This window comes from Mustela nigripes, chromosome 6, assembly GCF_022355385.1.
Source record: "Mustela nigripes isolate SB6536 chromosome 6, MUSNIG.SB6536, whole genome shotgun sequence".
Classification (NCBI taxonomy): Eukaryota; Metazoa; Chordata; class Mammalia; order Carnivora; family Mustelidae; genus Mustela; species Mustela nigripes.
Genome location: NC_081562.1, coordinates 4,458,322 through 4,527,195, shown reverse-complemented (window position 1 = coordinate 4,527,195; position 68,874 = coordinate 4,458,322). Strand labels below are relative to the sequence as shown.

The 68,874-nt window shown below is 60.3% G+C and overlaps 1 protein-coding gene across 6 annotated transcripts; it reads left to right on the top strand.

Moving 5' to 3' along the window:
• Positions 1 to 10,867: 10,867 nt before the first annotated feature.
• Positions 10,868 to 61,922, top strand: PRR5 (proline rich 5). Of its 6 annotated transcripts, none has more exons than XM_059401820.1 (9): positions 10,868 to 10,946; positions 33,617 to 33,736; positions 42,592 to 42,672; positions 47,480 to 47,528; positions 48,175 to 48,232; positions 52,902 to 52,993; positions 53,432 to 53,635; positions 56,944 to 57,079; positions 58,591 to 59,561. In XM_059401820.1, the coding sequence occupies exons 2-9, from the start codon at positions 33,627 to 33,629 to the stop codon at positions 59,064 to 59,066; spliced, it is 1,206 nt and encodes a 401-aa protein (XP_059257803.1). In that variant the 5' UTR covers positions 10,868 to 10,946; positions 33,617 to 33,626; the 3' UTR covers positions 59,067 to 59,561. The 6 variants fall into 6 exon arrangements, with proteins under 6 accessions (XP_059257803.1, XP_059257804.1, XP_059257802.1 ...); XM_059401821.1 differs by lacking the exon at positions 10,868 to 10,946 and adding an exon at positions 16,567 to 16,677; XM_059401819.1 differs by lacking the exon at positions 10,868 to 10,946 and adding an exon at positions 61,513 to 61,922 and having other exon boundaries at positions 33,354 to 33,736; positions 58,591 to 59,108.
• The last annotated feature ends 6,952 nt before the right edge of the window (positions 61,923 to 68,874 follow it).

The following is a 68,874-nucleotide window of genomic DNA, read 5'->3' as shown; positions in this document are numbered from 1 at the left end:
TACAGGCACACCGTTGTTGAAAATGTATTTTCTGAGCATTTATGATGGGTCCCAAGCTGAGCTGAGAGATTCCCGTTATAAGAATTCTGTGAACCAGGACCAAAGGGCCCCGGGCCCTTGCCAGCTAAGGCAGACAGAAGTCCTTCCAGGGCCCCCGCCCACGCGGGGTCCATACCCAAGCCCCCAGCAGGAAACCAGGGCATAGAGGGAGCCTCTGGGGTGAGGCCGATGCTCAGTAGGTCCAGCAAGGAGGCCAGGGCGTTCCCGTCCCCAGGCTTCCGTCAAGGTCACAGACAAAGGTCCCCTGAGCCCCTGGGGCAGGGTCAGCACCTGTCGTGGGGGAGCCGGGGAGGGCTGGGTTCCTGCAGATGGCAGGGCAGGAAGCAGCTGTGGGAAGCTGGGGGCAGGGCACAGTGGTCACCTCGATAGCCCACAGAAGCCAGGGCAGGGACATCGCTGTAATGTGGAACTGCTGTGGCCCAGGCACGGCCAGGCTCCAGGACCGACATTGCGCACTGCCCCATCCCCAGGCCCCCACCCCCGGCTCCGGCCCGATGCCACAGTGGAGCAGCCGCCGGCAGGCACAGAGGCTTCGAGCACCTCTCAGGGATGGTGATATCCCTGAGGCCCGTCCCGGAGGATGAGGTGGAGATGTCAGGGGAGAGATGGGGCAGAGGGACAAAAAGACAACCCCACCCCAGAAATACCAAGGCCAGCCTCTAAAAGAAAAAGAACAAGCAGGGGTTGGGGGGGGGGGGTGAAGGGTCCTGGGCTCCAGCCCTGTGTGCAACAGCTCATTCCACGGGGAGCCTGCTTCTCCCTCTCCCTCTGCCTGCTGCTCTCCCTGCTTGTGCTCTCTGTGTGTCGAGTAAATAGAATCTTTAAAAAGAATTTAAGAAGAAAGAGAGAAAGAAAGAAAAGAAGGAAGGAGGGAGGAGGGAAGAAAAAAAGAGAGAGAGAGAAGTGGCCAGAATGTTTGCCTCCCTGACCTCACTGTGTTTGGGATCCATCTTCCCGCTTTAATTGTGTTCCCAAATGAGGAGCCCACCCGCTCGGTGGATAGTCTAGGTGAGGCAGCGGACAGGAGGACAAGGGAGGTAGATGAGAAAGATCTTTCTCCGACCTGAACCCCCACTGAGAGTTCCGGCAATGCTGGTCGTAGTGAGCCCAGCATCTCTGGAAGTAATCAATCTGCCCCTGGATGCCGGGAGGCCCGGAGCCCAGAAAGGAGTCTGTAAGGGGGCAGGGGTTATAACAAGGTGCACAGGAGCCTCCCGTGGGCGGTTCTGCTTTCAGCATTCAGAGCCGCCCGAGGATTCCAGACAGAGCAGGGAGGCCCCGGGAGACCCGTGGGCACAGACAGCAGCAGGAAAGAGGGAGCATCTGCCCCACGCCGGGTGCCAGGTGCTGTGCCACGTAGGAGTTCCGCTGTCTTCAACTCAACCTTCTCAGTACTTGCAAGTACTGGTTATGCTTTTTTTTTTTTTTTTGAAGATTTTATTTATTTATTTGACAGAGATCACAAGCAGGCAGAGAGGCAGGCAGAGAGAGAGAGGAGGAAGCAGGCTCCCCGCTGAGCAGAGAGCCCGATGCAGGGCTCGATCCCAGGACCCTGAGATCATGACCTGAGCCGAAGGCAGAGGCCTAACCCTCTGAGCCACCCAGGCGCCCCAAGTACTGGTTATACTTGCACTTAACTGGTGAGGAAGCCTAGCCCCAGGGACCTGAAGGCCTCGCTCATGGTTGCTCAGCTCCCTGGGGCAGAGCCAAGCTTACAACTTGACATTGAGTTCGTTCAACAAACTTTGACCAAAATATTGCCTCCGTCTCTTCCCCCTTTCCCCCAGCTGCACACCTTCACCCACTGACCCAGGCCCAGGGGTCAGGTGCTGGGACAATAGGTGCAGAGGAGAGATGGTAATCCAGAGTCTGTCCCAGCCGACGCCTGCACAGCAGCAGGACAGCAGACAACTTCAAAGTACACACATTTCAGGTCCACGTGGAACCTTCACCCACATAGACCAGGTCCCGGGCTGTAAAGCGAGTCTCAGCGCACGCACTGAAATCATGCAAAGATGTGGAACAATGAAACAAATCTAGAAAAGCAGCACATGTTCGGAAATTCAAGAAACACGCCATGGAAAACCCTGTGAGTCCAGGAAGAAATCCCAGGGAACAGAGAAAATATTTTCAACTGAACGAGAAGCAAAAATGCACGTCAGAATTTGCGGGGAGCCGCTAACGAACACGGGGCTTAGAGGGCATGGGAGCTCTCAGTGTTTATAGTTTGAAAAAACAGAGGTTTAAAACCAGGAATCTGAAGACGCTAGAGAGCAAATGAAAATCAAATTCTACAAAATAGCCGCCCCACCCCCACCCAGAGATGGCCACGTCTGATCCCTGGAATTTGCGACTCTGTGAGGAGAGGTGGCGGAGGGGAATTAGGTGGCGGGTTAAGTGAAGGCTGTTGAAACAGAGAGATTATGCTGGGTTATTCCAGTGGACCCAGAGTGATCAATCGCAAGTGTCCTTGAAAGTGGAACCGGGAGGCAGAGGTTCCAAGTGCTGAGATACAAGCAGGGCTGAGCCCCGCACTGCAGGCTTTGAAGGCGGAGGCAGGGTCTGCCAGCCAAGGAGTGTGGGGAGGGTCTGGAGGCTGGAAGAGGCCAAGAGGGACTTTGCCCGGTAGCCCCCAGAAAGGGAGAGCCCAGCAGACACCTTGATGTTAACCCCGAGAGACCTACGTCAGGACCCAAAGGTAAAACATTTGCCTTGTTGGGCTCCAAGTCATTAGTTACAGCAGCTATAGGAAATGAATACAAAAATCAGTGCACCTGGGGCGCCTAGGTGGCTCAGTCGGTCAAGCGTCTGCCTTCATCTCAGGTCATGATCTCAGGGTCCTGGGTTCGATCCCCACGTCAGGATCCTTGCTCAGCAGGAAGACTGCTTCTCCCTCTCCCTCTGCCCCTCCCCCAAGCCTGCTCTCTCTTCCTGTCTGTCTGTCTCTCTCTCAAATAAATGAATAAATTTTTTTAAAAATCAACATAGCCAATAATTGATTTTTAGAAAAGATTAATAAAACACCCATACCCCCTGGTGAGACTCATCAAGGAAAAGAAAGGCACAAATTAGCAACCCCAGGAAAGAGGGAACATCACTACAGATCCTACAAACTTTAAAAGGATAACAGAGGAACATTGGGAAAACCTTCATGTCAGTAAAGCTGACAACTGATGTGAATCAAATTCCTGGAAAACCATAACTTAAAACTGACACAAGAAGAAAATAAGAAAATCTAAAGAGCCTCGTATCTATTTTGAAAATTTGAATTTGTAACTCGGACTCTCGGGAGGAAAACTTCGGGCATTGATGGCTTCAATGGTGAATTCTGTCAAATATTTAGGGAAGAAACAATACCAGTTTGACAGGAACCCTGTAATTATTCTAATGAGGCAGAACCATCCTGATATGGAAACTTGACACAAAGGAGAGAGAGAGGGACCACTGCAGACCAGTATCATTCTTAAATGTAGAGCAAATCCTCAACAGAGTTCTAACAAATCGAACTAAGCAACATACACGAAGGATAATGAATCATGATAAGGTGGGATTTTTGCCAGAAACACAAGGTTGATTTAATGTTCAAAATCAACCAGGGCTGGGGCACCTGGGTGGCTCAGTTGTTAAGTGTCTGCCTTCGGCTCAGGTCATGATCCCAGGGTCTAGGGATCAAGGCCCACATCAGGCTCCCTGCTCAGCGGGAGGCCTACTTCTCCCTCTCCCACTCACCCTGTTTGTGTTCCCTCTCTCACTGTCTCTCTCTCTGTCAAAGAAATAAATATAAAAATTGTAAAAAAAAAAAAAAAATTAACTAGGGCCATTTGCTCTGTTGACAGAATAAAGGATTTTTTAAAACCGTAGTATTTCAGTACATGCAAAAAAAAAAGTGATCAAATTCATTTATGATGATTTTTTTTTAAAGTCATTTAGGAAGGTGAGAGAACATCACAAAGTAGATAGAGAAACTACAAGAAAACCTATAGCTACCCCCCAGGGAATGGTACGAGACCAGAGGCTTTCCCCCTGGAGAGCCAGGAAGGAGATGCTGTGTCCGCTGTCCCTCATCTTTTCCACCTCGAGCCCGGAGGTTCCAGCATCATGGTGGTCCATGCAGAGCCAGAGGGAATCCACAAAGTGCCCACCAGGCCCGGACTCGGTGAGGGGGGGTGGTTCTGGCTTTGAAGGGGACGTCTGGAAATGCTGAACTTGGGGAGAAGTCTACAGGGGCTGCCTCTGCCCAGGAGGCCACCGAGGATGCTGACGTTGTTTTAAGGCAAATTGGGCCAGGTTTTCTGTGGTGGCCGGGCTTGTTCTGTCTGAACATGGCTTCTTGGCAGGATTGCCAGGCCACGCCAGTCCTGTTCCCTGGCCCCGGACGCTTGGGCCGAGCGCAGGGGGGCTTCCTGCTAGCTTCTCAGGGAGGGACAGAGGCACAGTGGCTGGCTGTGCCCAGACCAGACTCCTTTTATCCCCTAGTTGCACACTCCCCCGCCCAACCACCACCCCAGGAAGGGGAGGGAACCTTGCGCAGCCAGAGCCATTCCCACTGGGAGGGGTGAGTGAGCGGGTCTATGGAAGGAGACCCTGGCCCCCGAGGCTGGCAGGCTGGGTCCTGCTGAGTTCACCCCTCAGGCACCCCTCGGATCAGGGCCCTGACCTGAGCCCAAGACCCTCACAGGCAGACCGCAGACCTGGAGAACTTTACCGGCGCCTCTATGCTCAAAGGCACGCAGGGTGAGCACTGGTCCCGGAGTCCTGAGCTGGGCTCTGCCCTCCATGGGGAGCCGTCACCAAACTCCCAGGAGGAGAGGATGGCTCCACCCCCAGCTGAGAGCCCTTGTCCCATCCAGTGGCAGAATCGGTTTTAGAGTCTGGCTCCCCTGCCCCCCTGAGCTCCCCTGGGGCTCCCATCCACAGTCCAGGCCCACAGGAAATGCCAAGCACAGCAGAGGCGCATGAAAACCACGGAAAACGGCCCTCCGGTTGAATCAGACTCCGCAACCTGGGACCAGTGGACCAGTGGTCTCCCCAGAGCCTAAGACAGCGGGATGCCTGGCCTTCTGTTGGGACACAGGCCCAGAGCACGCAAATCTAATGCTGGAGCCAGAGCCAGTGGGAGAATCAGGCAGCAGACAGCTCTCCGCCGGCACCGCCCCCCACCCCCTGCCAGCCCCGCCTGGCAAGCCTGCCCACTGTCCCAGCTGTGTCACCTCCCCCGCCAGCCGGCTGGGCTCTCTCCACAGGAATATCACCTGCCAACGGTCCACTGTTCAGCTGACCCAGCCTCCAGCCAGCGCTGAACCTCCCACCTTCCCTCCAGCTCTTTCCCCGTCAGTCTGAGGGTCTGGAGAAGGAGCCCGTCCTCCTGGTGGCCCAGGGAGAGCCTCCCCGTTGGCTAACGTGTCTGACAGAGGCCACCAGGAGCATCCCTGTGAGTGAGCAAAGAGGGACCATCGCCCGTGGCCTGGAGGGAGGGTCACCACGGCAGCGGGGGGCGCTTAGCTAGAGGGTGAGGAAGGACTTACGGGACGTTGGGCGAGTGCTGGGGGGCACGGAGCGGGGCGGTGGGGGGGGGGGTTGGTGGAGGAGGCGAGGCTCTGCTCCACCCGCCTGGGTGCTGTCCGGCAGGCGGCATCCCAGTAGCCCTTATCAGGGGCCCCTGGCTGGCTCAGTCCGTACAGTGTGCGAATCTTGATCTCGGGGGTCATGGGCACAGAGCTTAGTTTAAAAAAATAATAACAACAACCCCTAGTCCACAGAGCCTGGAGCCGGCTAGAGCTGGGTGTGGTCATTCTGCGGCCCGTACCGCGTTCACACCGTCGTCCGTTTCAGTGCTGACCTAAGGGTCTGTCTTTGTCTTGATTCTCAGTTAGCGGCCTTGTCTGATTCTCTGCGTGGTGGTTTATACTCCGCGGGAGGACAAACTGGTCTGGAGAGAGCGGGCTCTCCCGAGAAGGGGAAGGGCTGTGTGGGGCCAAATGTGGGCCCTCCCCGCAGCCCCTCACATGTTTGGGAAATTTCCCGAATGCATCACATGCTGGGATGGAGGGCTCAGGGGTCGACACGGCGGAAAAGCCAAGCTCTGCACTGAGGTTTCCCAGGTCCCCTGGATTTCCCCTGGGGGCCAGGGACAAGGCGGGGGCAGCTATCCGGCAGTCTGGGTGCACTGGAAGCCTGGGTGGGCAGGGCCCAGGGACAAGAGTGGACATTCCCAAGACGAGAGGTTCAAGGTCGGATCGCAAGGAGATCGCCCCTTGGTACGAGCTTGTGGAGGCAGCCTCCATCCCAATGGCGCCCTCCTGAGCAGAGCTGGCACTTCCCAAGTCCAAAGGGAGAGTCCAGAGCCTCCCAAGAGAGACACGGCTAAGGACAAAGGTCTCCCCAACCCGCGTGGCCCTGGCCTGGGAGCAATGTGGCGTCCTCACGGCCTGGCTGGAACCCAGCTGCTTCCCAGCTCCCGCAGCCTGCTGGTCAACCTGAGCTTTGCGCACAGGTGCGATACCCCGGAGTAGCACACAGGTGCGACGTCCAGGTGCGGCGCCCACACGTGGTGCCAGGTGTGGTGCGCAGGTGAGGCATGTATTTGTCAAAATGTCTCTGGGTTCCACCTTTATGCAGCGCTCTGTCCGGTATTTCCAGCATTTGCCAGACATTCGCTGAGCACCTACTGTGGACCACGCCCGGGAACGCACCCCGGGGACACGGGGCTGAGGGCGGGGCTCCCCACTTCCATTCCAGAAGAGAAAATGGGGAGGTGAGGGAAGTCCCTCCACGGCCCCTCCCGTTTGTCGCGGCTTCCCGGCACGCCGGCTCTGCAACGGACGGGTTACAGAAGCAGTGTCCTCTAACAGAGCGTCCGAGACCAACAGCCAAGTCCAAGACGTTGGAGAGCAGAAGGAAAGCAGCGTACATAATGGGGACACAATGCAAATGTCGCCGGATTAGTACTCAGAAACCCTTCTCTTCCCTTCGTGTTCCAAAATGCTGCGCAGCACCAACCTTTTAAATCTACAATAACAGATCAGATCTGCAAAGCAAGCAAGAGGGGCCCTCGGTTCTTCCACTGGGTAGGCAAGGTTGGGAGCCATTCTGTTTTTGCTTTTTCCATTGTTAGGTACTTTATGAGTATTTTGTGCTACCTGTTAACCACATGGTTATGGGAGGAGAGTGAATCCCCAATCACTGGCTGATCTCAGGGCATCCCTGGAGGGCAGGCTTGAGGGCAGGGCTCAGCTGAGCTGCGGGAGATCAGATTCCACACCCAGCCTTGCTGTGTACACTGGTCTCCTGTAGTCACTCGAACAAAGGGCCACACATTTATGAGCTTAAAACAAATCATTCTCTTGCAGTTTGAGAAGCCAAAAGTCGGGAGGGCTGCCTTCTTTCTGGAAGCTTAAGGAGAGAATCTGTCTTGTCACTTTTTCCAGCTCCTAGAGACCACCTGCATTCCACGGCTTGTGGCCTCCTCCCTCAAAGCCACAGGTGTGACATCTGTCCTCGCTCTCCTTTTCTGAGCCACACCACCTGTGTCTTCCTCTAGCTCCCCCTCACCTCCTTCCGAGAAGGATCCTTGTGTTAAAGGGGGCCACTGGGTAATCCAGGATCAACCCCCATCTGAAGAGCCTTAATCACATCTACAAAGTGCCTTTTGCCCTGAAAGGTAGTAGACTCACAAACTCTTGGATTAGGACGTGGACATTTGGGGGCGGGGAGGGGAGCGTGCATCACAGACCTCATGTCACACGCTCTATGACAGCAGGTAAGTCACCATACATTGCTGGCCCCTGGCTCTCGGTCTGCATGGACTGGGCAGGCGTCTCCAAGAGCCCCCCCGATGCAGGAAGCCCTCAGAGTTTGTGGGCTTCCACCCTGTCCCACAACAGACACTCACTCATCAGAGAACTCAATTTTGCACAGGTCTATAGATTTGCAAAGGTGTCAGGCAATGAGCAAAAGCTTGTGAGATATTTTCCAGTGACTCAATCAACCCATGAATAAATACATAAATGCACAAACTCGTGAAATTAGCTGGTGTGACCACCCCCATTGTGGCGACAAGGAGCCTGAGGCTCAGAGGGGATAGGTCACCTGACAAGGGCATCACCCTGGGCCTCCTGGTTGCAGAACATGTGTCCTTCCAGCACCAGGACGGTCTGGGCACATGGGAGCACTGGCCTCCTGCGCTCACTTGGAGAGGAGAGGCAGGAAATGGAAGGTCAGCCGGCTGCTGCGGTGGGGACACAGGGCTCACCTGAGCTTCCTGGTGGTTTCCCACCGCCCCACGTGACCCTCGGAGCCGCTCTAGCACACACACGAGAGCTCGATCTGGGGTTTCCTGCCGGGCCTGGGAGACACTAAGTTCTCGGCGAGTTGCTAAAAAAGGCAGGCGGGCATCCTGGGGACACAGCCACCAATGTGCCCTCCAGGGGCTCCCAGGGGTCGGCTGCCGTGTATACCACCTGTGTCACCTTCACTGTCACTGTTTACCCTGGTCCTGGGCCCCTCAGGGGAGAAGAGCTCACACCCCCCAAGAGCCAGACAGAGAGGCTTCAAACCGCCAGGTCTTGGGTTCAAATACTATTACTCACTGCATGGTCCTGGGCATTTTTTTAACTTAATTTTTTTAGAGTCGTTTTAGGTTCACAGCCGAAATGAGAGGAAGGTACAGAGAGCTCCTATACCCTGCACCCCCCACGCACTGTCGCCCCCGCCATCAGCATCCCCCATCAGAGTGGGACATCTCTTACAACAGGTGAACCTGCGTTGACATAGCACCCAGAGTCCAGAGCTGACACACCCTCTGGGTGTGCATTCTGAAGGTCTGGACAAATATATAATGACATGCATCTACCTACCACGGTAATGTCACCCATGTGGTCCAGATAAGGGACACACGAAAGGGACTGTCCACAGAAGCATGGGCAGGTTAAGGAAGCACCCAGGGGCTGGGATTGCAGGAAGCTGCTACCATCCCTGGGGCTGGAAAGAATGAGCCGAGGAAGCGTGTTTCGTACGGAAGCCAGGGGACCTACAGCTGCAGCGGGCCTCCCAGCCAGAGCCGGGGATGCGGCCTGGCCCGTGGTCAGGGGGAGGAAACGCCCCACCCTCTCTGCCTCTCCCCCCTCCTCAGCCCCAGCCAGGAACCAGGAGAGGATCCCACCCATCAGGGCGGACACAGACTGCCAGAGGATGGACCTGGTGGTGGTGGCGGGGGGGGGGGGGGGGGGACAGGGATGCCACAAGTGAAAAGTGACCAGTGGTGCTCATTATGGGGCCATCCATCCCCACCCATTCTTTCTACAAACACCTAGTTGGCACCTTCTAAGTACCAAACACTGTCCTCACCGCTGGGGTGGCTTTGGGGGAAGAGAGGAGACAAGGCCCCTCTCTCAGGGAATTTGCATCCTGGAAGACAAGCCCAACACAAAAGAAATGACCAATCACAGAATAAAATGCCAAGCCCGAGTATTAGGAAGAGAACGGAAGCAGGACAAGGGAAGAGAGAAGAAAGGGAAGCTATTTGAGATTGCGCAAACATGCTGCACATCCCCGGGCCCGCTCGCCTCCCGTGCTCACTCCAGCTGGTCCCTCCATGCAGATGCCCTCTCCTCCCTCTGGACGCCCTGGCCCGCCCCCCAGGCAAAGGTGCTGGTCCCTGGACCCTGGCAAAGCCCACCAGCACACTCCCTCTCCTGGCCTCCCGCCACCAGGAAGGCCTGCTTCCTGACCTATGCGATTCTAACAGGAGCAGGTGGCCTGGCTTCAAACAAGCACCGTCAGGGGAGAGAAAAGTCCTGAATGCAGACAGAAGTGCCCGCATAATTGCACCTCAAAACTTGAAACCATCCCTACACTGTGACACACAGAAGGACCAGTAACTGCCATGGGAAGGCCCCAGCCAGGCGGCCTTGCCCCTGAGGGCCTTCTACATTTTCTGCCTGTTAATCCTGCCACAGAAGTCCAGGAGCCTCCCTCGCCCCGGCCGCCCTTCCCAACACAACATCACAAAGGAGACAGGGGGACCTTTTTAAACGAAGGGTGAAAAGAACATCTTCTTTATGCTCTCGGGTGTGGGGCCGGGGTGCTCCGTCTGGGGAATAAGATACGGGGTGCTGGACATTTCAACCAGGCCAGTACTTCTCAGACTTCTCCGGGCCTGGGTATCCCCTGGAGAGCTTGTAAAACCCAGGTTCCTAGGCCCCAACCCTAGAGTCTGTAAGTCTGGGATGAGGTCTGAGAAAGTGCATAGCTGACAAGTTCAGGGTGATGCCCACGAGGCAGGTGGGGCCAGACTTTGAGAACCCCAGGCCCGGCCATTCAGATGCTGGAAGCGTCTGCTGGCTCCATCCCTGCCCCCTTTGCCCGCCGCCGATCCCGAGCCCCCACCCCCACCCCGCCCAACCGGGCAGGGACAGAATCCGAATGTCTGATTCTTCCTTTCCGGCTCGCAGCGCCCCACACAGGCCGCGGCTCGAGGAGAGGGCGCTCAGTGGGCGTTAGAGGACCGCCGCCCGGGGTGGGGGGTGGGGGGTTACTGGGTGGCCGGGGGACGCCCCATCCCCGGCGGGCACCGCCTACAGCCTGCGCAGTGCACCGGGGTGCGGGATCCGCGGAGGGCGCCCCGGCCCCAGCTCCCAGCTCCCAGCTCGGGCGGGCCCCGTCCCCGGCGGCCGCAGGTCGCCTCCTTCCGCGGGTCTCGCTCGCATCGGCCGCGGAGCCCGGGCGGCGGCGGCGGCGGCGGCCGGGGCCGCGTCCGCGTCCTGCGCCCCGCGCCCCAGCGCGGGCCCCGGGGGCGGGGCGGGGCGGGGCCTCGGCGGCCCCCTCCCCCGGCCCGGGCTCCGGCTCTGCGCGGTGGCGGCGGCGGCGGCGGTGGCGCGGGGACCAAGGTGAGCGGCGGCGACGGGCCCCGGAGGCCCCGCGCGGGAAGGGGGCTGGGGGGCCTGGGGGGTCGCACGCGCCCCTGAAGAGGCCGGGCCGGGGGCACCGGAGCGCCGTGTGTGTGTGTGTGTGTGTGTGTGTGTGTGTGTGTCTGTGTGCGCCGCGCGTCACGCCGAGTTGCGGGGACATGGAATGGGGTAGGGGTCGGGTGTCCCCCGGGCAAGGGGCTCCAGCCTCTCCCACTACGAGTCCCCCGGGACCTCCCAGCTCCTCTCTCGGGGTCTCTCCTTCTCGCCAGCAACCCCCACCCCCGCAAGGCCCCGCCCCGCCCCGCCCCCTTCTGGGCTCTGTCTCTGCGGGTGGGTCTCTGCCGGTGCGTCCAGCGGGGTGTCCCCCTGCCTTGTCTCCTGGCTTTCCTTCCCCAGCACTGCCCCCTCCCCATGGCCCCTCCTCCCCTCCCTTTACACGGCTCCCCCTTAACAGAGCAAACAAAGATGGTCAAGGCAGGGAGAACCTCCTTTGGGAGCCCTGTCCGGTTTCAGCGCGGGGGCCCCACCCCTCTGGCCTCTGGCCTGGGCCTCCTGCCACCTTCCTGTGGGGAGCTGGCTCTACAGAACCCTGAGGGCGGGGGGCATGGTCTGGGGCAGCAGTTACATCTGAGGGCAGAGACCCCAGGGCTGGAGCACAGAGGGGTCTGTGGCCTCGGAACTGGGGAGCTCCCCTCACATCCTTTGAGAGGTGGCGGGCAGGGCAGACTTGCGTGCGTCGGGGTCTGGGTCTGGCAAGATCAGACCATGCGCTGGACCCAGTTCACAGGAGCAGGGCCTGACGCTTTCTAAGATTGTTTCCAGTGGAAACACAGCAGGGGAAAATGTGCTGGGCTCGGGGAGGGTCCCTGGCCTGGGGGTCACTGGGTGTGGTCTTGGCCCCGACCAGCCCAGCCACTTCCTGTGAGCGGCCTCCATTTCCCCATCCGTGCCTCAGGGCACCAGTGACACAGTGCACAGCTGCCTGGAGTGGCCATCGTGGTCCAGGTGATTAGTGATGCTTTTGGCGACATCCTCGCTGGGCGGGAGTTCCCCGGGATTCCAAACAGCATTCCTTGGACTGCATCTGGAGGGGGAGGTGGGGCTCCCTGTGGCCTCGCAGACCTCCTGCACCGGGTGCAGCCTGAGAACCCTTCCTGGAGGGGTAAGCTAGGGGCTCCAGGAGGTGGGGTCCAGGACCACCAGATTGTCCAATTCAATGACAGTGCTTGATAAAACGCCAGTGCCTGGGCTCTCGTCCTGACCGGGAATCCGCATCTTAGAGCTCACCCCCCCCACCCCCACCGCATGCACGTGCAAATATGAACACTGCTGAACACAAGATCACATACTCCTTCTGGCCCATGGGCTGTGGGGTGGACCCAAGAGCAGCCCAACCCAGGGGCTTGGTCTCACCAGTCCCCTGGGCAAACCACTCCCCCTTCCTGAGCCCAGGTCCCCATCTGGCAGCGGGGGACGGCCTCCCAAGGGTCTTTCCTACCCAATTGTCTGGGATTCTGAGCCGTTTGTTGAAAATATGGGGGCGGGAGGGTGCTCTGGTGTCAGGGAGACCTCGGTCAGCTTTGCAGGGCCACCTCTGGCTGTCCGTGTGGTCTGACCAAATGACTCTGCTTCTTGGGGCCTCCGTATTTTCCATCTGAAAACTAGAAATCCTAGTATCCCCCACTCCTTACAGGTAGTCAGGGGATGCTTGACATTTGGCAAGCCCCCCATTCCCGCGAACCCGGGGTGAGCCATGAGAGAGGTGGGCACCGTCTGTGTTGCGGCTACCTGAACGACCTGGTGATGGAGGCGTTCATGTGGACGTAATGTCTCCCCGTCAGGGAAAGCGGTCGGTGCAGAAACATTTGTTTGCAGATGGATTTGTTTGTTTGTTTCTAATGGATGGATTAAATGGATGGGGCTGGTTGAGCAGCATTCCGTGGGATCGGCTGGGATGCTGGCGCCAGCTCTTTCTGAAGACAGGCACTGGGAGATGACACCCGGGTCTCCCAGGCGGCTCCCAGCAGAGCCAGGAGGGGCTGGGGCCAAGAGGAGGAAGGAGCCAGCCCGGGGCCCTCTCCCCACCTCTTCAGGTGGCCTGAGTCCTGGGCGTTCATGGACGTGAACAAAATCATCTCCTGGGACGTCTGTGAGGAGGGCAGGCTCCCAAGACACCCATGGAAGGCCAGGAAAAGCCATTCATTCTTTCATTCATTCCCTCGCTCATTCCCACTGGCCTTCTCCAGGCCTGGCAGATGGCAGGGGTGTCCCGGTTGAGGCAAGAAGGGAGAAGCCACAGATGCCATCTGAACGGGGAGCTGTAGGGTCAGACTGTGGGGTCCTTGCTGCACAGGGTCACACAGTGGGGTCAGGATGTCCTGCTTTAGGCTCACCCAGAAGCCTTGGGTGGCCTCGGGATACGCGTTGAAGAAGACCCAGCTACGCCCCGAGTCTGAGTCTGGAGAAGCAAATTAGAGTCTTGGACTGCTGTGAAGACATGGGTTTAGTGGCACAAAAAGGTGACTTCCTGGTGACACCGTAACCCTCTTTTTGCCTTTTAACCACATCCCCCTTAGATGTCTCAGAACCAAATCTCAGTGGGGGAGCACCAGCAGGATGAGGGCTTTGAGATCTGTGTGTGACCCCAGTTCTAGTGACTCAGGAATCCCTAAGTCCAGGACACGGCTCCAGGCAGTGGGGAGGAGGAGCCAGCCAGGCCCAGAGAGGGGCCGCAGGGGCTGGGGACCCCAGAGTCAGGCCCGCCTGTTGCAAATCCTGACAGCTCCGTCCAATAGCTGTGTGGCCGTGGGAAAGCTGCCTAACCTCTCTGAGCTTCAGTTGTGTCATCTGCATTGGGTCGCTTGGACGGAACTGTTGAGATGATCAAAACCTTGGTTTCCCGAGCCGGGCTGCTCGGGTCTGAATCCCGGCCCCGCCTGTCCCCGGCTGTGTGACACTGGCAAGGCCCTCGACTTCTGTGTGCCTCGATTTCTTCATCTGGAAAGCGGTGAGAAAGGCAAGCCCTCGGAGCATAGGGTCGTGGTGAGGACCTGGTGGCTCCGCATAACGCCCTGAGAGGGACAGTCCCTGTGTAAGACAGGAAGAGTGGCGGTCCGGCCACCGGCTCTCGCCGTCACGATGCTCCGATGTGTGGTCTTCCACTCAGGCTGGCGTTAGGCCCAGAGTTACTCTCAGCATCAGGGTCAGCGATAGCGTCTTTGTGCACCTCCGGCGTGGCGGGAGGACTCCAGGCCGGGCCTGGGGAAGCCTTCAGCTCCTTCTCGCGCCCATCTGTACCCTCCGGGGAGGACAGTGAGGCCACTGACTGTCTGCGCCCTGGGAAAAGTGGGGGTAGGGGTGCAGGGGCTGGGCCCCTTCTGAAAAGATTATCAAGAAAATCGCAGCTCATTTCAGCAGGAAGTAGTGCTCTCTCCTTGGTTCGGATTCCAGAGAGTGGGCTGACCCCTGGGAAGAAGGGGGCTGCTGTTTCTTGAGCACCTACCATGTGCCTGGTCCCATGTGCAGATTCTCCAGGGACTAGCCAGCCCAGAGGGTGAGCGTGGCCGATTCAGAGGCCCAGTGGTTTGCCTGGAGACCCGGGCAGCAAGGACCAGGGCTGGGGTTCAGACCTAGGCCGACTGGCAGGTGTGCACGCCCCCTTTCCACCCCTCTGTGCTACCCGCCTGAAGGTCAGAGAATGTCACCAAAACACCCCAACATCAGGACCCACCACAGTGGGCTCCTCTGACCCCAGCAGAAGTCTTGCTCGTTTTCTGGAAGGTTCTTAAGGTTTTGCTGTCTGTGCCATCAGCTGAACTGGTTAAAAAGCTTCTATGTGTTGCCCCAAGCAGTTTCTCCAACAACACCAGTGTGCCCGGAGCCCAGAGGAGAACCCAGGAGGAAAGATCGGGGGTGGGAGGATCCAGGCCAGGAGGGAGGCCCCCACTCAGCACCAGGAGACCTGCGTTCTGGTTCTGGTTCTGCCACATACCCTTTGAGTCTGAGAGGTCATTCTCCACGCCTCAGTTTTCAAATCTGTGAAATGGGAACTTCAATTTCTACCGTGTTTGGTTCCCATGGGGGAGAGGGGTAAGGTAAAGCTACAGAATAGTTATAGTCAGCACATAAGCAGCCCTTGAGATGCACCTCATGTAACCCTCCAAGGCCATGGTATGACCCCATTGTACAGATGAGGAAGGCAAGGCACAGAGAGGTCAGTCTCTTGTCCAAGGTCACACCACTGGTAAGTGTTTAGGTCTGATTAAGATGGGCGGAAAGCCAGCCATTGAGGACACATATTGATGATAATAAACATGATGCCCCCTGCTTGATTAGTTCCTGTGACAGGGAGCTCACTACCTTATGAGTTCCATAGGACTGTTAGTCTCGGACTTGAGTAAGTGGTGGTGATGGTCCCTGGCCCAGCAGACTCAGCGTGGAAAGGGACGCCTGGAAGAATAGGCTGAGCTTTGATCGTGCTGGGAAGCCCAGCCGTGGAGAGGTAGGGAGCTATGGTTTTCACTCTGTTACGAAGTGGGGTAAGAACCCCGCGGCACAGGGCTGCTGGGAGGTGTGAACAGGGGGGTGTGATGTCAAGTTTCTGGCAGCAGCAGGGGCTGGAAACGTGGCAGCTGTTACTACTGTCATGTTGCTACTCCTGCGCTTACTGTTAGTATTAGGATTATTTGGGTCCCGTGTCCCTAGGAAAATCATGGACCCCTGTGAACAGGAGCCAGGCGGTCTGCGTCCCTGGGTCACACCCTGCGACGTGCTCAGTGTTTATTGATCGGACGCCTGATGTCCCGCTCCCTCCAAAGAGAATGTCTTCATGTGGGCGAAGTGCTGGGAGACCTTTTGTTTACAGAATCTCATCCTGTGCCCCACGAGTGGGGGTCGTTAGCTCCATTTTAGAAATGGTCTTAGATAGCGCCATGGGCCTGCCCAAGGTCACACAGTAAAAAGAAAGAAAGCCAGGAATGCTTCCTGGAGGAGGTGGCATGACATTGGGCCACCAGGATGGGACGTGTGCCTGAGCCAAAGGGCAGAGGGGGCAGAGGGGGCCAGTGCTTTAGGCATGGTGAAGAGGAACGTAGGAGCTGTCCACGGGGCAGCGCTGAGCCCTGCACCCAGCCTGCGGCTCACAGCCCAGGGCAGGGCAGAGTGTGGGTGAGGCCAGGGGGCATCTGCTGAGCCGAGCTGACCTGAAGTCTCAGCGGAACAGTAACGTGCTAGCGGTCTGGGCTCCTGACCCCACCCTGCACCCCACCCAGCCACTTCCTTCTGTCCGGGCAGGAAGGAGTGCTCTGCCGGCTCAGAGGTGGCAGGCACCTTCTTGGGGACGGCTCTGTGAGCAGTGATAAAATATTTATCTGAAACAGCGACATCTGGGCTTCCCTGCACAAGGCGCAGCCAGGGGCAGCTCCCCTCCCTAGACCTGCGGCCTCCCTGCCTCCTGCTGAGTCACAGGGCAGCCCGGCGAGCCCCCTGCCTGCACCCCCCTTGGCTCCTCTGCCCTTTGGCCGCATGCGCACCTCCTAATGTGTAAGCCATTCAGCTGCCCACAGGGCACCCAGCACAGTGAGTGCTGAGGGCTCCAGAGCTTATCCAGCCGCCAAGGTCACGGGCAGAGGAGGCCTGAAGGCCGGGATCCCCATGCACTCACCCCTGCAGGGTCCCACCTCCTTGGTCCTCACAGCAGCCGGCAAAGGAGGTAGGACCTCTTGCATCTCTGTTGGGGGTGGGGAAGGATACCAAGGCTCCGAGCAGGGGTGCAGCCCTTCAAGTCTCCAGCTGCTAGTGGCTGAGCGGAGGTTTGGCCCTCGTCTGTCTGACTCCTGTCCCTGGGAGGACAAACTCAGCTCTAGCCAGAATCGGGGGCCGGGCTGTCTGTCCGTCCTGATGTGACCCAGAGCTATGACTTTGGGTTTGTGCTTTTGATTTTCAGAGTAAAAGCAACAACAAAAAACAGTAGCAGATGGCTTCTTCCTACGGCCTCATGGTGGGGAGGAAGAGCAGGGGTTTCAGATTCTTTTGTTCGCTCATTCATAAAATATCTTCTGGGTGCACTGGCCACGGGCCACCATGCGAGGCTCCGTGGACCCGTGGGGGACACTGATGCCACAGTGGGGGGAGCCCACGGAACCGTCAGGGCTGGGTTCAGCGCCCAGGCCCGCTCACCGCCTGCTTACATGTTGGGGGAGCTCCTGCAGGCCGCCCCACCCCTTTGAGCCTCGGCCTCCAGGCTGTGGCTTGAGGGTCAACTGCTCTTTCCCGAGTGAAGATCACACTTGTGTCATTTCTCTCTGTCACCTCTGCACACCAGCCTGCTGGGCATTCACTGGCCTTGGGACCAGGTCTGGTTTCCGAAAGGCCCCAGCAAGCTTTGCGGTCAGCTCTCCCAGGGAGGAACCGGAGCTGGTGCCCCGAGGGGCTTTGCAGAGCTGCTGCTCTAAGGCAGTGGCTTTTCCTAAGGGGCTTGGAGTTCTGAAGGCAGGCTCTGGTCCTGGAGTGCCCTTGTCACCCACAGGTGTAAGAGGGAGCCCGGTCGCATGCAAGCTACTGATGAGATACCTGTGGGTGGCCGGGGGTCATCTCCACCCCCCGAGGACCCCCACCCCCATGCTGGATCGAGCCACCGTCGCCCCTCACTGCCTGCCCACGCGCGGGGGCATCTCATCTGCCTATTTCCTCTTCACTCGTCCCTCCTCTCAGCCCCCCCGGCGTCCCTCTGCCTGGAACTCCTCCTGTCCTTCTTCAGCTTCACTGGGGCTTTTCCCTGGTTCTTCAAGGCCCTGCTGGATGGTGCCCTCCTCCTCCAGGAAGCCTTCTCGGCTGCCCCGCATCCACCCAGGCAAGATGGGGCAGCCCGTGGCATCCTGGCTTCTACATTTGCGGCAGCATTTAGTGCCCCATGCTCATCTGTTCCCAGTCTCTCACCCTCCAAAGGCTCCAAGGTGGGGCTCTGCCTGATCCATCTCTGGGTCCCCAGGCTCAGCCTGGGGCTGGCGCAGAGAGGAACCCTGGGAGCGTCTGATGAATGGACGAGTGAGTGAGGGAGTGAGTGACACCCAGGACCGTGGCAGGGTTTCAGAAACAGGTGGTCAAGGACAGCAGTAAAGCTAGGAGGTGTGCTCCCTGGGGAAACCCACTGCCTTTCTGGACCAGTCTCTGCAGACAGGGACTCTGTGTGCCTGGCCTTCAGACACAACAGACTTTCAGTGGGAGAGGAAGGATTTCTGGGGCCATGAGAGAGACAGCCGGCGGAGGCTTGTTGCAAAGACCCAGGGATCCGGAGGGCTGGCCTCCCGGCCTTGGAGCCATGTGACCCTGAGCAGCTCGTCCCATCCGTCAGGCCTCGCGTCCATCCTGCACAGCCGGCATCTCCGTGTTGGAGAGAAGCCAGCAGGTGGCAGGGCGCGTTCAGGGGCGTTCGCTCAGTAACACGCACGTGTGTTGAGAGGCATTTGCTAAACTCTAGGAGGCCGTTGCCACAAAGACACATCCCTGCCTGCTGGGCATAAGTCTCCATCGGACTGGCCTGACATAGTCCGATGAGGGAGGCTAAAGGAACGCAGACCCACGGTGCCATGGACTTGTCACAAAGGGCAGCCCAGGGGAGGCCTCAGCCCAGCCATCAGCTTGGGACCTTGCTGGTGGGTGGGTTTGCTCAGAAAGCAGGTGGGCTAGGCCTGTGAGTGCTGCGTGGCTGGAGCCCTGAATGAGGGTGAGGCAGGGGTGGTAAGACCCTGGAGGAGAGGGCTGGACGGGATCCTGAGTGATGCAGCGGGGAGAGGGCGTATGCCCCGCCCCAAGAGCATCGCAGGAACAGCATCCCCTGAGCCCTGAGCCCTCCACCCGCCGCCCTGCCCCTGCGGCAGGCTCTTTGCATTAAGGAGCCCCTGAGATCCTTGCCCTGACCTTACGAGATAGGCACTGCTGTGTCCCCATCTCACAGAATGGGAAAACTGAGGCCAAGTCACAGTAAGGTACAGAGCTGCACTTTCCGAGTGCAGGTCCTTTTGTCTCTAGAACCCAGCTTGGAACCCCTGGCCTTGCCTGCAGCCCTGCCTCTCACAGAGCCTCAGGCCTTCCGCTGGCTCATCTGCAGAGAGGGCCTCAGCAGCTGACATCATAGAGCAAGGGGGCACCGTCACAACCCTTACCACCTCCAGTCCTCCCTGAGACTTGTTCTGTCGTCTGTGGTCAGAGTGTCACCCAGGGTGCCTGGTTAGGGGACGAGATACAGCACAGGAGGCACCCTGGGGACAGGTGAACCCCCAGAAATGGGAAATGAATGTCATGTCCCAAGATCAACCAGAAAGAGCTCTAGGCAGCAGCAGGCCCCTGCCACGGAGATCTGCCCACTGAGTCACAGAGGGGGCTGGCCCAGTGCAGGTGAGCTCCTTCCTCATCTTTACCTGAAGGTAAGGAGAAGGAGCCAGTGAAGGGAAAAGACCTCCTCTGTGCCGACAGTCAAGGTCAGGGGCCATCATCTTGTTCTATCGGCTCCAAGGCCAAGAGGACCCTCCAGGAGACTATGGGCCCTCATGTTGGGCGGCTGGGGGTAGTTGCTAAGAATGTCTCTGAGATAGACGAGCTTCTCCCCTATATGTATGGTAGCAGATGCTCTAGGCAGGAGGGAGGGGGAAAGGGCCTGCGTAGGCCCCAGCCAGGGCTCACCATCTTTGCTCCGGCAGGAGCCCCGTTGTCAACTGCACAGGCAAGGTGGGGTGGGCTGGTCCCTCTGGGTGTGGCCTCGGATGCTGAGCTCTAGACATGCCCAGTGCAGGCCTCTGCCCCTGTTGGTAAATGGGAACTGCTTCCTCCCCCCAACATTGTCTCTTCCTGCCAGAGCAGTTACGATGCCCAAGTAGAAACCAAGGCTGGCCCAGGGTAAAAGCTTTGGCCAAGGTCAAATTCAAACCCAGCACTTAGCTCAGGGCCTGGCACATGCTAGGTTTTCAAGAAATACTCACCGAATGAAAGGGAGGGGAGTGCATGCAGCCTTTGGTCCTGTCCTCACAACTCTGCGTCCCCGGTGAAGGGTGGCTCGCAGCCTGCCCACCTGAGAATGCTGTGTGTGAATTCTAAGGTGTACTTATAACTGCAGGAGCCGACCAAGAAAAGAGTCTGGAACATGTCCTTAATAGTGAGGGGTCCCACTCTCAACCTCCAAGCAGCCTGGGCAGTGCTGTCCTCCAAATGCAGATGCACATGAGGCCCCAGGGCTCATGGAGGAGACGTTGCTGGGTTAGGTCACCCTGGGCAGGGTTTTGCAGGATGAATAGGAGTTGGCTGTCCAGGCCAGGCTTAGAGAAAGGTCTTACCAGATAGAGTGAAGGGCAAGCATGTGGCCATGAACTGGGCCTGGCCTCCAAGGACAACAGCTTTCTCCAGGATGCTGACCTCCACTTTCATTCACCTGGAAAGCCTCAGGAAGGCTCTTGCTCCCCTTCCTTTCCCCTTACACAGCCCCAGAGCTGACAGCCTGGTGGGTTACCTACAAGAGGGCTGGGAGCTTACAGCCTCATCCTTTTGTCTCATCCCTGTGGTACAGCCCTAGAGACCTCTTGCTGTCACCTGGCCCTCCAGTCCGGGGTGGGGGGGGATCCCTGCAGGGTGAGCCAGCACAGGGGAGGAGTAGAGCTTACAGGTGCTACAAGGCACCTCGCCGCCTTGGTTCCCAGGGAAGAGCTAGCGCTCATCCATCCCCACCTTGTCCACCAGCCACACTAGGAACCTCAGGGAAAGAGCCAAACCAGGAACTACCAAGAAGACCCGCACGAGGAGCCCCTGGGGGGCCAGGCCAGGTGTCTGGGCAAGGCTGTCCTCCCGCACCCGGGACCCAGAGAAGAGCTGAGGGAGAGCAGGTGGCGGGACGCTGCGTCCGCCTCCAGGTCAGAGTCTAGCTTTCTGGCTCAAAGGACTCAGCGGATGAGCAGTAGGGACCAAGCCTGGGGTGACTGCATCATGCTCTTGGGGCGCCCAGAGAGCCCGGATCTGAGCCCAGCCGGCTGACCTTGCCCGCAGGCAAGGGTTTCCCAAACGGATGCAGGTCAAGGAGGGCTGGGGACAGGCCCCAGGGCTTTTCAGCTAATTGAGCCTCATGTGACTTCCCCCCACCCCCAAGTGCTCACAGAGCCGGAGCTGTGGGTCCAGCCTCATCTTGGCAGCCCAGTGGAAGGGGGCTCCACGTTGTTGGGTGAGGTGACCCTGGGCAGGGTTTAGCAGGATGAACAGGAGTTGGCTGACCAAACGCAATGGCCTCCGTGCCTCATTTCACATACATGGCCCCTTCCACCATCACCATGGCCCCGTGAGGTCCTGTCATCATCCCCACGTGACATGAGAAGTCCTCATGCTGGTAGTGGTGGAACCTGGTGGGAGACTGAAGCCGACAGAACCTAGGGGCCGGCAGGGTTTGCAGTGCAGGAAGAGAAAGGGACTGGAGCTAGCCCATGGACATGAGAGGTCTGAACCCCAGGCAGTGGCCTTTCTAGAACCTTCACACACCCCATGGCCGGCAGCATGGCACACACTCTCCCCCCACGCTCCACATCCCCTACCTGGTGGGGCTCTTGTCCTTCACATGCCCTATAGGTCTGGTCCCCTCATGGAATACCTCTCACCCTCACCTGGCTTCACTCCAAGCCCAGCTCTTGGGGCTCTGGGGCCACAGGGGCCAATCCTGGAGGAAGGCCCTGTCTGTCCAAGTTCCAGCTACGGCCTTGCACTGGGCAGGTCTGGGACGGCAGGCGCTGTGGGTGAAGAGCACGGCAGGAAGACCGGAGGGCCACCTCCCGACTGCCTGTGTGGCCTTGTGTTTACGGCTCCAGAGCCCCTCCCAGTGGGCTGCTGGGAGATTACATCCTGTGGAGTTGCCGAGCACAAGACCTGCCCCTGCTGAGGGTGCGGCCCACCGGGCCCTGCAGAGAGAGGTCATCTTTCCAGGCCTGTTTAAAATAGCACAGCTGCTGAGGGCTCTTCAGGACTCCCCAAGGCAATCTCTGTCCTCCACCCACTGCCTCCTGTGGCTCTGCCCACCCGTGGCTCACCAGGAGGTGCTCACGATGACTGATGACTCTGCGGTGGTGGCCTCCGGCTCAGAGCTGGGCTCAGATCTCAGCCCTTCCCTTACCTGCTGTGCACCCAGGGCCAGCCAGTGTCCTCTGAACGGCAGCCTCCTCGTTGTGAAACAGAGCGGGCATTCTGACCGGTAAGGCAGCCCCGCGAGGGAGAGAAGTGGGTTCCCAGCGCCCAGTAGGACCTCAGCATCTGCTGCTTTTCCCTGGCCTGTGCTTGGCTATTAGAAAAATGTCCCTAAAGTCATACCTGTGGCTGTGTTGTTACTATAAGCGTTATCAAGATGTACCTGGAATGACAAAACAAATAAATAAAGCCAGCCAGGAGGTTCCAGCACACCTGTGAGATAGGGACTGATTTTTGACTCTGCGCTTCCTAGCGACCAGAGCAAAGAGGAAGGATCAAGCCCGCGAGAGTTGAATGCCCTTCAGAAGAGAGCACAGGTTTTCCTGGTAATGAGACCCGAGGGGTCCCGTGCGATGGGCTGACCCGAGTCCTTGGTATTCCCGTGGTCTGGCTTGATCCAAGGATCTGGTGTCTGGAACAGGGTCCCCAGGCTGCCCTAATGACAGGGGAGAGAGAGGGGGGCATCCTCAGGGGGTCTGTGAGAAGGGCCCAGTGAAGTCCCATAACCTCGAGAGGACTGAAGGGTCCTGGGTCATCTTCAGGCTCCACAAGGATTTCACCTTCATCTGTTAGAGAGAGAACCATGTGTATTTAAGGACAGAAATAACCTTTTCCCTCCTCCAGATCTGTCCCCTCGCACACACCTATCCAGGTGCCCAGGAAACTGGGACCAGTGAGCCCCGTCCGCATGCCCAGGACGCTGGCTTCCCAGTAGGGAGCTGGTTTTTATAACATCGTGCGTTCTTGTTCTCTGGTACGCCTTTGACAGTGTTAAGCAAATTCACTTCGGGGTCTCTTTTGAATGGTTTCTTGGCTCAAGCCCTCGGGGGTTTTGTTCTGACAGTTGTGGCTTGTGCCTCCTTCCCACTGGTGGCCGGTTGCCTTGGGCGCTGCATCCTTGGGATTGAGTTTCCTTCCAGCCAGGGGTTATCTGTAGACACCTGCCCGGCTCGGGGGGGGGGGGGGGGGGGGCCGCCCGCCGCCCCCCCCCGGCGGGGGGGGGGGGGGGGGGGGGCCTGACGCTCCAAGGCACCTTCCCGATGGCTCGGGTGGGCTGCCCGAGGCTATCACCAGGCTGGTCAGATGGTGGGCAGATGTGTGCAGATGCCCACACAGGTTCTAGGAGACGTGCATGCTTTTCCAGCTCCCTGGAGCTCAGGGAGACACACACCAGGTTTCTCGGCCATCTCTCTTGGCCCGGGGGCAGATCTTTTTCTCAGCTACCCATTTATTAGAGGAACAGGCCCCCTCGAGAGCCCTGGCTTTGTGTGAGGGACTCAGTTGTCTCTCACACCTACCTGCTCAGCATCTTCCCTCCTGACTGCTGGTTTGACCCTCTGTCTCAAGACCCCAGTTTTTAGCTCCTGGCCTTTTCCTGGGACTTCACTGTTACGCTGATTAGAGCACAGTGAGGGGAGCGGCTGAGACTGAAACACACAGACCTGGGAGCCAGTCCACCTGGGCTTGCACCCTAGCTCGGCCAGCACAGAGTTGCTCAGTTTCCCCATCTGCAAAATGGGCACAGCAAAGAATAAGGTTGCTGGACGTAAGTGCTAGAAGGCTGGATGCCCTAAGGCACCGAGAAGGGCACCGAGAAGGTCCCTCCACGTTGAATGACTGCGTCTTTCAAGCGTTCTTCGAGGTAACACCCTTCAGTAAAATCAATACTGAATACCATCTAGGTGTGGGAATGAAACAGTCTGAATGATAATACTAGTATTAACACTCTGGCCCCTGGCGATCTTCCTCCTTTTCTTACAAGTGCGTATGAAAGTTATGCATTTAGATGTGTCATTTTTTTAAATCCAGCATTTCTGGGAGAAGGACGTAAGGAGAGAGCTTTCAGCTTGTGTCATCCTTAAAACTGTCCAGCCTCTTGGCCTTTGAGTGGTCACTGCAGAAGAATCCTAATGCCCCCTATGGACGACTGCTTCTTATAGAGAACTTTCCAGAGTGCTAAGCACCTGTCTCCAAGGCTTCTTATGAAATGGCAGGCCACCTCTGGAGTCCGGGGTCTGGTGGAACCCAGCTCAGCCACGGACAAGCTCTGTGACTCAGCTTCCCATCGGTTCAAACCCTCCACCCCTTATCGGAGACCCTCAGGCCAGATGTGACCTGGGAACTCCTGCTGGCTTTTGAATGGTGATCCAACCTGTTGATAGCTGGCAGGAGACACCAGGGTGGCGTCCGGGGGACTGTGTCTCTCTACCACATCTGCACAGAGAGGAGCAGACAAGGACTCCAGATAGCCTCACATCAGAGCAGATCCAGATTTTGTGGCTGGACTCTGAAAAAACTTGAATTTTCAGAGTTTGTGCGTTTCCTGGCTGTGGGATCTGCCGTGGGGGAGAGAAATTAGCCTCAGCTCCCCGTTCCAGCAAGCAGAAGGAGGGATTTACCGTCAACAAGCAGGGCCAGGGTCAGTGGGTGGAAACCTGTGGGGAAAGGGGCACTCTTGTGACCGACTCTGGGGAATTTTTGCTGAAGGCAGGACAGGGTGATAAGATACAGGGCGTGGGGGTTGGGCTAAACTGACCTGGCAGGATTCCTGCTCAGACTGGATCCTGCAAGAGTAGGTGGGAAGCCCAAGGTCGGTCCCGTGACAGAGGCTCCAAGGAGCCTGACCAAAGTGTGGTCAAGAAGGAAAGGCTTTGTTCGTGTCCACCCGGCACATACCACAGGCCTCTGTCCACTGCAGCCAAAGGCCTCAGCTAGCGCCCAGTCTGATAGAGGACACAGACCTCCCATTCAGGGGAAGACAGCGCGGGGGGGAGGACCCCTACTGATAACAGCTCGTACCGACGAGCACCCACTGCGCACCTGGCCTGTTTTGTATCTGTGGACACCTGTTCAGCCTTGGGAATCACCCAGGGAGGAAGGTGTTGTTCTGGTTCTCATTTTACAGGTGGGGAAACTGAGGCACACTGAACCACACTCGTGAGCCCAAGGCAGACGGCTGTTCACCGGTATAAGCCACAGCCCATGCCCTGAGCCAGGGCACTCTGCTGTCTTAGTACTATTATTATCATCAATATCGCTGGGGAAGAAATGAGTTGGAGGAGAGGGAGGAAGGGCGTCCCGGGCGGAGAGCAGCACCTGGCGAAAGGCCCAGGGGTGGGAAACAGGCAGGAGGTCTGGAGAACAAGCAGTCCCTCTGTCTTCTGCTTGGAAGTTGGTGCAGACGGAGGCCTGGACAGGCTCAGCCAGGGATGAAGCGGAATGGAAGGAATGGAAGCTCGTGCCCAGATTGTGGAGGGCCTTGGACCCCGAGCTTGGAAATGTGGAGATCTGGCAGGCGGAGACGCTCCTCTGATGCCTGTGAGCTGGGGAGCGAGGGAGCAAGGGAGCGTGCGGGCGGCAGGGTGGACCCCGACAGGCTGCGAGGCCGGGACACTGTGTCTGGGGGCGGGGAGGAGTCCTGAGCCTGCAGGGGCTTGGGGGCGCAGAGGGGTAGGCAAGCTGCGGCACAACCCTGGGGCCGGTGCAGGTGGCCCGGCGGGGGCTGGGAGGAGGGCAGGGGAGCGGTACCTGCTCAGACTTCAGGTGTGGAAGGGCCTGGCCTCCAGGCAGGTGAATTCCGTCCACAGTCCACCAGGTGGGAAGCGAGGGACTGGAGTGGGCAGCCTGGTGTCCGCCCCGGCCCTGCCCTTCACCGGCCTGTGACCCTGTGGGTAACATCAGGATCTGGGACCTCGGTGTCCTCTTGTAGTAGGGAATGAGGCTGCCCAGCGGGAAGGGTTGTGCTGGGGACAGGTGGGCCAGGCCCTCAGGAAGGGACACCTCCCACCCCTACAGGGAGATAGAACGCCGCCCCCAGTCCTTCCCGTGCATCTCAGCGGTCCGCTCCCCCATCAGAATCCATCCCTTCGTGGCCTTTGAACCATTTTCTTGCAGGAGCAGGGCGGGGTAGGGGGGATGGCTCGTGGAACAGCCATTCCCCTGCTGGCTGGACACACCCTCCTCCAGGACCGAAGCCCTGAACTTGGCAGAGTCCAGACAACCCAATGTCACCCCCTTCCTGGGCTCTTTGGGCTTTGTTTCTGAACTCGAGAATGCAGGCCAAGTTTGGGTGCCACCGCTTCCTACATGCCCTGCTGGATCGGAGTGCCTGCCTGGGGCTAGTAATTCCTAGAGTCCTGGGACCTGCCTGGAAGGGTCATTAGTGAGGGGTCACGAAGGAGCAGTGAGTGACAGAGCCCTTCCTAAGGCCCCCAGTCCTGCACCCAGTCTCCCCATTCTCTCAGGCTCCCTCTCCTATGTCTTTGGTTATCAGGGTAAGTTCCAATATCCTGAGTGGTGGTTCTTTCCAAGGATTCTTCTAAGGAAAGGCTGCTGGCCAAGGAGGCGCCCAAGGGAGAAATAAAGCTGTCCACCCCACCTACCCCCCACTCTCCTGGGGATTGTGCGTTCCTATTGGAGAAAGCAGGGGTAAGGGAACGTGAGTGTCTCCAGCTGACTGGCCTTGGCGCCCGACCTGTCCATGTTTGGATGTCAGGTTCCCAGATGCGGAGGTCAAAGCCAGGGCCTGGGGGCGTGCAGACCCTGTGGGGGGAAAGGTGATGCAGTCGTGTCTTAGGTCTGTCTTAACAGAGGACCCCAAGCTGGAGGGGCTTGCTACAGAAACTTACTCTCTCGCAGTGCTGGAGGTCCGAAGTCTGAGCTCAAGGTGGGGGCAAGGCTAAGACTCCTTCCTTGTGTCTCCCAGCTGCTGGTGGCTGCCGGCGTTTCGTGGCGCTGCTTGGCGGGTGAGCTCCCCACACCCGTCTGCCTCTGTCTTCACACGGCTGCCCGCCCCCCGTGTCTCCATCTGTGTCTTCACAGGGTCTTATAAATTGCCATTTAGGGTCCTCCGGGATGACCTCATCTCAACCTGGTCAGATCTGCAAAGACCCTCTGGCCACACAAGGTCACGTGCACAGGGACCAGGAGTTAGGACTTTAGCATGTCTTTTGGGGGGACACAGCTCTACCCACAACAGGAGAGCAGCCTGGATACCCCCAGGACTCCGACCGGCAGGCAATGACTGTGTCTGTATCCAAATCAAGTTTGCAGCGCTAGATGGGGCTGGCGGGGTCATCCTCCCCCAGGAGGGGCTGGGAAGGCGGCGGCCCCCAGCTCTCCCCGCCCCGCATGCGGCCGACCTTGACTCTAGATGTGATGCTGATTACAGATGAGAATCCGCGGTGGCTGCCGTTTCCTCCAGGCCTGCTCCGTACCGGGGCCCTGGCAGACACACACTGCTCGTGAGCAAAGGTGGAGTCCGGGCAGCCTGGGTTTGAATCCTGGCCTGGCCGTGTGGCCTTGGACCAGTCACTTAAACGCTGGGGCCCCAGCTGGCTTCCCTGTAAATGGGGATGGTAGAGGCAGCTGCCTCTGTGCAGAATGGCTATGGGAAGTCAGGGTGCACGCGGTGACGAACCAGCCCCAGCAGGTGCTCCCCGAGCACAACATGCGGTCACTGCTGTCACATACCCTCGCGCTCGCGCTGCCGGGTCCGTGGTCTGCCTGCCCGTTTCACTCAACAGAGAGGACAAGGCACTGGAGGGGAAGAGGCCGGCAGGGGAGGTGGGAGCAGAGAGCGGCCCCAGTTGGGGGGCCGTGAAGCCTGCGACCTCTGTTGTGCCCTGCTCCTGCTCTGCCTTTACCCTCACTGTGCCTTGGGCACCTTATTTACAGACCCAAATCGGGGCTATCCAACTCCTGCAGTCCTACCTGCCAGGAAGGACCTAGGACGCTGCTTGTTCGAGACCTCACTTACAGAGGGGCAGGTCAGGTTTGGAGAGCTGTGTGGATGCAGTCATAGAGTGCCCGCGGGGGAGACAAGGGGCCTGTGCTGATCGGAACCTCCTCACCCACCCCTAGAACTGGATCCAGAGCAAGTGGAGGGGGAGTGTTCTGAGAACAGAGGCCAGAGGCTGCCTGCTTGGGGAAGAGCTCAGAATGGCTGTGTGATGGGGCCGGGAAGACTGGAGGGGCACATGAAGATGTGAGGAGGTGTTGGACGGGACAGGAGCTCACCCCATGATGGCAGGGACCCAGTCTTTCTTGTCCCCCGCTGTACCCCCAACACCTAGGATGTCTGTAGGAGGTGTTCCATAAGTCTGTCTGCAGTGTTTACTAAAGCACGAGGGAGGCAGGCTTTGCCTCACCAGCAGCGCCGTCCCAGCTCCGGAACTTTATGGTCGACCACTTGAACAAGCAACGTAATCCCACTCGGCCTCAGTTTCCCCATCTGTGAAGTGGGAGTATTAAGAGTTGAGCCTGGCTGTAAGGCCACCAGAGGCACATTTCCTCTGGACCAGCACAAGAACAGAACCCACTGGCCCCAGGCATGGCAAGTGGGAGTCTCTGTGAGGTCTCCCCCACTCATGGAAGACGACAGGTGTCACTTCTGCTGCCCATCCAGCCCGGGATGACGAGCAGCTGTCCAGCCTCGGGACAGTCACCGAGGACAGCGCATTGCAAGGCCTTCAGGGATGACCAGCAGAACCATGGGCGATGCTGGAGGCAGCCGGCATCACAGCTCTGACGGGAATCTCATTCTGCCACATGGCCCTAATCGGCAGCCGTTACAGAACCCCTCATGGTGACATGCATTGTCCCATCCACCTCACCCCGTCACGAGGCAGACGTGTCGCCATCCCTGTCCACCCCGGAGAGAGAAGCCAGGAATGAGCCGGGCACTCCTCCCATGGCCTCTGCTCCCTGTGTCCAAGACCCCTAGGGGGCAGGAGGCACGGTCCCAGCCGGCTTCGGGAAGCACCAGGCTTCGCCACCAGGGGGCAGAGGTGCCCCCGCAGCGGCCGGTGCCTGGAAGTAGGCAAGGCGCGAGAGGCTGAGGACAGCGCTGGTGACAGTGACAGAGCTGGCAGCCGTCCACCCCTTACCCCCACCGCCCAGGCTGGCCTGGCTCCCGCTTCCGCTCTGCCACTTGCTGACTGGGGCTGCGGGCATGTGCCTCCCCCCCAGCCTAGATGGCCCTGGAGGACACAGTACAGCTGCGGTGGCTGCCCCAGGCCCTGGACCCCCTTCGGACCCGGCCGCGTGGGGCTGGGCTGACTCCCCACTCCGGGTGGCCCAAGGACACAGGCTGGCGTCCCTGAGCTCCAGAGCTTGCCCCGGTGGACTGGACGCCTGGAGGCCCGGGGAGCAGACCTGCGAGCCCGTCCTGCCGTCCGTGCCATGTGCCGGAAGTGAGGGGCTGAGCCAGGGGTTCGCGGAGCCCAGGGGACCATGAGAGTCCCCTCAGATGCTCGTTCGTCATCCCCAGCCCTGCCCCCGATTGTCCTGACTGAGGTTCCCAGCAGGAGCGGGACAAACCCCGCGGCTCTTTCTGATCCAAAGTCTCGGTGCCACGGGCCAGGCCCGTCCCACAAGTCCCCTCTGGTCCCAGTGCCTTTCCTGTGAAGACAAAACCTCGGGGCCAGCCCCTCGGCACAGTCCTACCGTGCGCCTCAAAGACACCTGGATCCCCATCTCTGGCCACGTCTGTGGGAGCGTGTGGCCCCCACAGAGCTTTGGGGTTCTCAGTCCCCATCCTTCACACGCACCGGTGGGGGCTTGGTGCAGCGAGGCCCCTCACCCCCAAGCCCACCCATCTTACAGATGGGCAAACTGAGGCCTAGAATCACCTGACTTGGTGGCAGGGCTGGCGGACCCCAGGTCCGGCTGCTCCGTCGAGGGCTCTCTGTCCCATCAGAAGGACAAGTCCTGGGGTCCCTCTTGGTGACCAGGGCCCTGTACCAACTCCTGACCCCCCACTGGTGGGTGGCAGGGATGACTAAATCTCCGGTCTGGGGGAAGAAAGGGCACGGTTGGAGCTATCTGGCCTGGCATGGGTCCAGAGCAAGGGCGCTCTGACAGTGTGGGGGACTGGGACCCCAGTCTCCCAGTCCCTTTCACAGAGGGCATTTCCCTCCCGGGAGTCTCGGCGCAGATGGACCCTGCCCAGGGCCACCCTTGCCATATAGTCACTCAGTCCCCACCCGCTCATCAGGCCCGGAAGGCCCCATAAGCGAGTGGAGGGCCTGGTGGGCGCCCAGAGCCCCTCTGCCTGCCTGCGGGGGCGGCAGCTCAGCGAGGGCTGTCACGTGGGGCCTCGGGCCCAGGAGGCCCGGTCATCTGATGCTTCCCAGGAAGCCAGAAATCAGGGTTTCTATGTCAATCTCTCCATTGTAAAACCTTGGCTGCGCACAGTTTTTGGTTTTTGTTTTTCCCCCCGCACTGCAGGCTGTGCAGAATCCATTTAGGGGCTTGGCTCAGTTTGTGGCCACCCCATTGTCCCCTGTTCTGGGGGATCGGAACGGTCTTGTCTCTTCCTGGCCTCAGCCTCAGATTCCAGCCCGGGGGGGGGGGGTTGGCTGCTCCCCTGGGCTGTCGAGCCCCACCCCCATATCCCTGTACCCCTCGCCGCCTTACACCTGCCCAAACCCAGGGCAGCGTCACCTTCACCTGCGTGTCCTATACACACTGGCCCTGGGCTCTTTCATGGAGGTCCTCAGCTGGGGCTAGGGCACGGTGACAGCAAATGTCCTTAACACAGACCCGCAGACAGGGTTGAAGGCCCTCAGCCATCCCTACCTCTAGAATTTCTTGCTGGCCCCTTGTTCCAGAACGCTGCTCTCCACCACGGCTCCCAGAGCCCCCTTCCCACCAAGACCCCCCTCAGCCCTTCCTCCCACCTCCCCCGTGGGCTGCCCTTACCCACATGCCACCCATTTTCCCTTTAATTTCTCATCCAGAGGGGGCCGCCTCCCTCCCACATCGAGCCGGCCCCTGCTGCCAGACTGCCCGTCAGCCCACCCACCTGAGCGTGCCCAGCAAACAAAGCCAGCCCTCTCCCCCGGCTTGGGAAACCACCATACATCACGTCCCACCCAGAGTCCAACCCCACAGCCCTGCTCCGCCCCACTTGCCCCGCTGGTGGCTACCGTGGCTCTGCCTCCGTGCGCCCGGCAGGGCACGTTCAACAGAGCATTGGCCTTCCTATGGTCGAATGTCGTCCCTCCGCTCCTGTGCCCGGATGTTTAACTGTCCCTTCTCAGTGAGCGCCGCATTTCTACTGCACGCCGGGTTTGGGAATGTAGTGCCGACCCAGTTTAGTAGTCCCTGCCCTCCTGGCTCCTGGCACTAGGGCAGCAAATTCCCCAAATGACCAGAGGGCAACCCCGGAGCCCAACCCAGGGTGGAGGCAGCCGGAGAAGGAGATGGCCGGCGCCGAGGGAGGCGTGTGTGGTTCCCGGCCCAGCAGGTGGATGGGCGTGGAGGGAGCATACAGGCTCCAGGGGTGTTTCTAAAGAGGTGAGAAACCCCCAAGGGTAGGAAGGGGCCAGCTCAGTCCTTCCTGGCCTGTCTGCTCACACCAGGCCGTGCAAGTCTCTGCCTTGGGGATGACGGGCTTTGCGGGAGTCCACAGCCTCTGGTCTCCACTCCATAGAATTTTGAGCTCAGGGCGGGGAGTCTGATGGTCATGACCCTGCCTCCCTAGGGTGAGGGTCATGTCTGACCCACAGCAGGGGCTTGGGAAATGCCGATTGACTTTAACCGGGCCATGTGTCCCTGCAAGGTTCTTGTACACTTCGTATGGGGCTTTCTTGGCCCTCGAAGCCACAAAAGCAGCCCATCTGCTGCTTGGCCTGACCCTGGCAAACCACCCCTCCTGGAACATTCGGCTGAAAAGAGCTTCCGTTTGGGGGCTGAGCCAGGCCTAGCCACTGGCTGACTCCTGTCTACACCGCATCAGACTGCATGAGCTAGCCCCCACCCAGGGAAGGGAAGGAGCCCCTTTCTCAGGGGGCGGGCACTTTGGCTCTGCCATGAAGAGGCAGCAGGAGAAACACATACTCTGGCATAAAGGAACCAGGGGCCTCTGGGCCTCAGTTCCCTGTTCCGTGTGACACGGGGGTGGGGGGTGGCCTCTGAGCCTCCGCTGCCTGCTGAGATTCGAGGATCCGCAGCTCCTTTCTCCCCACTGATTTACGGGGGAAGTGTCTATGGGAAGACAAGGGAGCAGGGGTTGTGGTGCCAGCAGACCGTGATCAGCACAGGAACGGCCCCAGGGACTGTCCAGGAGGTAGGATGAGGGCAGCGATGCTGTGGGGCCCTGTCTGATTGGGGTGGGGGCTGTTCGCGTGCCTGTGCCCTGTGCTTAGAAGGCCTGCGTTGGCCCAACTTTGCCATTTGCCGATTGTAGGTGCTGGGCGGGTTTTTTTCACTTTCTAGACCTCATCTCCTCTATTGGGGAATGGGAAGAAGCTTTCCCACCTCTGTATCGATACTCTAAATAAATAAATAAATAAATAAATAGAAGAATTCCTACCTGGTAGAGGGAGATTGGCCTGAGGCCAAACATCTAAAGTGCTGTGTAAAGCGTGGAGAGTGCCAAGGCTGTGCCCGCCCTTCACTGGGGTCACTGTCCCCGGCCACCAAGTCTTAGGGTACCCACTTGTTTCTGCCATCCCTGATACCTGGAGGGGTGGGTGGAGCGCCAGCTCTGCTGGTTTCTGCGGTGCAGAGGCCACTGGTGATCCCCCCAGGCCCCAGTTTGGCAGCCCCTCCACACCAGGGGAGGGTGACTTGTCATGCCCAGGCTGGGCTTCGGTGGGGTGGGGTCCTGGCCCGGTGCCCAAAGGGGTCAGGAGGTCTGCACCTCCTGAGGGAAACTGGGAGGAGTTTGCGTTCACGTGGCAGGGTCTGGAGGGATCCGCGTGGGCACAGCCTTTGTGGGGATGGCCAGGAGGGGGTGACTATGGGTGAAGCATTGGCAAAGGGGTTCTGGCATGGGAGGGGGTAAGGAGTCCCTGAGCATCGTGCTTGTGGCTGCGGTGGCCGGCTCGGAGAGGACAGTTGGGGTTGGGTTGTGCGTCCCATGCGTGTTGGTTTCCTGGGGGCATAGGTGGCCCTCGGAAGACCTGAGGGGGTCCAAGCCTGACCCGGAAGTGGACACCTAGGGGGCTTTGGGGCGGCCTTGGCCTAAGAGGCGCAGACCCCGCCCCCGCTAGTGGCCCCGCCCTCCATGCCCCGCCCCCCATCACACCCCTTTGCTTGAGGCCCCGCCTCGGCCCGACATAGCCACGCCTCCTCTCCCGCCCCGCCCCCCAGGACCGCCCCTGTTCCGCCCCCGGACCGGGCCCCGCCCCCGGCCCCGCCCCCGCCTCCGTTTGCGCCGGGTCCGCGCTGCCGGCCGCGCTTCTGGCGCTCCATGCTGCGGCCGCTCGGAGCAATGATTAACCCGGCGGGCCAGCCGGCGCGGAGCCCGGGGCGGAGGCGCGGGGCCGCAGCGGGACCCCGGAGGGCAGCTCGGCTTCCTGCCCTCGCCCAAGTTTCCTCGTAGAGGGCGCAGTGCCGGCCAGGGCCCGCGGCGCGGCGTGGCGCAGGGCGCGGCGGCGGGCGCGCGTGGGCGCGGAGCGGGCCGCCGGGGTCACCATGAGGACTCTCCGCAGGTTGAAGTTCATGAGTTCGCCCAGCCTCAGTGACCTGGGCAAGAGAGAGCCGGCTACCGCCGGCGCGGACGAGCGGGGCACGCAGCAGCGCCGGGCCTGCGCCAACGCCACCTGGAACAGGTAAGGCCGCGCCCTCCGGGCGTGCCCGCCGGGCCCGGGGCCCCAGAGCCCGGGGAGAGGGAGCCTTCTGTCGGGCCCGCGCGCGAGGAATGGAGCCCTGAGCGCCGCGCTACCTCGCAGTGAGCAAAGAACTTGCTCCGCCGGAGTTGTGCGGGCGGACAGGGAAGTTTAATGCAACGTGTTTCTGGAAGGGAGGGACGAGACCGCGGACTCGGGACTCGTCCTGCAGCGCCCAGCTGGTGGGCGACGGGGTGGGCCTGGAGCCCGCGTGCTTGCCTCGCACCCGGGGGTCTTCCCACGTCTGCGCCCCGGTGCTCGTGGCCATCTGGGAGGTAAATCGAGCAGGAAGTGTTTTTCCCATTTCTCAGATGAGCAGATGAGCCTCAAGGGCGCAGTCGGTGGGTGGCCGCTGCGCTTCCTGTCTCCGAGTAAAGGTCCCTTTGGTCGGAGGGAGGTGGGCGGGTAGCTTCCCCTGAGCGGCCCCTTGTCCTCCCAGCTGTCAGCAGGGGTGCAGCAGCTGCCTGGCATTCCTGAGACGACCCTCCCCCCTGGGGGCCTTTCCCAGACTAGCAGGGGCGTGGGAAGTCCCCCCACCCCCAAGCTTTGTTTGAAGAGCAAGGCTGGGATCCAGAAAAGAGATGGTTTATGTAGTGGGATTCCCCAGCGTGTCTGTTCCTGATCCCTTTTCAAAGTAGACATTTCCACCAAAAGGAAAAGGGAGGGGTGGGGCACGGACTGAAAGGCTGTTCAGGGGGGGCTGTGAATGCCGCCCCCCCCCCACACACACACCTGGCAGGGAATTGTTGCCAGATGCTCTGCTGGCTGTGGTCCTGGCCCCCAGGAACCCGGCTGTCCATGTGGCCACCCAGGGAGAGTTTCTTGAGCATCCCAGTGGGCACAGGGCCACCAGCCTGAGACCCTTGTCTGGGCACTAGGCAGGACCCCATCATCCATGTGCTTGGCTTCTGTCCCCTACCAGGTTGCAGACTGCTTGTGGCTGGGTTTGCCTCAGTTTCCCTATTTGTCAGCGGGTGTGTGCATTCCTCCTTACAGGGCCGATGTGGAGACAGTGAAGGAAGGTCTGTCACGGGAGAATGTCAGTGACGCACTGACTGCACAATGTCCCAAGAGTTGATTTCTCCTGTCTCAGAATTCAGGAGAGAGAAGCTGATCCCCTGCCCACACCAACACACACACCAACACACACACACACACACACACACACACACACACACACTCTTACTTCTCTGCTTTTGCTTAGTGGTAGCCAAACAGACTTAGTTCAGTTTCCAGCTCCGCCTCTACCTCACTGTGTGGCCTTGAGCAAGTCAATCAACCTCTCTGGGCCTTAATTTCCATAACCATAAAATGGGCTCATAAGGGTGTCTGCCTCAGGGGCTGTTGCATTTAGGGATTAAATGCAAACATACATATTCAAGCCCTCTGCGCAGTGCCCAGCACATGGTAGGGACTCACGGGTGTCCAGACAGGGGAAGGGCATCGGCTCAAGGGCTTAGCCCCCTGCCCTTGTGACCCTGGGGCCAGCTCAGAGTCTTGGGGAGCTCCAGGAGGGGACTGCAGAGAAAGGCCACCTGAGTCCCTCCACTGCTTTACACTTAATGGCATTTAGAACCAGCACCTGCCAGACTTCAGAAGAACACGTTTCCTCTCCCCCTGCTTGAGTCTTCCATCCCTTGGGCACCTGACCGCTCCCATCTGACGTCTTGTACTTCTCCTATGCACCCGACGCCTTCAGGTCCCTCGGTTCACTTAGCCCAGAGAGGGAGTTACTTCTCTCATCTCCCCTTTGAAGGTGCAGAGGGGGACACAGCGCCCAGCAGACCTGCCCATGTCAGTGTCACCCACATAGAACACTGTAGGTCGTGAGCCGCTGCTCTCTCCTCTCCAGACAGAGGGTGCCGAGCCAAGGAGAGGCGGGGCGCCTTCATCTGCCCTTCCCTGAGTGGGAGCTGTGTCGGGCTGGGGGTCCACTCTGGTTTCTGCTTGCCCACCCCTCCTTGCAGTGCCCCCTGTGAGGCGGGGCAGGACAACAGCCCTCATACAGGACAGCCGTGTCTGTCTTCAGGGCCCGCCTGGCTGAGCTGGGCACTCCTCATTCGGAGTCCAAGGCGTCGGGGGGACAGTGCTCCCTCCGTAGCCTTCTGCCTCCTCCAGCTTCTAGTGGTTTCTTGGCTTGTGGCAGGCTGCTTGTCTTCACGTGGCCTCTCCTGGGTCTGTGATCGAAACTCCCTCTCCTTTCTCTTGGAAGGACACCAATCATTCACTCTGGGGTCACCCTCATCCCGAATGATTCTGTCTCAGGATCCTTACCTAACTACGTCTGTGAGACCCTGTTTCCAGAGTAGACAAGAATTTCTTGGGGACCCCATTCAGCCCACCACAGTGACCCTGGGCGCATCCACCAATTTCCTGTGCATGTTTCCTCATCTGGACATGGGGCCAACATACAAGGCTTGCTCTCGTGAGAACGGGATCCGTGCGCTCACTGAGACATTCATCCCTGTGACTTGTTCTCTCATTCCTTCCTGTGCTCCCTGGCACTGGGTGGCTTCTGGGGCCACGAGTCAGCAGAGAAAGAACAGCTTCCTGAGTTGGGGGAGGGAGTCAGGAGATAAACAGGGACACAGGTAAAGGGATGAGGTCACCGCAGGTCGTGTTTAGTGCCCGGGAGAAGATCAACTGGGAGATAGGTGAGGGCTGTCATTCTTTCCTCCAGGATCTCGGCTCCGGGGGTGCGGAAGTGTTCGAGTGAGTGCTGGCTGCCAGGCACAGTTGTGTCCTCGGCCCTTCTCTGCTGGGCGGGTTTGTCCCCTGAGCCAAGTCAAGCACAGGGCCCCAGACAGGCTGTTCCAACCTGCAGCTGCACCACCCCCCCCACCTCCGTCAAGGGCCGGGACAGAACGCTCTGTGAATGCCTTCCTCCTGGGCCTCCCCAGTTAGCTCCTGACAGGGTTTGGACCCCGTGCAGGGGTGGGGCGACTAGTTCTGTGGAGGTTATGCTCTTGAGCTGAGGGGCAAGAGGGAGCTCCCCAAACCTCAGCCCGAAAGGCCTGCCCAGCGCAGGTCCCCTGGGCACGTGTTTGGGCCAGAGGTGTTAACCGTTAATGGAGTTCGTGTTAATTCTCATTCCCTGCCGGGCCTGAATGCTCTGGGTCTGGAGAGCCCAGCATCTGTCCCAGCTTCTAGCTGTGGGAGGGGAGGCCCCAGGCCGGGGGAGTGTGGGGTGTGGGCCGGTGCTGTGCCATGCACACTGCCCAGCGTGGGACACTCCCTCTGTCCCCATCGTCTCCCTCCAGGGCAGGGGTGATTGTCTTCAGCTTGCAGAGAGGGAAGCAGGTGGGGGGAATGGACTTGATCAAGACCGCACGCTAAAAGTAAATAAATAAATAGATAAATACATAAAAGAATTATCATCAAAAAAAATAAAGACCCTATTCTAATGTCGGGGTCTGACTTGAGGTCAGGGCTCAGGGACCAAGAGAGGTGGGTATTGGTGGTCAGAACCTGGAGACTGGCGGCAGACGCCTTGTGGGCACTCCCCTGCCATGGGCAGGGGCCGCCTGCCGAACCCCTGCAGAGTGAGAATGTTCTGCCTGATTCCATCAATGCTAACCCCCACCCCCAGCTCTGCACTCACTTAGTGAGGGGTCCTGACTAAATGCCAGACCTGAAGGCGCTCCTGTCATTCCCCAGCGGCCCTCAAGGTGGGACTCAGCAGCCCCATTTTGCAGGCGAGGACACTGAGGCTCAGAGAAGTTTGGGAACCGGCCCAGGTCTCTACAGGGAGTCTGGGCAGAAGCTGGGATCTAACCCAGGTCCAGCTCCAAAGCCTGCATGTCTGCCACCACCTCAGGGGAGGGTCTCTGAGGAGCCGGTGGAGGCTCCCGGGTGATCCTTTGGTTGGGGGTCGGGGTTGGAGGCTGCCGGGGGCCTGGGTTTGGCTCCCCATACCCCACCCCTGCCTAGTGGCTGCTCTGGGCCCTGAACCTCCGGCCCCGCCGGGGCCATCAGGGTGGAGTCCGCGGAGGAATGGCCCCGAAGATGTCCACACCCGGCCCCCGGAACCTGCGACTATGTTAAAGGCAAAAAAAGGACTTGGCAGGCATGATGATGTGGAGGGTCTCGCGGTGGGGGCCCAGTGTGGTCACAAGGGTCTTCCCGAGAGTGAGGCCTGGGGCTCAGAGTCGGGGAGGAGGTGTCAGGATGGGAGTGGAGAGCCAGGGTGCCACGGTGCTTCCTGTGAGCGTAGAAGAAAGGGCCTGAGCCAAGCATGTGGGTGCTTCCAGAAGCTGGAAAAGGCCAGGCAGCAGATTCTCCCCTAGAGCCTCCAAGAGGAGCGAGTCACAGAACACCTTGAGATTAGCCTTGTGAAACTGGTTTGGAACTTCTGGCCTTCAGAAAGGAAAGCAAACAAATCTGGGTTGTTTGAAGCCACTAGGTTGGTAGAATTTGTGATGCTGACACCCGTTCCCCCCTCCCCCCTGCTTTCCCCCTCCCCCGGCACCACTGAGCGCCCTGGGCCACCACCTCCCACACCCCGGCCCGACCTCACAGCTGGGAAGGGGGCACTGTGCTGTCCCCTCCACAGTCAGGACTGGCACAGGTCAGAGCCCTTGCTGGGTGCCCAGGGAGGGGTGGGCACGGGCACGGGCACGGACCCCTCCTGCTCAGCCAGGAACCCTGTTAGCGCTGGGAACGAGCATCTGAAGCTAGGCGGACTGAAACCCGGGTGTGAGTGGGACACGTTTGCCGAGGAGCCGATGCAGCGGACACGGGACTGGAAATGGCGTCATCACCCGTTCACTAGCGGGTCCCCTCGGGGCCTGGCCGGGGGGCACAGTCGGCTTCCAAGTTGCCTACCTCCTGTGCCTTTCACTTGGACGTAGAGAGGAAGCCATGGGCCCTGCTCCGGAGGCGGCTACAACAAAGCCGGGTGGGCCCCCCTTCATCTCTTGGCAAGGACACTGGGGCTCCATCTGGTCACCCTCAGATAGACAGGACAGGGGACTAGAGCCTCAGCAGTCAGGTAGGGTGGAGGAAGGAGCCTGGGTGGCCCCGGGAACCTGGTGGCGCCCAGCTCCCCTGCCCTTCCTCATTCACATGGCTGTCCCTTCGCAGGGACTGCTGGCTGGGAAGCCAGTGGGACACACCAGGCCTGGACACCAGGGGGAGGGGCCCAAGGAGGTGGCCGCCCTGCTCAGGGTCCAGGTCGGCCTTCTGGCGTCACCTGGCAGAGGCCTGTCCCCCTCTGTGTGTCCTCAGGCCGTGTCCACATTGAGGAAGGCACCAGAAAAGGCAGGACTCTGCTTCCAGGTCCTCCCAGGGGCCTTACCCTCTCCAGGGTTCCCAGAGGTATATCAGCTGACCTGACCAGAGGCTGGGCGTGTGGTGGGCCCGACCCCTTCAGCCTCTGCTGGGGCTTTCTGTAAGGGTGGGTGGGCAACCCTGAGAAAAGTGATGCTGGGCCAGAGGCCCACACGCGGTGTCTCCTTCAGCCCACCATCCCACATGGGCTCTGGCCCAAACCAGGGTGACCACAGGCAGGCACCCCCAGGAGCCCTACGGTGAGCCCTCCCTCTCCCAGTTTGGCTATGCCCCATCCCCCTCCTGGGCCACAGACTCCAGGGACGCTCTGGAGCCTCACCAGGGCTCTGGCACCTTCTCTTTGCTCCAGACCCACCTCGGGCCCAGTGAAGAGACTCTGGGACTCGGCCCTGCCCTACTGTCCTCCCGCACGGGGGAGGGGGACCGGCTCTGCGAAGGACAGCCCAGCGGGGAGAGGCCACGGGTCTCACCCGGAAGTGCCCTTGGAGGCCGCCTGTGGTTTCCTCGGGACCATCTGCCAGTGCCCACTCCGGGCCTGCCTACCTCTGGTCGGGAGGCCACAGACCGGGGTGGCTGGGGAGAAAGAGAAGTCACATGCGGGCCTCTTGCTCCCCGCCCTTCCTCTCCCTGAGTGGCTTACAGCAAGTTTTTTTGTTTTTTGTTTTTTTTCGTGGCCCAACTTGGACTTGGGACAGAAGGGGAACCTCGGCCCCCGGCCGGGGAGGAACAGAGGGAGCAGGGCCCGTCCAGCTCGGGCAGCGAGGGAGGCCGTTTCCGAGCCAGCGACCGGGGTCGGAGGCCCACGGGCCAGGTTCGCGGGCTCTGCCAGGTGTCGTGCTCTTGGGACGCTGGGCAGTTCTTGGCTCCCCAGACCCTCGTCATTTCCTTCCGTAGCCTCGGGTGTGACAGGCCCCCGGTGTGGTGGTTAGAAGGGAGAGACTGAGAAAACCAGAGCGGATGGTTAAGCTGTGGTGGGAGCTGCTGGGGACACACCCTTCCTCGGAGACAAGCTAAAGATGCCCCAGTAAGTGTCACCTGCGGGGCACCCCACTGCCGGGCACCGTCTCCTTTGGGCGCTGGAGTTCAGAATCGATGGTGTGCGTGGGGAAGCCAAGGCACAGGTGGCCAGTGTTCACGGTGGGCAGGGAGGGGACGGCGGGTCTCAGGGTGGCCCCTGGGCTGGGCCGGAGGCTGCTGAGACTTGGGTGTTGGCGGGAATCAAAGGGAGGTGATCAGCTGATGCGCGGAGCCCGGGGTCAAGGACAGGGGCAAAACAGTCAAGCAGATAGACCACCCTCCCCTGAAAGACCACTGAGGCCGATTTCTTTCTGCAACGCAGCCGTGAGGGAGGAGGGCCCGACCTGGAGGGGCCAGGGGAGCGGGTGGAGGGCAGGCCTACAGGGAAGGGGCAGCAAGGACCCGAGGCAGGAGGGGCTGACGCGTGGGACTCTCTGAGGGTCAGAGAGCCGGCCTCACCATCCAGAGCCACAGAGTGCAGGGTCACCTCTGGGCTGGGGTCCCTCTGGCAGTCGGCCTGGTAGAGGAGGAAGGCGGGGGCGGGGCTGCTAGGAGCAGGGGTGTGTGAAGAGCGGGAGGGGCCGCCCGGGGCTCGTCCTGCCCCTCCCACCTCAGGGCCTCTGTACCTGGTCCCCGCTGCACCTTGGAGCACCTCGGAGCGGCTGGGCCCCCGGGCCCCAGGGCGGTGACCAGGACTGTCCTGTGACTCCTGCCCCCTGGCAGCCCCCACAGGGCTGGGAGTCGGCCTGCAGCTGCTCGGATCCAGGGTGACAGCTGCTGGAGGACCGGGGATTCCAGGGTGACAGCTGCTGGAGGACCGGGGATTCCAGGGTGACAGCTGCTGGAGGACTGGCGCTGTTCATGCCCCTGGGAGGGGGTGGGGGTGTGCACGGTCCTGCCCCGGCCGGCCTCAGACCCGGCTGCATGGGGACAGGGGGCAGCTGCTGGATGAGGAGCTCTGTGCCCTTCCGCAGGAGACATGGCCTCTGTGATCCTCTGTCTCCCCATCTGTGAAGTGGGGGGCCAGTCTGCGTTCCTGGGAAGGGTGGCGCTAATGCCAGTAGCCAAGGGCATTGGGAGCCTGGTGGCTGCTGCCTGGTCTGCGATGGAAATGGCAGCGCGCGCCCGGCTGTTCCCTCCACGCTGAGAGTCTCCGCAGTGGGTCTGTGAGCTTCAGAGCCATGCCTGGGGCCTGGGTGGAGGGCAGAGGAGCCACCCAGACCTGGTTCTTGCCCTCGGAAGTGTGTGGCCAAGGGAGGGCGGGGTGTTGATAGGAAAGTGAATCAGCAAAGTGCCAGGATAGGAGGCTCCCTGGGGAAAGGAAGGGGTCAGGAGGGCTTCTTGGAGGAAGTGGCGTCTGAGCTGAGTCTTCAGTATGAACAGCTGCTTACCTTGTAGACAGGGAGGAGAAGGGCTTTCCAGACGGAAGGGGCAGTGGGTGCAGAAACCCAGAGGTGTAGTGGCCTCTGGCTGATCTAGCACTCTCGCAGTCTGGAGTGTAAGATGCCCCGGAATGCAGGGAGAGGCCGTTCCTGACAAGCCTCGAATGCCATGTCCAGGCCTTGGGCTGTATCTGCAGGCGTCGGATTCCTCACAAGACCCTGGTCAGAGAAGTGACTGGAGGCAGCAGGGAGACAGGGCAGCTGGTAGGATCAGGTCCAGGCATGCAACGAGGGGCCCTGGCGGGAGGGGAGGGGAGGGCCGCAGCGGAGCTCCAGGAGCTAGAAATGGATCTGACCTCAGGGTCAGTTGGTTTCAGAGGGTGAGGGAGAGTCAAGAATGAATTTTCCCCAAATGCTTACAAGTTTCTCCAACAGCGAGGCTCTGTACTCTTGGGGTCTACAGACAGTGATGGAAACAAGTTAATCAGATCACAGAAACACGGTTATACAGTGCCAGTCCGGAAAAGCTGGCAACAGTGTGTGATCTAAAGAGAATAGATAATGGAAGTGGGTGAGGACCAGCCAGCAGAATTGGCGTGTGCAAAGGCCCTGTGGCTGGAGGCCACTTCCCAGTGGGGCACAGAGCATGAGCGTTCAGTGCTCAGGGACACCAGGAGTCGGGAAGGGCCGGCTCAGGGGCACCTGGAAGCCCATGATGAGTGTCGGGATCGGATACGTTGCAGGGTGGGACAGGTGATCAAAGGGTACCCTTGGGAATAGAAGATTCCAGAATATAGGAAGGGAAGCAGAGTGTGTGCAGGCCACAGAAGACATCCTGGAGAGGTAACTTGGAGGTGACTCAGGACCGGGGCTCTGGGGAGGCTGGGGCTAGGGATGTAGATCTTGGGGTTGAGGTGGGGACTGAGGTTCTGGTATGGACAGGGTCCCGTGAGGACAGCCGACCCCTGCTCTCCTGGGCTTGCCTTGCAAGAGAAAAGATGGGCACCTGCTTCTGACCAGACCCGCTTCTGTCCCTTGAGCCAAGTAGGGGAGGAGAGGGCAGGTGGGGAGGGGCGGCGGGGCCTCAGTGACTCTTTCTCCCGCCCGCAGCATCCACAACGGGGTCATCGCCGTCTTCCAGCGCAAGGGGCTGCCTGACCAGGAGCTCTTCAGCCTCAACGAAGGCGTCCGGTGAGTGGCCGCCTGTCTGTCCTGTCCGGGGCCTGTGAGTGGGGCGGGAGGCTGTAGCCAGGCCCTGCCTCCCCAGCCACGCCTAAAATACTGCCCTTACGGCCGCGGTGGGCAGCGACCCCGGGGCCACCGTGTGCAACTTGACCCAGGTTCTGGTCGTGTGGCTCTTGGGCCTGGTGGACCTTCACCCCCACTGGTCCCGAGGACTTTGTCTTCAGGGGAAGCAGGGTGGGACTTGGACAGGGGCTCGAGATCACGCCCACATTCCCCGCTGGTGTTGAGCATCATGAAGGATATTATTCTGTTAAAGAGGAAGGACCCACCTGCCTAATGACGGGAGTGTCGTTCCCGGAAAGGCAGTCACAGCCCGGCCGAATGCCCCTCATTTCCTGTGGACGGCCAAGCAGTGAGCACTGGTGAGGGAGTCCAGGAGGGACCAGCCCCTCTAAGCTGCTGCTGTGAGCCGGGCACCGTCCGTCACTCAGGGAGTCAGCAAGGCCAGCCCCGGTCATCCTGCTTTGCGGTGAAGGAGGCTGAAGATCAGAGAGATGGGGATGTCTGCCCGGGGCCGCACAGCTGCCTCAAGGAGGCATTTCCTCTCTTTGTGCTATTCCCTTCTCACTCCGGGCTCTGCTACCCAGTCCCTGTGTCAGCTGGGGAGAGGGGGCGGCCCAGCTCCTCGTCGGCTCACGATGGGAATGAAGGATGATGGGGAGCGGGATCGTGTTCATACAGGGCACCCCCGCCCGGTGTGGCAGGGCTGAAAAGGGCCTTACAGACAGGTAAACTGAGGAGCGGGGTGGGTAAGGGGCGGCGTTGCCTCTCCCAGGCCCCCTTCCATGCAACCCGTCTCGGGGGTCCTGCTTTCCTCAGGCTCCTCGACTGCCCATTTTACCGGGGAGGGAACTGAGGCCAAGGTCACTTGTTGCGTGTGCCCACAGGGCTGGTCAGTGGAGCTGGGGCTCGGGTCCCTGACCCCAGGGCCTGTGGGTCCTTTGGGACGTCCCCCTGCCCAGCCCCCACCCAGCTTTCTCCATCCCAAAGCCACGTTAAAGCAAGTGGCAGGAGTTACGCGTGGTCCCCGTGACTGGTCGTTGGCCTCGATCCCACGAGAAAGCCTGGTGACTGGAGCCGTTGATGGCGCTGTCACCCAGACGTTCCCCTCGGTTCTCGGGGCCACGTGGTGAGATGGGGGTAGGTGGGGGTGTTCTTCGGTGGGCCCCGGCGAGGCTAAGGCCAAGGAGGTGAACAGGCAGAGGACCCTGACATGGGCCATCACCCTTTCTTCCCTCCGTTGTCATGTACACGCATAGGTGGGCACAGCGACACGTAATTCACTCTTCAGATGTACAGTTCCGTGGTTCCTCACAGATTCAGAGTTGTGAGTCCTCACCGCTGTTTGATTCTGGAACATTCTCACCCATTCCCCCCCCGCCCCCATAAAAGCCTGTCCCCATTAACAGTCACTGCCCAGCCCCTGACAAAGGCCAGTCGAGCGTCTGTGTCTGTAGATTTGCCTCTTCTAGACGTTTCACATACGCGTGATCACCTGGTGTGCGCACGGCCTGGGTCGGCCGCATCCGTGTCGCCTCACGCCTTTAAGCTCGTCGCATCGGAGCCCGTGCCTGCGCCTCATTCCTTCTCGCGGCCAAATACTGTTCCACGCTAGGGAAACCGCGTTCCCTGCACCCGTTCGCCGGTGATAGCTGCCCCCTCGGCCGTGACACGCACACGGCTGTGAGCGCGCGGGGCTTCCTGTGACCCGCGGACACGTGGCTTCGTTTCTCCTGGGGCCACCCCCAGGGTGGGGTAGGGGCTGCCCCGCTGCTCTGCATGGCTTTGCTTCCCACCCCGGAGCCCGCGGCCTGTGCCCCCGCCTTCTTCCCTGCACGCGCGACTTGACTTTCGGGAATTTGTATTCTAATGGCACTTGCAGGCGTGAGGAGCCCTTTCATGGCTGAGGTTTGCACTTCCCTGATGACTGAGGACGGGAACATCTTTTCACGGGCTTGTTGGCCATCTGCAGACCATCTTTGGGCAATGTCTCCTTGGCCCATTTATAAATGGGATGACTTATCTCTTTCTTGTTGAGTCGCGGGAGTTCTTTATATATTCAGGGTCTGGACCTTCAGCAGGCTCTGACTGGCACAGCGGCTCTCGCTCCGTGGGTTGTCTTCGCACGTTCCTGGGGCTGTTCTCTGAACCATGAAGGTTCGATTTTGGTGACATCCAGGGTGTGGTCCAGCCTCTCTCTTGACCCGTTCCTTTGACCGCCTTCTCCAAAGGCCCCAAACCAGGCACACTTCGTATAATAGTTTCCCCAGACTAAGTCACTCTGGGTCACAGAGGACACCCCTCCAGGCACACCATGCCCCCAGCATTCGATGGCACAACTCCTGGCCTGCCCAGGGCCAGGAGAATTGCGTGGGGGCTCGTGGGCAAGAGCTCAGCCACCTGCTCTGTCCTGAGAGGCCCCTTCTGTTGCCTTCTGGGCTCTGGCATGCAGATCCACTGGCCCTGTGACTCCCAGAAGCCACCAGACCCATCTGGCCAGGGTGGCCCTGGCCTCGGCCTCTGCCCCCCACCCCGGCCCCTTTCTGTGGCTGTCCCTCTCCCCTCTGATGACACCCGGGCTGTTCCCCCGGCAGTGCCTTCCCCAGGTGGTGTCCTGGGGTGATTAGGCTGCCTGGGCATTCGCCTGCGGATACGGGAGCCGCCTAACCTGCAGGCCCCCCAGCGTCTCAGTGTCCACATCTGTAGAATGATAGAATGAGCGTGACTCCCCTCCAGCAGCCGGGAGAGCCAGTGGATGCGGCACACACAGATGCTTGCCCAGCCATGCCCCTCACCCCTGCTCGGGGGCTCACGTAGTGAGTTAAGAGGAAATATCGGGAGGTGTGTGGGGAGCTGCAGGCAGCCGGCAGTGGGGCAGAGGGTCTGCTCGGCCCTGAAGGAGACGTTCATTCATTCGTTCATTTGTTCATTCGTTCATTCATGTTCGTACTCACTGTCACTAATCACAGGCCAGGGAGAGAGAGAGGAGGGCTTTACTGAGCACCTGCTGCATACACCAAGAGTGAGCTGTGGTCTCACTTGACAGCCCGGACCCTCCTCCCCGCCTCCTGGCATGTATCTGGTCCCAGAGGAGGGTGCCGGAACTCAGGTAGGGGCAGGGACTTGCCCAGAGTCACACGATGGACCGGCGGCATCGGGCTGGCTCTCTGACCCCTGACGGGCGGAGGGGACTCACCCAGGCTCAGCCTTGATCCCTCCTTGCCCTTTGCTCTGTGGCCATGAGTGGCCCCTTGGGTCACACATGTGGTGACCTGAGATAGACATTGAGCCTGCCCATGGGGGTCACACAGCTGAGGTCATGTGAGGTGAGGTCACATCCGGTCCTTGGAAGCCCAGACGACTGGGACAAGGTGGAGGGACCGTGGCAGGGGCTGACCACAGGGGCCACTGGCTTCACACCCCCTTGCTGTCCGAGGTGGAGTTCAGCCTGGTGAATGTGGCCACTGTTAACGTCACAGTGACGCAGGGATGGCGTCGGGCTGTGACATGGGGTTGGTCCTGTGCTAAGAGGAGCTGCCAGCCAGGGGTGTAGGACAGGGTGCCAGGGGCGCGGGACAGGGTCCTAGGGCTGCCCCCAGACAGCCGCAGTTGCTCTGACCCTCAGGGTCCCCATCTGCCCCATCCAGGGACACCAGGACCATGGTCAGGCTGGCATGAGCTTTGGGCTGTGACCGGCCTGGTCCAGCTGTGTCTCTCTTCAGCCCCCACACCATCATCTCTGCGCCTATTTCCTGCCCGAAGCCCCAGGTTCCAGGGATGCCGGCTGCTCGGCTGCTGGGTGCTAGTCACCGACACAAGCCACCTGCCCTCTGTCCCTCTGCTTCATTTACCCTCAGGCCCGTACCCCCACCACCCCCACTGGGGACAGCCAGTCCTTGGGGGGTGGTCTGCTTTCAGCTCCGCCAGGAGGGTGGAGTATAGTCCCCCGAAAAGGCCTTTGAGGACCAGCGCACCCTCTTAGTGGGGATGAGGGACGGTGAGTTTGGTGCCCCCTCAAGTGTACGTGCATGCTTACACACGCGTGTGCGTGCACACACACAGCTCCAGGGCGACAGAGACGAGAGGGGAGGTCAGGTGTTGGGCCAAGTGTTGACAGCGCCCGAGTGTTTCAGGCCATGCTTGGTCTGGACTGGGACGCCCGCCATGCCCAGCCCCCAGAGGTGTGCAGTGCGGAGAGCTGTCAACCTGAGTGCGAAGGAGGCGGCTCAGACCCTAACTCGGTGTGTCCCGTGTGGCCTTGGACAAGTCACTGGACCTCCCTGAGCCTCCCTTGTCTCGCTTTTAGAAGGGAACTGTACTGGGCACCTGCTGCTGGGTTGGTGAGGACAATACAGGAGAGCTGCCCTGGGGAGAGAGGCGGAAGGCGGGTAGCTGTGCTGGTGGCTTGGGCTGGGCGGTGGGGGATGGAGCTGAGGGTCAGAGGCCCAGAACTGCTCCCCGCCCCCGAGAACGTGACAGATCCCAGTGGCCCTCACTTGCTCTGGGGAACCTTCCGCTTCCTCTCGTGTGCAGTGTTGGCGGGAGCCCGCAGAGCCCCAGTGAACACCACGGAGGCCTGAGGCCCACCCAGCCCTCCCTCCCCGCCTGCCCCCTGCACTGGGACGGGGTGGGGGGCGCATGCCCACACTTCCCCCTGGGCTGAGCGGGTCGGCCTCCTGCTGCCCCCGGCAACCCCCATCAGCGCCGTCTGGGCCCTGCCGCCCCTCACTGTCCTGTCCCCTCCCGCCCACAGGCAACTCCTGAAGACAGAGCTGGGGTCGTTCTTCACCGAGTACCTGCAGGTGGGTGGTCTGCGCTCTCGAGCGGGCCGGGGTTGCTTTCCGAGCAGGCCAGAAGGGACCGGGGTCGCCTCCTCTCCGTGGTCCACAGTGTGCTAGGTTCCAAGGACTGCCGCACCACTGTGGCTCCGTTTCCCTGTCCCGCTGGGGCGGGTCGTCGGGCAGGTTCATGACAACGGTGCGGGTGAAGTCTGCGCGCCGGGCGTGCCCTGGCACGTGGCAGGACGCAGGGCTGGTTCCCTTCCGGGCCGTTCACCTCCCGGAACACAGGGTAGGCTTCCAGATGTCCCCGTCACTGCAGGGCCCCTGCGCCCCGAGCACGCAGTGACGCTGCTGGCCTGGCGTCGGCATCCTGAGGCCCCTGTGGCCGAGGCCCTGCCGTTGGCTGCATTCGTCATGCCGCCTCTGGCCAGGGAGCCTGCAGAGTTCACGCACACCCGGAACCGGCCGTCAGTGTCTTCCCAGCACGAGCCGAGGTTCAAGCTCTGCTTGGGGTGGGGGAGGTTGGGGGCAATGGGTGAGTCCCGGCCCCCTGGGCCTCAGCTGCCGGCTGATGGGGCGAAGGGGCAGGGGGAGGCCTTCTGGGGGCCTCCGCCTGCCCGACGCCATCCGCCGGGGCAGTAACAGCTTACCTGTGTGTGCTTTCCAGAACCAGCTGCTGACGAAAGGCATGGTGATCCTGCGGGACAAGATCCGCTTCTATGAGGGTGAGTGTGGTGGCCCACAGCGGGGACCGAGTGCAGGGACTTGCCACCGTCCCTGCTGGGACACGTGGCCCTGCGTGCCTTGCCTGTGCCCCCCGGGTGGCAGGGCGGCGAGGCCACAGTCTGACTCCAGGAGCGGACCTTACCGGGGAGAGAATCTGCCCTTCCTGCCTCGGCCCCACAATTTGCTGGAGCCCGAGAGGGCTGCGAAATCGGGGAAAAGCCTGCCCCCGGGGCCTCTGGTGCCAGTTCCCGCAGCCTGGGAGATCCCCTGACAGGATCTTAGAGGACCGGGCAGCTAGCATAGGGCCGAGGTTGCCCTGATGTTCCCGAAGGAGGAGGTGGGAGGCGGGGACTGTCACCGGGAGCCGCTGTCCCGTCAGAGGTTGGGGCCTGAGCTTGGGGCTGGACCTTCTAGATGAGTTTGCTCTTTCCATGCTCATACCCAGCCACGAGACCTTTGGTTCCCTGTGCCTGTTTCCTAGCTGGGGACAGTATGTCTGCAGCCGCACTGAGTAGAGAGCGGGGTGCCCAGGCCAGTCTGACCCCAGCGCACATGCCCTTGGCCCTTCTGGAGGCCCCTGATCTCCAGCGCACCTCTGCCGGGCCCGGGCCTCAGCAGGTAGGGCAGGGTCCCGGCGGGCTCCGCCTCCCTCCCCCCAGCACCCTCCAGCTCCCATGTCCCTAGGTCAGGGGGCAGCGACCAAAGTGGTGTGTCCTCGTAGGAGTGAATTGGCAGAGAGAACGATCACATTTTGAGAGGACCCAGCTCAGACCACAGTGCCTTTGCTGAGGCCTGTTTTGTGCCAGACCCGGGGCTGAGTTCAGGCTCCAGGAACATTCGCTGAGCACCTTCTATGCACCAGGCACTCGGCACTTGCCTACTCTCCGCGAGACCGTCCTGCGTTTTTTCCAGCTACTAACTCACTGGCTTTCCCAGCAGTCCTGCTTGGGAGATACCACTGCAGCCACTGCACATACAGGGAAACTGAGGCACCCAGGCCATGTGGCTCTGTGCGGCAACCTGGTTCCACTGCCACTTTGGTTCCTTCTTCAGTCCTTACTCTGATCCTAGAAAGAAGGAGTATAATCCCATTTCCCAGAGGAGGACACTGAGGCCAGTGGCCTAGTGTGCATTGGGTGAGCTCAGAGCCGCGTATCCCCCGCTCTCTCTGCACGTCCTGCTTCTGTCGGGGGCAACGCTGAGGCGGGAGCGTGGGAAGGACCGCCAGGACCACAGTCCAGCGGAGGGAGAGACAGACCGCCGGGGTCCAGGCTGGCTTCCTGGAGGAGGCAGCAACTGAGTCAGCAGTCGAGGCGCTAAGGATCTGGCACCTGGTGGAGGTCCCTCCCACGCCCCCTCCTTACTCGGCACATTCCAGCAGTCCCTCTGCCTCCCACCGGCTCCGGCCCAGGGGAGCTGGGAGCTTCAGAGAAGAGAAGCTTTGTGCAGCTTAGTCAGGCCCTGCCTGCAGCGGCCGTGTCACCAGGCCACCCTCTGGGGTGTGCCCACCCCATCGAGCCGCCCCAGGCCGCAGGGACCGGCACAGAGCCCCAGTCTAGGGGCCATGGGTCCTGGCCTCCATTTCCCACCCAGCCACAGACCTCAGCCTTGGTCTCCCCCTCTTAGCTTCGTGGGGCTGGATGGACTCCACCCATGTGCTCAGTACGGGTCAGGCCGCAGCTAGCTTCTGGGGGCCTGGAGATGGGGGAGACGGCTCTGTCCACCAGGGATTAACAGTCCAGTCGGGTACATGGACGCGGACCAGACGGTGACAACTCCGTGTGATGCATGGCGGTGAAGGAAAGCCGTGGGGAAGGAAGGGTTCACTCCATCTTAGCAGGGAGGGCTCCATGGAAGCAGTGGCCCTTGAGTCAGGCCTCAGAATGTAGTCTGTCGGGAAGCCGTTCTGCCCCTCTCGGTCTATACCAGGGGACAGTCGCTGACGCCACTCCCCGATGGGCGGCCTTTGGAGCCTGCCCTGTCCACCTTCTGCCCCGTTTGGCTCCCAAAGAAGCTCTTTACTTGAGATCGCTCCCTGTGGCCAGCCATGTCCTCACCTGTGCCTCTGCTGGGGGCCGGGGGTGGCCTCGCCCACCCGCCTCCAGCCTTGCGGACATCAACTCCCAAGCACAGCAATTCCTGGAAACGAGAGGCCAGGAGGGACAGCCTTGCCATGGAGCCTCTCTCCCGGACCACGCCTAAGGCTGTGGTTCCGTGGTCTCCCAGCCAGGCTTACGGGAGTGGGGTCGGGCTGCCGCCCAGGATGGCTCCTCAGCGGCCAGACACCCGATGACTCCAGGGAGGAACCCAGGGCCTCCTGCAGGCTCCAGGCCCTGGGCTCGGCCCTCTCTTGGCCGGCAGGTATCCCAGCCCATTACTGGCCATCTGGCCTGACTCCCCAGTAGCCTTCACACACTGGCTGGCGGGCCTGACTCCTGGCCAGCTGGCCTCCTCGGAGCCCCTGCTGTGGCCTTTTCCATGGCCCTGTGGTCATCACGGGGCTGAGACCTGAGCCAAGATTAGCCTGGTACGCTCCAGTCTCCCGGGCCCTCAGCGCTCGGACGGAACATAGGAGGGCAGAGGACCCACATACCGGGGGAGAAGCCCGGTTCTGCCGAACTTCAGCACAGACAAGGCGGCCCGCACGGGTGCACCGGTGGCCACAGCCATGGCCACCACTGAGTGAGCATTTGCTGCACAGCAGCCTCCACCCAGTGCACGCGAGGACGTTCACAACCATCTTATGGAGTGTCACATGGAGGCCTGGTTGCCGGACTCCCTAGTGTCCCACGGCGAAGCAGAGCAGGGCTCCAGCGCCGGGCATCCTGACGCTGTCACCCCCGACAGCCCCCCCACCCAGCCTTTGTCGCCAGCCCTAGACCACAGGCCCCAGCAGAGAACTTGGCCCGTGGGCGAGCCTGTGCTTCCTGGCCTCTTGGTAGCCTGAAGCTCTGACGGGCCCTCGAGGCTGTGTTTTACAACATCTGCTTTCCACAGCATTTCCGCCCCATGGGCTGGAGAGCGGCCTGCGGACGCCGGCCTGGCCCGGGCCCAGAGCCACCCCACGGCCGGCCCAGAAAACTGAGCCGTCTTTCTTCTCACCGGGGATGGCGGGGACCTAAAGGGACCTTTGTGTAGACAGAGGCCTGCGGGCGGCAGCAGCCACCCATCCTGGGTTCCACAGAGCTAGGTGTGGGCCCCTGGGGAGGGCTGGGAGCTGGCCGCCGGGCGGAGAGCCCCAGGGCCCACAGATCGGCCATGCACAGAGGCCACCCTCACTGCCCACGGGGCTGGACGGGCTTCCCGGGGCCGCCCCCACCAGGCTTCCCTCCCAGAGCCCCCGCACCTACACAGAGTTGGGGCCTCTACGGGCAGTGAAAGTGTGGGGTTCAGAGTCCAAAGGAAGTACGAAGAAGAGGGGAAGGCCTTTGTTCGGCTCGCTGGTTCCCATGGAGACCTCGAGGCGTCCCGCACGAGCGGTGTGGTCTGGGAGGCCAGCCAGCATGTGGCACTTCACCCTTCTCACCCAGAGACCCCAGCACACCCCGTTTTTCTCCAGCCGTCCACTGGAGGTCCCACCGAGCCGCAGGGGCCTTGGCGACGTGCTTAGCCTGGACCTGGCAGGCCAAGCTTTCTGTTTGTTCCAGGCAGGGGGGCTGAGCACTCAGAGCTTTGCATGTCCTGCAGCAGTCAGCAGTCCAGTCCCAGCTCGGGGACACCTCATCTGTCCTTATCCCTCAGAGACTGCCCTCCCTGAGGAAGGCAGGCTCCTTCCTGGGGCTGGCAGAAACACCCAGAGCCTGACCGAATGCCTGCTTTCCACACATCTACTTGTGTGGTTCCCACACTGAGGATGTCCATCAACCCAGCAAATCCAGCCTCCTAAATCAGCTTAGCACCTCCTCCAGGAAGCCCTCCCTGCCGGCTCCTCTCCACTTTCTCTGGTTCCCTTCCCGACCTGGGATGCACTGTTCTTGGATGTGATCTCCCCGGTTCCTCTGACCCCAGCTCAGGCAGCCCGGGCTGGCAGGGACCAGGGGCCTGGAGGAGAAGGACCTGAACCTCTCAGAGGCTCCGTCTCTTGGTCTGCCCACTGAGGTCGCCCCTTCAATGGGCAGATGATTGCGCTCCTAGTTGCCATTCAGAGTCCTGCTTCCCTGTCCTGTGATGGGTCTGGGGATCTGGGAGGCTCTGGTGGGTCCCCAGTGCCCAGTATAGGTGCTCTGCAAACATCTGCATGGGTGGACAGATTGCCCGCCTGCTGGGGGAACACCGTGGGAATTGGGAGGAGACAGGGCTATGTGTGGCAGCTGCCAGCGCGGGCAGGGGGCGTTCCTGTGCAGGACTGGGGTGGGATGAAGGAATGGGAACCGGCCAGGACTTACCAGCTCTTTCTCTGCCCTGGGCCTTGGTTCTGCTCATTTCATCCCCACAGCCCTGGGAGGTTGGCCCTTTCACTGTCCTGTTTTATTAATGGGAGAAACTGAGGCACGGGGTAACTACGTCGTGGACCCCCGGCCACAGAGTTGCTAAGGGCTGTGTGCTGTCAACCTGGGGGGCAGGGAGGGCGCCTCCAGGGCCCAGAGCCTGGCCCTCAGCTCCCATGCGGATGGGAGAGAGGACTCCAGCCTGGGAGGGCTGAGCAGTGACAGCTCCCTGTGCCCACAGGACAGAAACTGCTGGACTCGCTGGCAGAGACGTGGGACTTCTTCTTCAGTGACGTGCTGCCCACACTGCAGGCCATCTTCTACCCAGTGCAGGTGAATGGCCCCTGCAGCCGTGGGATGCCCCGGGGCCCAGGCGACCACCCATCCCAGCCTTCCAGCATGCTGTCCCCAGCCCGGGGATGGCCACGTCCCTGGACCCCTCACCTGCTTTCCCTCCTACAATTTGGAACGAAGGACGGTGTCCCCCCACACACACACAGGCCCTATAAAGTCCTGGGCAGCACATAGTAGGCCCTTCCCAGCATACAGTAGGGGCTTGGTATGTGACAGTGACCCTTTCCTTGCCTGGGCAAGTTGGCTGGGGCCTCTCTTCGGGACAGGGCCATCCAGCGAGGAGGGTGGAGTAGAAGGGGGCCCAGGGATATGTAGGGTTGTGTCGTAGCCCTGGGATCTGGCCCCGGATCGGCAGACAGGGAAGCAGCAGTTTCTGACGATGGCAGCGGGGTGGGGCACGGCTTTCTGTGTCCGCAGGGCAAGGAACCATCCGTGCGCCAGCTCGCCCTGCTGCACTTCCGGAACGCCATCACCCTGAGCGTGAAGCTGGAGGATGCGCTGGCCCGCACCCATGCCCGGGTGCCCCCCGCCATCGTGCAGATGCTGCTGGTGCTGCAGGTGCGTGGCCCCACAAGGAGGCCACTGGGCATGAGGCCGGGCCTTCCAGACGCAGAGCCTGAGGCAAGGGTCTGGGTCCACAGGACTCGTCAATGGGGAGAGACTGTTAGAAGAAACCTGTAAGGAGATAGGGAAGCAGGAGGATCTCAGAAGGTGTTGGGGGGAGATGGGAGTTCAAGAGAAGGCAGACATCAGCCTCATCCCATGGGGAGCCCAGGAGTGTGGATGGGCCCAGAGGTGTCCCCAGTGGGCAGGGACTATGCTATCACACCCTGTACCAGCCAGCTGTTGGGGCTGTTGGCTGCCTCCCCACAACGGTTCCAGACATTCCTGGTGCCGGTGTCTTTCACCCGCCAGAGCAGCTTTAGGAAGGGGGCGGCCACACGCTGTTGGCAGCCTTGCTCCCAGCAGCTAGGGATCAGTGGCCTGCCCAAAACAGCAGAGGGTCTGATGGACCACAAACAGGGCCTTTTGCAAACTCCTGCATCCCAAGCACAGGACCCTGTAGTTTGCCAGCTTGTCGCACTGTAAAAGGACAGAGGTAGGCACTGCCATCCACCCCATTTTACAGGTGGGAAATAGAGTCCTCGTTTGCCCAGAGCTAACGAGGCCTGGCCTCACCCACATCTGACGGCTCCGAAGTCCTGTTCCTTGTTCTTCATCCCCTCGTGCACATGGGTAACCTAAGTTAGTCTGCGAGGTTGGTCCTAGGGTCCAGGGCAGCCAGTGAAGATTGCAGAGCAAGGAAGGTGCTGACGAATGTGGAGGTCTGAGGGTTGAGGGACTGCACAGGGCAGGAGCTGGTGGTCGTTCTGGCAACCACATGTCCTGCTGTTGGGATTTGGAAGGATTTTAGGGGAACCTGGCTGGGTTGAAGCCGGGGCCCTCTAAGGACTTTGTGCCTCTCAGCCTCTTTCCTCGCCTGTGTGACGTCCTGCCTGCAGGACAGGTCCAAGGACAGCGGGGAGTAATCCGATGTAAAGCCTTTTGTGGTGCTTCTGGGAGCCTGCGGTGGCTGGACAGGGATTTGGAGCCGAGGAGGTCCCACCCCAGGCTGGTGGCTAGACTGGGGTGGTGCTGCCCCCTGGTGGCCTCTCTGCCTCATGCAGCTTCCTCCGCTTGGTCCCGTCACCCCTAGGACTTGCCCTCCTGCCCCATCGCTGTTGCCCCACTCCCGACCTGGCCGGCACTTTGACTGAGCTTGTCCCCACTGTTTTCGAGTCCCAGATGGATCTGAAGTCACAGCTGCTGGTTAGCATGTGTCGAGGGCCTACCGTGTGCCCTGTACTTCCCCAGCAGAGTGACCGTTCTCCTGGGGAAGCCAGGGGAGCAGCTCAGCCTCTGAGTGCTCACAGGTAATGCAGCCCCGGGGCCGCCATTCTCAGTGTGCAGTGGGGAGCAGAGACAAACGTCCTGTACAAGGCTGGCGAGTGAAACAACGTGAAGTTCACGGAATGCCCGGATGCGCAGAAGCATCGTGCTGGTCCGTGCTGCTGTCCGTGGGGGCGGAGGCAGTTCCCAGGGGCTTGGGGTCTGTAGTGATGGCTCCTCTTCGTTCTGATGGTGGGAGTTCGTGTGCTCTCTAGTAGTCAGCCCGGCGGGGGCCTAGGGATGTTCCCGGTCTTTTTGAGGAGCCGGCTTTTGGTTGCCTTGATTTTCCCTGAGGATTTCCTGCTTCAGTCTTAGTGAGGTCTCTCTGATTATTTCTCTTGTGCTCTCTTTGGACTTTGTTCGCTCTTCTTTTTCTGGTTTGGGGTAGACACTTACTGACTTCAGGTTTTCCCTTTACTAATGTATCCGTTTGATGCTACAGTTTCCCTCCAAGCATTGCTTCCAGTGCGTCCCATCAGTGCGGATCTGTTTTCATTTTCATTTCATTCAAAACATTTTAAGATACTTGCTAAGATTTCCTCTTTGGGGGATGGCTGAGTAGCTCAGTCCGTGAAGCATCTGGCTTTGGCTCAGGTCATGATCTCAGGAGCCTGGGATCGAGCCCTGCATCGGGCTCCTTGCTCAGCGGGGAGCCTGCTTCTCCCTCTCCTTGCTGCTCCCCCGCTTGTGCTCTTTTTGGCAAATAAAATCTTAAAAAAAAAAAAAGAAAGAAAGAAAAAGATCTCCTGTCGGATCCGTGGCTTACTTAGAAGTGAGTGAGTTGTTTGATCTCCGCATACCTGGGGCTCTCCCGGCTCTCTCCCCGCTCCTGACTCCCTGGCTTCATACCGCTGTGCTCTGAGAGCCGGCGCTGTACTTACATCCTTTTAAATTTGCAAAGACGCGTTTTATAGCCCAGAATGTGCTCTGACTTGACAGGTAAACCGCAGGAGCTGTGGGACGTGTGTTTCTGCATCCGGGGAGGGGCGGGGGGCAGCGGTCTGACAGTGATTGGCGTGTTGAGTGCCGTGTCCTTCCTGAGTTCCTGCCTGCTGGTCTGTCTTCGCAAGCGGATGAACAGTCTGTTCCTCGGCTCTAGAAGCTCTGCCCCATGCGGTCTGCAGCTCTGTTGTCAGGTGCGGGCACACTGGGGGTCATTCCGTCCTCCCCGAGAGCTGCCCTCGGTACCGTTGCATAGTGACCTGCTTCACCCCTGATGACTTTCCTGTCATCAGGGGTCAACCCTGTCTGGAATTAACCTAGCTGCTCCCGACGTCTGCATGGCATGGCTCTCTCAACCCTTTGCTTTTGTTTATCTATCATTCATTCATTCATTCATTCATTGGAGGGAGGGACAGAATGAGAGAATCCTAAGCAGGCTCTATGCCCAGCACAGAGCCCCAGACAGGGATTGATCCAACAACCCTGAGATCATGACCTGAGTGAAAGCCAGGAGTCGGCCCCTTGACTGCCTGAGCCGCCTGCACGGCCCTCAACTCTTTGCTTATGGTCCGTGTGTGTCTTCCCGGCTGAAGTGGGTTTCTCATGCGTGGTATTGGGGCAGGGGGGCTCAGGCTGTCCCTAGCTGCTATTTTAAGATTCTAAAGGCATCTTGTGCCATGAGCCTCTGGCAGCCCCCCGAGCCGGGCTGTCTTCCCCGTTCCTTCAGCCGTCCTTTGTTCAGTGAGCGCTCACTGTGGGCCTACTGTGTGCCGGCCGTCTGCTGGGGTGCGGGGGGCCCAGAGCTTGCCCTCCGCGTCAGCGGGACCAAGTCTGTCCTGCAGGCGGCTCTGCCTTCTTCCAGCTTTGGCTCTGATGGAACCGGAGGAGATAGAGATCCCTTCAGGGCTCTGGACAAGGCCGGTCAAGGAGGAGGAGGTGGGCAGGGCCTGGCAAGGGCATCAGTGTAGCCCTGGGGGGCAAGCTTTTCCTGGCTGGGCGGGGCGGCAGGGAGCATGCTGTCTGTCTCGTGACCACCCGTCTCCCTCCCTCTCTCACAGGGAGTGCATGAGTCCCGGGGCGTGACCAAGGACTACTTGCGCCTAGAGACACTGATCCAGAAGGTGGTGTCGCCTTACCTGGGCACCTACGGCCTCTACTCCAGCGAGGGCCCGTTCACACATTCCTGCATCCTGGGTAGGGTTGGCCTGGGCCTGGGGCGGGGAGCGGGGTAACCTCTGGCCCTGTCCACCTCTGCCCAGGGTCCAGGCCTCCCAGTGAGGAGATGGCCACAGCCAGGTCCCGCTGGGGATTTGCTTTCCAGTCATGCGGCAGCTGTGTGCCAGGCCTGGACCCGCAGGGCCCGGGCTCCCTCCTACAAGAACTGAAGGGGACTTGTCGGGCTGACACCATACATGGTAATGAGATGACTCCCCTGAGCCCCCCACGGAGCTCTGTGTTCCCAGTGAGGGCCCATCTGTGTTCAATCCTGAAAGGCAAGAGCTGGCCAGCAGAGGACACAGCATGTGCAAAGGCCTGGAGCCCAAGAAACCGAGCTTGTTCGGGGGAATTGTAGGAGAGGGGTGAAGAGAGGTGGGCGTCCTGGGGCTGTCTGGCCTGTCTGGAGGCCTGCCACCTTGCTCCTTTAACAGACAGTCCGTTGGTTCGTTCCCCTGTGTACACTGAGCACCTACTCTGTGCCTGCCCCTGTTCTTGGCCATGGGGAAGACGCAGAGGCCAGGCCCCACCCATATGGGCTCTCACAGTCACGGACGCAGGCCAATGAGTACACAGTCCCCTGACCAGTCTCCGGGGGGACCTAGACACAGGTGATGCAAGGGCCGTGCTGGGAAAGGCAAGACTGGAAGTGACAGGGGAGCCGAGGGAGGAGGAGCCAAGCCTGGGGAGAGAGGCACAGGGGCCGCTGGGGAGCGCCCACCTGCCTGCTGACATAAAGCCCACCCCCCAGGGTTAGGGTTAGGGTTAGGAGAACTGGACAGAACCTCTCTCCTGCCCCGGGCAGGTCCCTGAGCCACTCACTGTGCTCAGCCCTGCCACATGGTGGTCAGTCTTTGGAACTGCAGGGCCCTGAGTGGGAGCCTGAGATCTGGCCCCCCCACCCAGTCCAGCCCCCCCGTGGCCATCCTCTCCTGCACCCCAGAGTGCCCACCACAGTCCGAATAAAAGCCCAGCCCCGAATTCATGTGAAAAGACCCTTTCTCATCCTCCCCACCCCCATCCTGGCACTTAACCACTACCTGACCTGTGGTGGGTTCCCTCCCCACCACACACTGGGACTCCAGGAAGTGCTACAGGTTGTTTAACCTTCAACAGGTGGGGAAACTGAGGCATGTGCGCATTGGAACCCAGCCCTGCACCTCCACACACCCACGCCCCCTGCCTACCTCCAGGCTGAGGCTGGGACTGAGGAAGGAAGGAAGAAGCCGCGAGGGGACACACAGTTAGAGCCGACTCCCCTTCCTTGCAGGGGTGCGCGGGGGCTGGGCCAGGGATCTGCGCCGTTCAGGTTTTTCCCCGTGGCTGCCCTTTCTTGCGGAGCTAAGCGCACAGTAGGTGCTGGCTAGACTCTGGCCCCAGGAAGGGCCTAGAATACGTGGGTGTCTAGGTTTGCCAAGTGACCACTTCCCACTCTGGCCACCGCCCCCCCAACCCCGTGCCTGACACCTTTTCTGTCTGTCTGTCTGCAGAGAAGCACTTCCTGCGCCGCTCCCGTTCAGGGGATGTGCTGGCCAAGAACCCAGTGGTGCGCTCCAAGAGCTACAACACCCCGCTGCTGAACCCCGTGGCCGAGCACGAGGCCGAAGGAGCAGCCGCCGGCGGCCCCGGCATTCGCAGACACTCCGTCTCGGAGATGACGTCCTGCCCGGAGCCCCAGGGCTTCTCCGACACACCTGGCCAGGCCTCCCCTGGGGCCTTGAGATCCTCTGTCGGCCCCCAGTCGGGGCCCTGCCCCAGCAGACTGTACCCCCCTGCCCAGCCCCCCGAGCCTGGCCCAGGCATGGCCCACCCCTCCCCACCCTCCTCCAGTCCAGAGAACCTGGTGGACCAGATCTTGGAGTCAGTGGACTCAGATTCAGAAGGGATCTTCATTGACTTTGGCCGGGGCCGGGGCCCAGGCGCATCGGAGTTTGAGGGGGCCGGGGGTCGGCGGAGCATCGTGTGAGGGCCTCGCGTTTCTGCTGACCCCTGTGTGCCTGGGGGGGGGGTACGTGTGTGCAAGAATTTTTTTACTCTGTCCCGGCCAGTCGGCTGTGGATCCCAGCCACTGTGCCGTTCCGGAATCTTCGTTGGAGAAAGCTTCACCCCCCAAGCCCCCGGCCCTGCTCCGTTCGGGGCATGTGTTGGCTGCTCCAGTGGCCTCACGTGGGTCACCAGGCGCATCGGTCCGCCCTGTGTGCACGGAGCAGACCTGGCCACCACCCCCAACCTGCCCCAGCCCGCCAGCGTCCACACCCACGGAGACAACACTGTGGCCCAGCCAGGCTTCCGGAATGATTCCCAGAGCAAGGGGGGTCGGTAGCAGACCCGCCTTCCCCCTTCCCACTCACCTGAGGCCACAGCATGTCCTGTGGGCTCCTGTCCCAGACGCTCACACAGGCTGTCCTCACTCGGGGCAGCCACGGGCAGGAAGAGGATAGAATAAAGGTGTCTGCCCCGATCCCGAGCTCGTGTCTCTGACGCCAGGCCCCAGACGTCCTTTCTCCCTGGTGCTCACCCTCCGATGTCCCCTTGCCTCGGTGGGGCCTCCCTTCCCCGCTCCCAGGGAGGGCGAGCTCCTAGGGTCCAATTTCCTGGTCCTCTCCTGACACTGGGCCCAGAGGCCCCAGAAGGAAGAGTTGGGAAGCCGGGAGCAGCCGGGACCGAGGTGGGGAAGGGACATGCTCAGAGGGTCAGCGATCAGCGTGGCCAGCAGTAGAGCAGCCTGGGGAGCAGGCCTAATGCAAGGGGGGCTGGGGAGTTCTGTGAGTCAGGTGGTCAGGGAGGGAAGGTTGATGCCTCGCCCAACGCCAAATCACAGGGGCCCCCATCCCCGGGGACCGGCCAGAGGGATCCCCTGCCTGCATGGGCCTCTCCTGTCTACTGGGGCTCATTTTGGGATGCACACGTGCGTTGGGGCTGCAGGGCCACAGGGAGCGCGGTCTTATCGTGTGTGAGGAGGGGAAGTACTCACTTCACAAGCTCCGTGGCTGCTCGGCCCTCGGAAAATGCTCCGGCAGTGGGCGGGGGAGCCCCCCAGGTGGGGCTCAGCTGGGAGAGTGAGAGTGACTGGCCCCAGCCTCTGGGGGGCACTGGGGCTGGGAATTGGGCCACAAGCCTGTCCCTGGTCTGAGAACCCAGAATGGCCATTTGGCTGGGCTGGTTGATGGGGCTGAGATCCCTGAACGGCCTTCCTTGGCTCCCAGATCCTTCACGCAACCCAGATAAGCCTGGACCCAGCTAACATTGGGGTGGGGAGTTGGGGGGGACCATTACCAGTGGGGTCCCCTCAAGGCAAAAGGGTCAGGCGAAGGGCAGAAATGGCAGGGACCTGTCCGGGCTCTGCCCTCACCGGGGTGTTGAGCCCTCTGTGATGTCTCCACCTCCTGGTGTGAAGGACCAGGAGATCTGAGATTCTCGGGTCCCTAGGGACTCCAGTGGCCTTTGTGGGGCCCCCTGAGGTCTTTGCCAAATCCTGCCCTGGGCGGAGGGAGGCCCCATGCGCCAGCCAGTGGGGCCTCACCGGCGATGGGGAGGCTGGAGCCCCGGGGAGGGCGGAGGGCGGGTGCTGAGCCTGGGTCCTGAAGAATCCCAGGGGCTGCTTCTGCTGCGGCTGTCCAGCACGCCCCCATTAAAGGAGCAGCTCATCGTCTGGGCTGGGAGCAGGTCTGTGTCACACGCAGCCTTGTTCAAAAAGCGTTAATGGAGATCTGCCTCAAAACATCCTGTTATACATTGGTAAATTACGTGTGAAAAATCAGGAACAGATCACACCAGGTCCCCACACACAAAGGTCCCCCCGAACCCGCAGAACCTCAGACTCTGGCTACTGGTGTCCCCTCCAAGAACCAAACTTCCTTATGATGAAGGTCCCAGCCCTGCTCAGGTCTCACGTTGGCCACCAGGAGCTCAGGCCCAGCCCCGAGCTGGCTGCGGCCGGTGTAGACCTGTGGCTCGCTCTGCCCCCGTGACCTGCCATCCTTCCACGCCCCACCCCCCTCCCGTCTCCAGCCTCTCCACGCGTTCCTTCCACAGGACTTGTCACTGAATTTTCAGGGGGTGGAAACGGGTTATGGGGCCAGAACTTTCTGCCAGCGTTCCTGTTGTGGGGAAAGCCATTCGGACATCCGCAACCCCATGGCCTGGGAGAGAGCTGGGCCCAAGAGGGGCCCGGGGGGCTTGGGCTGCACGAATTCTGGGGAGACCCCATCTGACACAGGAGTCCAGGACTAGTCTGTCCCCCCCACGAAGAGGCCGCCTGTCCTGTCCCCGCTGAGTCCCCAGCCACAGGTCGAGCCTGTCGAATGCGCGATCTCATTGGTTAACGGTTCACTGTCCACGCGCCACCAGGGCGCCTTCTCCAGTGGAGGGTTTCCCACGAGGCTCACTGTTCCCATCTCTGTCTGTCGTAGGTCCTCCGGTAAGCCTCCAGGGCCAGGGTCTCCGGCCCGCCCACACCTGCCAATGGGACTCTGCTGTGACCCTCGCCCAGCTGACGCGGGGGCTCCGAAAGCCTGAAAAGAGAAGTCCTGCTCCACAGTCCAAGCCCTTAGTGCTTCAGGCAAAAACCCACCCAGAAGCAGGCCCTGGAGCGTCGCGCTTGTGGGAATGGGACGCCCGCTCTGCCCGGCAACCTCCGCGGATGAAGAGGGCGGTGACAAGGACACAGGGGCCACAGAGGGCCACGGAGGGGGACGATCTGGGGGAAACCAAAAATCCGTCTTTAAGAGTTCATCTGGGGAACCCCTGCCCGTGCGACAGAGCGGGGGTCCCACCCTCCATCTCGGGGGTCTTGACGTGGTCTAGTGTGACTCCTTCGGGCACCTGGGAAGCCCAGGGACGCTCTCTTAGAATAGTGTTTTTACAATAAAATACCTAAGTTCACAAAGGAAACCAACTCTGCTGAAACCACGACGCCCAGCCCATCTTTAATGCGTGTGTACGGCGGCCTCGCGCGTCTCTACGGGTGGGTCGGCCGCCGGATCTCACACGGGCCCATGCTCACTGGACATCAGAGGAATCAGGAGTCGAGACAATATTTCTGGGTCTCAGCACCCCCTGGATGTGACGTGAGCCAGTGTGATCTCTGCTGGGGACAAACCTTGAGGGCTGCTCGTGGCGGGGCTGGGCTTGGTTGATGGTGCTCCCCCACAAGAGGGCAGCTAGCCAAGCTGCCAATGTCTGTCCCCAAGTGCTGGGTCCCCGAGTTTTATCTGCCGGCAGCTCTGGGAGTCTGAGGAAGGGCCCTTCTGGACTGCCTCTCCCTGCAGCTGCGCCTCCGGCCAGCCGCGTCAGCATGGGGTGGACAGAGGGGCTGCCACCCCATGGCCCTCCTGGAGCCCTCTGCGGCTGCCCGGTGCCCTGGGCGAAAGTGTCCCGCTTTGCAGGCTGGGGTGGACGGCCCTCCCTGGGCCACCCCTGGTTGCTGGCTCCCCACACTCGACACCGTCCTCCATGGACGTACAATCCCCGTGTCTGCACACCCATGCATACAAGTGCACATGTGCACACACGTACCCACGTGCACACACCTTCACCTCCCTGAGGCCTGTTGCTGCTTCCTACCCCCACTTCCAACCCCCATTCTCTGCTTTCGCTGAGCCTGGACCCATCTGCCTGCGTACAAGATGTTGCCGGTGTCCCTGTGGGGAAACCTTGGCCCGTGACATTCCCACAACACCGTGAGCCCTGGGAAGGCAGGCTCGTGCTGATCTGGCCAAAGACATAGGGCGCTCCATGGCCCCGCTGCCAGCCTCACTTGCAGCCCTGGAACCCAGCAGGGGGGGAAGGTAAAATGAGGGTCCCTCCTGGAGGAGGACACGGGAGAGGAGCAGCGACCTCAAAGCAGGACTGGTTCCTGCGTCGCGTTCTCCCTGAACAACCCTGGTGCACCAGAGCGTTCCGGACAGGGGGACTTTCACGGATCTCCCCCGGGGGCGGGGGGCCTGCGGGAGAGCGTGCACCCTCACCACCCTGCATACACCCCTGCATTCCTGTAAGACTTCAGGTTCCCCTCCAGCTCATGCGCATCTATGCAGAGACAATTCTGCGCGCGCGCGCGCGTGTGTGTGCGTGCGCGCATATGTTTGTCTGTCCCTGCCTGTCTCTGTCTCTGTCCTGCTGACGGCACGAGACCGACTTGGCCCTGCCCTCAGCATCTCCCTCCTTTCAGGCAAAAAGTTCCGTGGGGTCCCCTAGCCCCAGACTTCCCTACCGAGCCTGACCTTCTCAACAAAGGCCCTATCAGCCGCCAGGACCCACCTACTTTCAGAAGCAGGAGAACTGGACGTGGACAAAGTCACCTGCGGGACGGCTCTCCTGGGTCCCGGGAACTTCCCCCTCTTGCTCTGGGCGGGCGTCCGCCTCCGCCTCCCGTCCCGTCCTGTCCCCGTCCCCGGCGGCCCCACCCATCCTCCTTCACAAGGGACAAGGCAGAGGCTCCAAGAGGTGTGAGTTCGGCTCCGTCCTGCTGCAGAGCTCTGGTGGCTGCCAGGCCGCGTGTCTGGGATGCGGACGTGGGACCTGTGGCTGGGGACCTGCACCTTCCCCTCTCCCCGACCGGGGCCTGGCTCAGAGGGTGCCGTCCAGCAGGTGTCTGCTGGGTGAGCTGAATGGCAGAGGAGCCTCTTGGAAAAAAGGCCAGGCCAGAGGGAGCCTTGGTTCTTCTCTTGGAAAAGGTAGACGGAAATCCTACAATATTTTTAGCCTCTCTCCACACTGCCCCTTGTTGTCTTCGTGTCGTCCCAGATTTCCATCCAAGATGGCACTGGCACTTCCGCATGGGTTTGTTTTAGGGTGAAGCACGCCGCAAACACACGGGGTCCCCGTGGCGGGGGGCATGCCCGCATGCATCACCGACACGGCCCCCAAACTTCACAGGAAAACGGGCAGGCACCTCTGGCCTTCCTGGAGCTCAGTCTGGGCCTGCCAGGCAGGGTCATGGAGGGGCGGGGCACACCCTTTGGGGTTTCAAGTTCAAGCCCGCGGGAGTGTCTGCCCCTCAGTCTATTCAAACCTTGGGCAGGCAGCGATGCTCAGCCGGCCAAGCTGTACCCATCGGTGGCTGGCTCCCGGTGCTGTCCTGGCAGCCGGGACAGTGGATGTGAGACCCCCACACCATGGTCCTCGTCCTGCAGAGGAGGGGCTGGGGAAAACGCCCCTCTCACAGTGACTAGATTTCATCGCTGCCCCGTCACACAGAGGACCTGTGCTCCCGAGGATACAAGTCCCGAGGCACGCACACTCACAACAGCCAACGGTCTCCCCCTCCCCCCACAGGAGTTCCAGAATCAACTTCCGTGTGCCTGGAACCAGCCATCCTGAGACCGTGGGAGGCCCGCGATATCGTATTCAAGGAGACCGTCTGGGTTCCCCTGGCCTCTACCTCTTGGTGGGGGGCTGGGTGCTGCCTCAGGTGTCCTACTGGAACAGGAACCCCCCCAGCCCCGCCTCTCCGCCAGCTGCCACTGCAGCCTCAGGGAGAAGGGAACGCTTGAAGCGGGCAGGGCCACTCACCCACTCACCCCTGCTGCGGAAACTCCTCTCCTTCTCTCTGCATCTCTGTGGCCTCCCCAGGCTGCACGTGCCCTGCCCACCCCCAGCCCCAGACTCCGGATCCAGAGCCTCGCAGCGGGAGGGCCCTCGGCGTGTCCCCACCTTGCTATCAGTGCCTTTGCCCAGGTCTGGGCTCTTCTGTCTTATCTCTCAGACACACACACACACACACACACACGGACTCACAGACACATTCGCATGCATGCGTGGGCGTGCTGACGGCCACACACGCACACACACATTGCACGCATGCACACACTCACATGCTTCCGGGAGCGAGGCCTCCCTCCCCGCTGCAGGGAGGGGGTGCCTCTTGCAAAGGAGGGTCACAGATATCCCCTGGCGCCCTCCCACCGCCCCAGAGAACCCTTCGCCCAAGGCCACCCTAACAGAGGGGCAGATACATGGTCGTTCGAGGCACCTGCCTGCATTTTGCTGGGGCTCTGTGTCTTAGTCAGGTCCCCCTATGTACAGATACCACAGCCTGGGGGCCGTAAGCATCAGGCATTCATTTCCCACAGCTCCGGAGCCTGGAAGCCTGAGATCCGGGGGCCACACCCTCAGGTTCTTATAAGGACTGTCTTCCTGGCTTGTAGACAGTCACCTTCTCACTGTGTCCTCAGCGGGTGGACAGAGAGCTCCTCATGTCTCTCCTTCAGGACACTCATCCTATAGGGTCAGGACCCACCCCATGACCCCATTTAACCTTAGTTACGTCCTTGGGGACCCCATCTCCAAACAGTCATTCTCGTGGTTCTGGTTCCAATGTACAAGTTTTCAGGGGACACAGAGCCATCCACAGCACCCTGGTGAGGTGATGGGTCCATTTCTCGGGCAGCAAGACCCCCCAGGCCCATCCCAGAAGTCAGAGGAGGGTCACCACGGGGCCACAAACCCAGCCCAGACATGGGAGCCCCGCCCACCCTATGACATTTAGGAAAACGGCCGGTGAGGGGGTGTTGTCATTGGAGCTTTCCTGGTGTCTTCGCCTGCCTGCACCCCTTCTGAGAGGTAACATTTGCTTTGGGGTGTGTGTGTGCGTCCCACAACAGACACCCACGAGCAGGAGACCTCCGTGGGGATGGCCTTGGAGCGCAAGCGTCTGCCGAAGTGCCCGCTCTGCTCTCCGCGTGTCAGTGTGTGGAAGGAACACCTCCTGCATTTAGGAATCACAGGTGGGAGGAGTCCTGTGTTCTGGAGGGAGAGGGAGGAGGGGTTCCCTCACGGTGGCAGAGCTGTCCGAAGCCGAGGATGCCCCCAGCGAAGGAGCGGAAAACGCGGGGAACAGGAGAAAGCCTGGGCACCCGGCACGTGCCTCCGAAGACTTGACTTGTTTTGATCTCCCTTTCGACCGTGAAAGTAATATTTGTCCTATAATTTAAAAGAAAGACTGCTAGGTATCAACCCAGAACGGCTGAAAGTGGTACTTGAAATAGTGTTTGCATGTTCATCGCAGCATAATTCACAGTCGCCTGAAGGTGGGAGCCACCCAGGCCACCCATCGACCGACGAGCAGATGGACCAAACACGCTCCTTCCGTACCACGGAGTAGGGAGACCACCACGGAGGCAGATCCCGACACCTGCCTCGACATGGACGAACCTTGAGGACCTTATGCTCGGTGAAATACACCCGTCACGGAAGGACAAAGCCTGCAGGATTCCATGTTATGTGAAGTCCCTAGAGTCGTCAAACTCAGAGAGACAGAAAGTAGACAGGGGGTCACCAGGGGCGTGGGGAGGAGATTGGAGTGTTAGGGTCTAATGGGGGCAGAGTTTCAGCTTTGCGAGATGAAGAGTTCTGCCCGCTCACACCACGCCGTGTGAATGTGCTCCACCGTTAGGGCTAGGACGGAGGAAGGGAGGCAGGAGGGTGCAGGAAGTCGAGAAAGACTTCCTTCCCTTCCTGCAGCATCTCCCTCGGGGAGTGGGGAGCGCCCTGCACTGGCCCCTTGGCTGAGGCCTGAGTGGGGGTTGGGGCGTTATTGCAGTGAGGGACTCGGTCCCCGAGCTCCAGGAGTGTCCAGCAGCGACCTTGGGGATTCAGGGGAACATCAGCCAGACAAGCCCCTAACATCGGGACGCTCTTCCGCATCCACCTCCTGCGCACACCGAAGGCCCACACTTCCTGGTCTCCTGGTGACAGGTGGGGCCACGTGACCGGCCCCGGCCAATGAGCTCTATGCAGAAGGGACACGGGGGGGGGGGGGGGCCCTTTGCAGTTGCCAGGTAGAGACTCTCGGGATCTCACCTGCCCTCTGCCTGGGGATGGGCAGGATTCCAGAGGGGACTGCTCTGTGAGGTGGGGTCTTGCAGACAAGGTGTGAGTGGGAGATAGACCTGAGTCTCTGTGAGCCCCTGAGATGGGCGGATGTTTATTACTGTTGCGTGGCCCGGCTTGAGCTGGCTGATACGCTCTGCTTTCCCAGATACGCTAGAGGAAAGCGGTGGGTGAACCGGGAGAGAAGGCCGAGTGGGGTAGGCGGGTTTATGTGTTTACACGTGTTGAGTGCCTTCCTGGGTAGAGCCGGGCCCCAGGGTTCTCATCCCGAATTGGTCACTACCTTGCTGTATGATGTTGGGCAAGTCCTCCGTCCTCAGTGTCTGGTATCTGCAGCAAGGGTTTTTCCAAATATAAAATCCTGTGAGCTTGGTGATGGTTCTCGGCTTGTCCATGCACCGTGGACACATGGGGAGCGCGGATATAAGAATGCAAGCTCCTAGACACCAGCGTCCCTAATTCAGCAGCTCCTCGCATAAGACAGTATGGGGCAGACAAGCACTTAATGGGTTTTGACCTGCAAGTGATAATGGCTTAATCATAAACGGATGGTCTTACCCCAAGAATGCTTCTCCTCATTGACTGATGTGTTTGCTTAGAGCTCAGAACTGCTTTAATAGGCTGTAAAAAGCTATAAAAATGTAAAGTATCATCCACATCATCACAAGAAGAATTTCTCATGCTGACATTTCTGTTTTCACTATGGGGATTGATGTCAGCCTGTGTTTGGCGTGGGAAGAGGAACGTAAGACAGGAGGCCGTGGAATCGGGCAGGGTTCTCCTCTGCAAGCAGCCGAAGCAGATTTTGGCTGATTACAGAGGAGTTCGTTAAAGGATTTGGGGAGATCCCAGAGTTGTCAGTAGGTGGGAGCCAACACTGAGGTAGTGCTCCCTTCCAGATACAGTGCCTCAACTCACCCCAAAGGACAAACTTGATGGGAAAACAGCCGCCACTGCAGTCCCTGCACAGGGACACCCCCACTGCACAGAGATGCCCCCACTGCACAGGGATGTTCCAGTTGCCCTGGACTGAACCCACAGCTGCCACCAGGCCTGATAGCAATCATGTTCCAAGTACTTATAGCCACTGCAGCCTCCCCCATCCCCAACACTGCACGTCGCCCTCCTGCCCTTTCCACTGTAACATATTCCGGGACTGGTTCCTCCCTAAGCACGTACATCACAATGGTGGAGCCTAAGTTGTCGTCTGGGCCTTGGTTGCAAAGGAGGCCAGGTAAACCCGTTGTCTGGCCACCTTGGGCAGAAAGATTAGGAAGAGTGAGCATCCCAGTGCAGCAGGGGCGTGTGAAAGGTGCACAGGGCCAGAAGGCACAACCAGTGTCCCACTCTGATGTCAAATAGGGCATCAAGAGCATGGCCTGCTCAGTTGCAAATCAAGAGGATTTCAACAATTAGGACCAAAGGATCCCAGAAAACATGGTGAACCTCATGGAGGGTCCACAAGGGTCGTCGCAGTTCGCAGTGAGGACTAACAACCAGACACATTTGCTCCGAAACGGGTGCGGGCGCAGGCTAGGAGGGTGGGTGGAGGGTCCTGACCGCTGCAGGGAAGCCTCCTGGCCTCCATGGGTCTCAGGGGCCCGGCCTTGAACGAGAGGAGTGGGACGCGATCTAGATGATCTAGATCCCTTTAGGCTCCGTCCAGCCGCCGCGCCCACATTCAGCAGGGAAATTCTGGTTTCGAGGTTTTAATAAGGTTCAAAGCAAAGCAAGTCTTGGCTCCAGCAGCTGGCAGGGAGAGTTAATTTGCGAGAAAACAAATGTGAAGCCTAAGACGTTGGACCAAAGGATCTTTATTTCCTCCTTCCTTCAAGCTCTCCAACCCCCAGTGCTTATTAATGTGGAATTTGCTGCTTGGGGGAGAGCCAAATCTCCGACTTCATAAACATTTGTAAGAGCAAATTTAATAAAGCCGGGAA

Excerpts from the sequence above, each read along its gene's own strand:
- PRR5 (XM_059401819.1), top strand. The coding sequence starts at position 33,600 with ATGAGGACTCTCCGCAGGTTGAAGTTCATGAGTTCGCCCAGCCTCAGT. Across the intron at positions 47,529-48,174 it reads TCTTCACCGAGTACCTGCAG|AACCAGCTGCTGACGAAAGG; the intron begins GTGGGTGGTCTG and ends TGTGCTTTCCAG. Across the intron at positions 57,080-58,590 it reads CACACATTCCTGCATCCTGG|AGAAGCACTTCCTGCGCCGC; the intron begins GTAGGGTTGGCC and ends GTCTGTCTGCAG.